The 72,089-nt window shown below is 44.3% G+C and overlaps 2 protein-coding genes across 2 annotated transcripts in view; both read right to left on the reverse strand.

The window, feature by feature from the left end:
• Positions 1-14,613: 14,613 nt before the first annotated feature.
• Positions 14,614-42,812, reverse strand: ECHS1 (enoyl-CoA hydratase, short chain 1). Its single transcript, XM_040320765.1, has 8 exons — positions 42,693-42,812; positions 35,023-35,220; positions 29,646-29,773; positions 26,427-26,526; positions 21,083-21,187; positions 17,237-17,356; positions 15,095-15,162; positions 14,614-15,010 (listed from the first exon to the last, which is right to left on the reverse strand). The coding sequence occupies exons 1-8, from the start codon at positions 42,790-42,792 to the stop codon at positions 14,945-14,947; spliced, it is 885 nt and encodes a 294-aa protein (XP_040176699.1). The 5' UTR covers positions 42,793-42,812; the 3' UTR covers positions 14,614-14,944.
• A 12,556-nt stretch (positions 42,813-55,368) lies between these two features.
• SPRN (shadow of prion protein) overlaps positions 55,369-72,089 on the reverse strand; it is a 19,458-nt gene continuing 2,737 nt past the window's right edge. Inside the window, exon 2 of the mRNA XM_040320766.1 lies at positions 55,369-56,402. Within this exon, the coding sequence (XP_040176700.1) occupies positions 55,985-56,392 (408 nt within the window). The 5' untranslated portion in view covers positions 56,393-56,402 and the 3' untranslated portion in view covers positions 55,369-55,984. The remainder of the gene's footprint in view (positions 56,403-72,089) is intronic.

Consider the following 72,089-nt stretch of genomic DNA (forward strand, 5'->3'; position numbering starts at 1 on the left):
CCCGTTGAAGCACTGCATGGCATCTTTTAGCCTGACCTGTTGAATAGCCCCCTTAAACGCTTAGGGGGTACTGGTGGTTCATATCACAATTCAGCAGAGGAGGGCATTGAGGAGGATGAAGGGGTGAAGCAGCCAGATCTTGCATCCCCACAAGGGATGGTTTTTAGGTGCTCTTGTCAATGGGCTGAGTGGTGGGAGGTTAAATGCCTTGTTATGCATGTGGTACCTAAATGGCTCGTGTTTTTGCCACGCTTGATCTGCTTGTGGCAGAGATTGCAAATTGCAACAGTGCGATCTGCTGCACATGGGCTAGAAAAGGCCCCCACAGCTGAGCTGTGGGAAGTGGTCCAGATAACAGCTCCACAATCTGATGAAATAGGTTGGCTGCTCTCTACTCTTCTATGATGGCTGCCCCTGGAGGACATCCTGCCCGTTGGTGTTGTTTCTCCTCTTCTGCTCTATCTAACACCCAAGTCATGTTAATGACCTCATCATCATCCCCTCCATCCTCATCACCAGAGAGGGATTTTTCACCCTAAGAAGGCTCATCTGAAAAGAGAGCCAGAGCAGATGAAGGGGATCTACTCCGTTTTCTGCTATCTCTCAAGGAGGTTACGACAATATAAGCAATCCTTCCTTCTAAGCCATCCAGAGCAACTTTTAAAGCGTCCTCAGTGATGTATACAGGAGCTTCCATAGGAGACGCTGCAAAAGCAGACAGGGGCTCATCCTGTGAGGCTGCTATGAGGGGGATGGTAAACTGCAGGCAAGCTCAGAATTAGCCGTACTGGGGGATTTTCTGGTGCCCCTTTTACTAGCCCTAGACCCTCTTCTCTGGGACATAGTCCTTACTGCAAAGCAAAGGTACTATCCACAAATACAATCACTGTTGTGCTATAGTCTTACAATACACAAAAAATATCAGCTCACTGCACAACCTGATGCCGAGTAGGAGTTTTAGGTTTGCCTGGTTCAATCCACAGGGATGCTTACAGCCCACAGCTCTGTGTCCATGCCACTTACAGAAGGCTCTGGCGTGCTGGGCTTTTGAACCAGCCTCTTGGCGCCTGCACACAGGTGTCCTGCGTTGCGCACGGATCACTAGCAACCACTTGGCCCTCCCCTATTCATGTCTCATTCAGACTGTAAAAGCGTGCTCCCGCTGCGATCATGGTGTCACCCAGGAGATGAGGAAGAGGGGGAGAGATTACTAGGGGGCATCATTATGGACCCCTGTATGCGTATTGTGGCAGAGCCTGCAGTGGAAGGAGGCGAGTTATGTTTGACCGACTTCACTGAGCATGTATCTTGGAAGGCCATGTAAGAAAACACCAGGTTTGCACCTACTCCCTCCAGTGGTGAGAACCAGGAAATACATAAATAAAATTATCCTCTTCTTACCTTATCCACGCTACAGGAAAGCCATTAAAAGTAGTTCCAGCTTTCACCCATCACGGTGGGCAAGTTGTGCCAACCTTCAGGTTTACCAAGGGCTTTTTTAGAAAAAAACTCATACCTGGACCTGTAAAAGACTCTGCCAGAAATGTTTCGTGCCACAGATGTATTAGTACACCAAAGTCTGGATCCCAGACCTCCGCAGAGAGACATTACAGGCAAACCTAGTTTCTTCTTACACGAGGCCTTTGATATATGCCCGAGGAATGGATACGGTTATAGCTCCTAGGTCTCCGCAGCCAGACCATCAAAAGAGCATTTTTCTTCTTAGCACATGCTGAACGTGACCAACCACCTTAACACTGGCAAAAAAAACTGAGGTACTCTCCATTAGGGAGGGGTTATATAGGGGAGGAACTCAATTTTAATTGGGTTTGCAAGTGTCCAATCACCTGTGGTGACTACATAACCCATTAATTAAGGCTCTGTGTCCCGTGATGTATGATCAAGAAATGGCCAAATATCGGCAGACCTCTACTCGCGACAGCCCATCAATCACAACTGGCTCATAGCTGGTCTCCTAAAATCTACAATTTTTTCCTTTGTCTTATACACATTAGCTCTAAATTATTTTCTTTGCACCAACCCACAAGGTTTTCCTATCGATGTGCAGCCTCGCCATCATCCCTTATTCTTCCATATAATGTGGTGTCATCTGCAAATTTTAGAAAAGAGTTCACCTCGAAGTGAAAGACACAAATCATACTGCAAGTATATAAAGTAAACTAAAAAAAAAAAGAAGGGGGGGGGCTTAGAACACTTGCCTGTGGCACCCCTGTACTTACAGACAGCATCCATGAGTAGCAACTACCAATCATTACCCTCTGCTGCTTATCGGCCAGGAAATCCAAAATCCAGGTTCCAAAGGGTTGGGCTTAACCCCAGCTAATTTTACTTGAAAGTAAAATATTGCAGCTTACCATGCCTTACACGTAGTTGCAGCATTAGTTTTCCTTTTTATGTTAGACTAAATAAGTTTAATAAGAGCATACTTCTATTTTATACAACTACAGAAAAATATCTGATGATCCTATACAGAATTTGTGCCCTTGTAACTTCCTTGGAACTAAACTGCAATCTCAAACAATGTAAGCAGTCCTCTTAGCCATGTTTAAAAATGTAGCCAAACTGGGAAAGCCGCCTAGGGTGACAATGTTGCACCACTATACATACATTACAATACATGAGCTTTGTCAACCCAGGACAGGTAGTTAGTCAATAGCAGGTTCACCAAGTGAAAATATGGAAAAAAACTAAAACCAATAGAGCCATCACAACTAAGGACTGGTAAGATGAAATATATGTGAAAATTCAGCGCAGGTCTATGGATATAATAAATAATGACGTGATGTCAAAATCTATTAGTGTATAGCTGCTGCAGCAAAAAAATGTTAGATGAACAAATGATATAGAATATAAAAAGGATGATTGCTGCGCTGCTAGTATGGTAGACGTGTGTACATCATTACTGACATGATAAAGTGAACAATTATACACATCACAGAAAAAGTGCTTATGTGCTAATAAATACAAAAATGAATGGTGCACAGAAAAAAAGTCCATATAGCTATGGTTAGCTAGAGGTTGATTAAACGTGACAAATCTTCATATAAGCACCGAGTGGTGTTGGAAAGCAAATCCACAATATGTGAAAGACAGCTGATTGAAGCACCTCCACCTTAGGTAAAATTTCCTGCTTACCGAACACCAATTAATAAATCGCATGTAGTACTGACAGGTAACCTCCGTTCCCCAACTAGGTTCTTCCACACCAGATGAAAACAATTGGTAGTCCTTAGCCAGAACGCACTCATGCGTTAAACCCAGGAGTAAAGACAAGAAGGGCAAACATAGAGTAGTACTGCTAACACAGCGATTTATTGATAAAAATAAAATTTATGCACTCACATATCCAAAATAGTAAGTTGGCGTGTGTTTAAAATGTAAAGCCGGCCGGCTTGTATAATCCGCTCGTTCCTTCCGGATAGTCGCGGGCAAACAATGATGACGTCAGCACGCCGTTCCTCCCTACGTCGTTTCGTCAATAGAATGACATCCTCCAGGGGCACGAGCGGCGTGCTGACTCGCCACTATTTATGTGCATTCAATGTCGATCGGACCGCCCAGACTTGACTTCCGGGGATCGTGGACATAGATCCGCCATTTTTGATGAGGGATCCTATACTTAATAGTATATATCCCAACTACAATTGAGTGATGGTGCTGGCAATAGTTCCCAAAAACAAATTCGATCAAACCATGTGGCAGCTAATCACTATGGCTAAAAATATACAAAAATGTATAATGTCTTACGGTCATTCACATTAATCAGATTGATCCGACATAAATTATGTGCCGCAAACATTTCAACATTAAAAAATACCTAAATTAAAAGGTATGACTTAATATGAGGACACATTCAACTTGAACTTGATACAGGTGCACGCACTTATTATGGTGCAGATCCCTTATCTGTTGTTGGTTGACAATGTGACATCATGAATATAAAATATAAAATCAAAACATGAATCGAATCACGAATATCTATATATAAAATAAAAAATCGAATCAGAGGAGGATCCATATTAGTGAATCCACCTATAGTCCGATTGTATACCCTTCAAAATTATCCGATCATATATGGCAGAAAAACGATCGGAACTGTGAAGGAAATTATCCAAAATTTAAAAAATTATTAAAAAATTGGCAAGTTAGCAGTACATCAAAATCGAGCCGTGCGGCACACATGTGGTGTACTACTAGGAACAGAAAAAACAGAAAAAGAAAAAACAAAAAAAGAAAAAAAATTTAAATGATATATTATAAAGGGAAAAAAGACTACAAATGGAGATGTATCCATAGGGGAGTCCTGATACCCCGGATGTCAAGTCAGGTTCACAGCATATATTTCAAAGATGGTATTATGCATTCCTATTCTGAAAATGGCCTAACTATTGTCAATAAAAGCGTTGACATCAACGTCTATATTTAATCCATATGGGGTATATGTGCGGACACGGTGTATCCAGGCCATTTCTAGCCTGGACAGTTCTCTTACTAGAGAACCACCTCTCCAATGGGCATCATATTTATCTATGCCCAGGAATAACGTTCCCTCAGGATTCCTATTGTGACACAAATCATAATGATGTGATACTGAGTGATTTGGGAACCCTGATCTTATATTGGTTACATGTTCTCCCAATAGGTCCATGCAGGTTAGATTGGGAGAACATGTAACCAATATAAGATCAGGGTTCCCAAATCACTCAGTATCACATCATTATGATTTGTGTCACAATAGGAATCCTGAGGGAACGTTATTCCTGGGCATAGATAAATATGATGCCCATTGGAGAGGTGGTTCTCTAGTAAGAGAACTGTCCAGGCTAGAAATGGCCTGGATACACCGTGTCCGCACATATACCCCATATGGATTAAATATAGACGTTGATGTCAACGCTTTTATTGACAATAGTTAGGCCATTTTCAGAATAGGAATGCATAATACCATCTTTGAAATATATGCTGTGAACCTGACTTGACATCCGGGGTATCAGGACTCCCCTATGGATACATCTCCATTTGTAGTCTTTTTTCCCTTTATAATATATCATTTAAATTTTTTTTCTTTTTTTGTTTTTTCTTTTTCTGTTTTTTCTGTTCCTAGTAGTACACCACATGTGTGCCGCACGGCTCGATTTTGATGTACTGCTAACTTGCCAATTTTTTAATAATTTTTTAAATTTTGGATAATTTCCTTCACAGTTCCGATCGTTTTTCTGCCATATATGATCGGATAATTTTGAAGGGTATACAATCGGACTATAGGTGGATTCACTAATATGGATCCTCCTCTGATTCGATTTTTTATTTTATATATAGATATTCGTGATTCGATTCATGTTTTGATTTTATATTTTATATTCATGATGTCACATTGTCAACCAACAACAGATAAGGGATCTGCACCATAATAAGTGCGTGCACCTGTATCAAGTTCAAGTTGAATGTGTCCTCATATTAAGTCATACCTTTTAATTTAGGTATTTTTTAATGTTGAAATGTTTGCGGCACATAATTTATGTCGGATCAATCTGATTAATGTGAATGACCGTAAGACATTATACATTTTTGTATATTTTTAGCCATAGTGATTAGCTGCCACATGGTTTGATCGAATTTGTTTTTGGGAACTATTGCCAGCACCATCACTCAATTGTAGTTGGGATATATACTATTAAGTATAGGATCCCTCATCAAAAATGGCGGATCTATGTCCACGATCCCCGGAAGTCAAGTCTGGGCGGTCCGATCGACATTGAATGCACATAAATAGTGGCGAGTCAGCACGCCGCTCGTGCCCCTGGAGGATGTCATTCTATTGACGAAACGACGTAGGGAGGAACGGCGTGCTGACGTCATCATTGTTTGCCCGCGACTATCCGGAAGGAACGAGCGGATTATACAAGCCGGCCGGCTTTACATTTTAAACACACGCCAACTTACTATTTTGGATATGTGAGTGCATAAATTTTATTTTTATCAATAAATCGCTGTGTTAGCAGTACTACTCTATGTTTGCCCTTCTTGTCTTTACTCCTGGGTTTAACGCATGAGTGCGTTCTGGCTAAGGACTACCAATTGTTTTCATCTGGTGTGGAAGAACCTAGTTGGGGAACGGAGGTTACCTGTCAGTACTACATGCGATTTATTAATTGGTGTTCGGTAAGCAGGAAATTTTACCTAAGGTGGAGGTGCTTCAATCAGCTGTCTTTCACATATTGTGGATTTGCTTTCCAACACCACTCGGTGCTTATATGAAGATTTGTCACGTTTAATCAACCTCTAGCTAACCATAGCTATATGGACTTTTTTTCTGTGCACCATTCATTTTTGTATTTATTAGCACATAAGCACTTTTTCTGTGATGTGTATAATTGTTCACTTTATCATGTCAGTAATGATGTACACACGTCTACCATACTAGCAGCGCAGCAATCATCCTTTTTATATGGTAAGATGAAATGCATAACATTTTTGTTTTTTGATTCAGATATGTGTGTTTGTTTTATTAAATTGATTAAATGTTCCTGTGTTTCCACACAGGGGGCTATGTGTTCGCTCTAAAAACAAAAAAAAAAAAAAAAACCCTTAATGTTACGGTAAAGCTCAACATTACACTCCAGTGCCTATTTTCATTCTAATCATCCATAGAAATATTAGCTGGTTTAAAGAGGAAGTAAACCCTGTGGGGGAAGTTACACCTACAGGTAAGCCTAGATTAAGGCTTACCTGTAGGTGTTTGCAATATCTCCTAAACCTACACGGTTTAGGAGATATTTCCCAAAAAGAAAGCAACGATGTCTATGGCGCATGCGCGGCATAGATAACGGCACAGGCGCACTAAGAATGCCGGATTTTTGAATGGCTAATGCCAGCTTTGACGGCTCCCGCACGCATGCAGAGTGACGTCTTCGCCGCTCCGGCCAATCACAGCGCCAGAGCGGCAATACCCGAAAGTAACCTTCCGGAAAGATGTCTGCGGCCGGACGGGGAGATGAGGATGGCTTCAGGGGCTTCAATCTAAGGTAAGTAATTCATAATGAGCTAGTATGCTAGTCATACTAGATCATTATGCCTTTGTCTTGCATTTTTTTTTTTTTTATTCTTTGGGGGGTTTACAACCGCTTTAACTATTGTCAAAATACATTTTACTGCCTGGCCAAGAACAATTTTCCTCTATACCCAGGTTCCCATTTCATAAAGGCTACTGCCTCAGGATTAGAAAAATAATGGAGGGGCAATGATGGACCTAGGGTGGAATTGTCTTTAATCACTCAAGGACCGCCTCCTGCACATATATGTCAGCAGAATGGCACGGCTGGGCACAAGCACGTACCTGTACGTCCTCTTTAAGTGCCCAGCCGTAGGTCGCAGGCGCTGGTCTGAAGCTCCGTGACCCGATCGCCGCTGGAGTCCCGCAAATCGGTCACCGGAGCTGAAGAACAGGGAGAGCCGTGTGTAAACACAGCTTCCCCGTTCTTCACTGTGGCGCCGTCATTGATAGTCTGTTCCCTGATATAGGGAAAAATGATCAATGACGTCACATGGCCAGCCCCGCCCCCCTACAGTTACAAACACATATATGTTGTCACACTTAACTACTAGGGGGTGCTGAAGGGGTTAACTCCCAAACTGCAATTGTCAGTTTCACAGTAAACAATGCATTTTTATAGCATTTTTTGCTGTGAAAATGACAATGGTCCCAAAAATGTGTCAAAATTGTCCGATGTGTCCGCCGTAATGTCGCAGTCACGAAATAAATAAAAAATAAAAAAAATAAAAACGCTGATCGCCGCCATTAGTAGTAAAAAAAAAAAATAATAATAAAAATGCAATAAAACTATCCCCTATTTTGTAAACGCTATAAATTTTGCGCAAACCAATCGATAAACGCTTATTGCAATTTTTTTACCAAAAATAGGTAGAAGAATACGTATCGGCCTAAACTGAGGAAAAAATAGGATTTTTGTACTCACCGTAAAATCCATTTCTCTGAGTTCATAGACGGACACAGCCTTCTTTGACAGTAGGGTTATATCCGCTTTCACTAGGAGAGTTTAGGCAGAAAAAAAACACTTAAAGTGTTAACAAACACAAACCTCAGTGCAGCTCCTCCCAGGGGGCGTGGCCCCCGGGTATAACCCACACCCTGCTCTAGCAGCCTCAGTTCGTAACAAGCAGTACAAACAAAGGAGGGGTGGGTGCTGTGTCCGTCTATGAACTCAGAGAAATGGATTTTACGGTGAGTACAAAAATCCTATTTTCTCTTCCGTTCATAGACGGACACAGCCTTCTTTGACAGTAGGGACGTCCCAAAGCAGTGTCAACATTTTTCGAGGGGTGGGAAAATAACACAGCAAAATTGGTTACACCCCAAACAAAACCGGAGTTGCTCAACGGAGAAACTCCAACCTTAAACTGCCGCCTGTAACACCTGCGGCCGAAGGAGGCATCAGAAGATGCACACACATCCACCTTGTAAAACTTTGAAAAAATGTGGATCGATGACCAGGTCGCTGCCATACACCCCTGTAACACAGAGGCATGATGCCGGAAAGCCCAAGAGGCACCGATCGCCCTGGTCGAATGCGCCGTAACCCGAAAGGGAGGCGCCCGCCCCTTCAGGGCATAGGCCTGAAGCACAATCCGTCGGATCCACCCAGAAATGGTGGCAGACGAGACTACCAGGCCCCCTTGTAGGACCAGCCACCGACACGAACAGTGAGTCCGACTTCCAGAACGGAATCGTAGCAGATAAGTACACTCGTAGGGCCCGAACCACATCCAGAGGATGTAAAATGGCCGCCTCCTTGCATTTCGGCCGAGGACATAAGGATGGAGGAACAATGTCCCCATCAATGTGAAAAGCCGAAAACGACCTTGGGGAGAAAAGACGGCTGCGGTCGCAGCACCACCTCATCCTTATGGATGACCAAGTAGGGAGCCTTGCAAGACAAGGCCGCCAGTTCAGACAGACACTCGTCTGATCGAGGTAATTGCTACCAGAAAAAACACCTTTAGTGACAGTCAACAAAAAACCTCCCGAATGTCCCCAAAGGGAGCATCCAGAAGAACCGAAAGGACTAAATTCAAGTCCCATGGGGGTAGTGGAGGGCGCACCGGAGGGGCCACATGCCAGACCCCCTGAACAGACGTACGCACCAAGGAGTGCGACACCAAGGCCCATTGGAAGAAAAAACAGCCAGAGCAGAAATCTGACTCCTAACCGTACTTAAGGTGAGAGCCTGATCCACTCCCTGCTGTAAAAAACAGCAGAATCCTGGACACCACGTACGTACGTACGTACGTACGTACGTACGTACGTACGTACGTACGAGGGTGCCATTTAATCTCCTCACACACAGAGATGTAGGCCTTCCACGTAGATGTAAATCCTACGTGAGGTAGACTTCCGTGCAGGCAGCACGGCAGAGACCACCGAGCCCAATAGGCCTCGGATCTTCAGCCCCAGGCTCTCAACAGCCACGCCGCTAAAGCCGGTGGCTGTAAAACAGGATGTAAGATCGGACCCTGTAACAGAAAATTAACTCCCAGGGGAAGACGCTAGGAGGCCAACTACTAGTACTAGGAGCGACGCGGCCAATCTGGGGCAATCAGGATTGATAGAATCCCCTCTGCTTCCACTCAGCGCAGCAGGCGAGGAAGAAGCTACCGAGTAGGGAAGGTGTAAATTAGGCGATAGTGACCCCAAAGAGCCACCAACGCGCCTGACGCGTCCGCCCACGGGTCCCTTGACCTGACCACGATCGTGGCACCTTCCGGTTGAGGCGGGACGCTAGAAGGTCTACGCCTGGAGTGCCCCACTTACGGCACAGACACTTAAACCCCCCGCGGGCGGAGAGACCACTCTCCTCGGTCTAGCGCAGTCCGACTTAGGAAGTCGGCTTGCCAATTCCGTACTCCCGGAATGTACACGGCCAATAGAGCCGGAACGGACCTTTCGGCCCACTAAATGATGTGCGCGACCCTCGTCGCTGCAACAGAACTCTGTGTGCCTCCCTGATGATCGACGTACGCCACGGCGTTGAACAGGGACCTGACCGGTCGGCCCTGTAGATCCGAGGGAACTGGCACAATCACTCCACCGACCAGAAGATCCAGGACAGCCCGACAGAGCCAACCGGCGAGCCGGAGGAAGCCAGAGGATGGAGGGTAAAAACCTGTTTGGTAAACAAGAGAGAAACCCTATCTCGTATCCCGAGGAAACTACTTCGCAACCCCAACGGTCGGAGAGGAGAGACCTCCACCGAGCCGCGAATCCGCAGAGCCAGCCCCCCACCCGAGATGTGAGCGGAGGCAAACCTCCATGCGGAAGCAGGCTTGTTGGGCTTGCGGCACCAGGGGCGCCTGTGTCCTCCGTGGACGTCCTAGCCCCCTAAAAAAGGTTTTCCTGCCGCACTTGGCGGGCGAAAACAAAACCGCATGGGGAATAGTAAATGAGGGCCCCTGCCTACAGTGAGGCACCTACCCTTTTTCAGAATGCGGGAGAAGAGTGCTCACACCGCCCGTGGCATCTTTTATGATGACATTCAGGGACAGCCCAAAAAGCCGTACACCCCCACAGGGTAATACCACCAGGGACTACTGAAAAGACCGTCCACAGACCAACCCCTAGCCATACAAGGCAGGGCAGAAAACACAGCGTAGGCGGAGGCCCTGGAGAGCAAGGGGAGCATATCCAGGGTCGACACACAGACAAATATCTGACCTAGTACCAACTGGTCGATCAGGACCACGTAGGTCACAGAAGCATTCTGCGCCTCCAGCTCCCCGTCCGGGAAATGTCTGCGACACCTGCTGCTGTGAATATGGCACAGCACCCCTATCAGCGGAGTCCCCAAAAGCGGGAGCCCCTTCCACAGGTAATATGGCAGCCTTGTTCCAAAACAAGCTACCCAGCTGGACACAGGGGGGGGGGGGGAGACACCCTGATACAGGAATCCTCCCCAAAAAAGAGGGAACAGACCGCAAAGTATTTTGTACCCTGCGACTGATCTCAATCCTTGCACAACATATTCCAGACATGGAACACAAGGAAAACACATATTGCGGTGCGGGGTGGCACGGAACCCAAAACGGGCCGACTCACCGTCCGACCAGACCGCCGCTGCCGAGAGCCAAAAACGCTGCCTGTGCCGCGCCATCCAAAGGAAAATGTGCAGAGCCGTACGCGCCGTCATCCTAGGCACAAGAGCTGTATCAAGATGGCCGCCGACTTGTCTGCGGGCTCCGAGAAAATGGCCGCCGCAAATACAACTGCGCCATATAACACCGCCGTCAGCGGCAAAATGGCGCCCGAAAACTGCGGTTTTTTCAAAAAAAACACGCAGTATATAGGCCCAAAGCCCCCCACACACATGGCAGCACAGAAAACACAGCACCCACAGTAGTAGCAGCCCCCAGGTCAGACTGAGCCCCCCAAGCAGGCCCCCCACCTCACGGCCTTCACCAAGAAACTAGGAAGGAGGGAGAGGAAAAAAGGGAGAGAGGAAAGCAGGGCAAACCCTCAGTCGACCTCCCCAGGGGAAAATTCCAGCCAGACCCCTTACCTGAGCAAGAGGCCACTACTTACCCGTCCTGCGACCACCGGCTGGAGGTATCCCAGACAGATCCAACGTCCGCTAAACAGCATGGCTGTCGGCCAGACAGACTGTGACAAAGCCATAAAAGACCGGTCATATGTGTGCCCTAGAACAAAATGTTCCCCGGCCGCCCCTGGAGCAACGGGGCCTGTCGTGGACGTCCCAAAGCTGAGCTAAGGGCCAGCACACACTCGATGGCCGAACATGGGGGGGGGGGGGACTACAAGAGTCGAGGACCCAGCCTGTCACCCAGTCGGCTGTTGATAGAAGAATCACAGGATTCAGAAATGCAGAAACAAAATAATAAAAAGCGAGAAAATCGCAAGAAAAAAATCTCCAGAGTACAGGAACTCCAGAGTGCCTGCCTCTCCTGTCGTTAGGCAGAAAAAAACTGAGGCTGCTAGAGCAGGGTGTGGGTTATACCCGGGGGGGGGGGGGCACGCCCCCTGGGAGGAGCTGCACTGAGGTTTGTGTTTGTTAACACTTTAAGTGCTTTTTTTTTGCCTAAACTCTCCTAGTGAAAGCGGATATAACCCTACTGTCAAAGAAGGCTGTGTCCGTCTATGAACGGAAGAGAAAAATAAGTTTTTTTTTATATATTTTTGGGGGATATTTATTATAGCAAAAAGTAAAAAATATTGATTTTTTCTCAAAATTGTCGCTCTATTTTTGTTTATAGCGCAAAAAATAGAAACCGCAGAGGTAATCAAATACCACCAAAAGAAATCTCTATTTGTGGGAAAAAAAGGACGCCGATTTTGTTTGGGAGCCACGTCGCAATTGTCAGTTAAAGCGCCGCATGGCCGAATCGCAAAAACTGGCCGGGTCCTTTACCTGTGTTTTGGTCCGGGTCTTAAGTGGTTAATGTGTAAATAAAATGGGGGCAGATTTCAATCATTCATTATTCATTAGTGTTGCACTGTTCCCTTTCCTTGTGACATTGTAATTATTGCCCACATATCATTTATTTATTTATTCAAAACCAAGGACTATTACTTCAGAACAACCTCTCTCAACCATGGTTCTATGGATCCCTAGAGTTCCTCCAGAGGTTGTTAGGGATTCTTTGTTCCTTGAGCAAGCTGTTTCTCAGATAATTAACCACTGACATTAAAGCGGAACTCAGCCCATAGTCTTAACGGTTTAAAACCAGTTACATTTCCGGCATGCAGGGAATGCCATTTGTCACATTTACTTGTACTTTCAACCTGTCAACCCATCAACTGATCACATGTGCAGGACCCATAGCAGTTGCAGATCAAACAGTGGCCAATATGGCAGCTTCCTCGGTTGAAAAGGATAGGAGGGTTCGGTTCTGCTTTAATTATCTTTTTGATCATCTATAGGCGGGAGGGGGTCCATTTTTCTCATTGACAACTAATAAGGGGTATTATCCCCACTGAGCGCCAAGGTAAGAAGCATTTTTAAATTCTGATAAGCAGTATAAAGACGCTCTCCTCTTTATTAAATTGGTTTACATTATGTCCGTCTCCCATTCACCACCAATGTAAGGGAGCATTCCTACACTGACCACCAATGCAAAGGAACATTTTAATGGCCAACAATTAGGGGGGGGGGCACTACAATTATCAATTTAAGGGGCATTTCTCCACTGACCATCTAAGTACTGAGCAGTTTCTCCACTGACCTTCAATGACAAGTTTTCACTGTCTGGGATCAAGTACTGGCGATTGTTATTACTACTACTGAAAACAAATGTTGGCTTATAGTACACCACATTCTTTAATTTCATTGATTATTAAAATTAAAAACTCACTATTCACACTGATGTAATAATACTCTGTAAGCAGGGATTCGCTGAGACCTGAAGGTTATTTTAACCACTTAAGCCCCGGACCATATTGCTGCCTAAAGACCCAAGGGGTTTTTACAGTTCGGGACTGCGTCGCTTTAACAGACAATTGCGCGGTCGTGCGACGTGGCTCCCAAACAAAATTGGCGTACTTTTTTCCCCACAAATAGAGCTTTCTTTTGGTGGTATTTGATCACCTCTGCGGTTTTTATTTTTTGCGCTATAAACAAAAATAGAGCGACAATTTTGAAAATAAATGCAATATTTTTTACTTTTTGCTGTAATAAATATCCCCCAAAAACATATATAATTTTTTTTTTCCTCAGTTTAGGCCGATACGTATTCTTCTACCTATTTTTGGTAAAAAAAAAAAAAAAAAAAAAAAAAAAAAAAAAAAATCGCAATAATCGTTTATCGGTTGGTTTGCGCAAAATTTATAGCGTTTACAAAATAGGGGATAGTTTTTTTTTATTTTTATTTTTTTTTACTACTAATGGCGGCGATCAGCGATTTTTTTCGTGACTGCGACATTATGGCGGACACTTCGGACAATTTTGACACATTTTTGGGGCCATTGTCATTTTCACAGCAAAAAATGCATTTAAATTGCATTCTTTATTGTGAAAATGACAGTTGCAGTTTGGGAGTTAAACACAGGGGGCGCTGTAACATTTAGGGATCACTGTGTGTGTTTACTAGTGTAGGGGGGTGTGGCTGTAGGAATGACATCATCGATCGCATCTCCCCTATAAAAAGGGGATCACCCGATCGATGCGCCGCCACAGTGAAGCACGGGGAAGCCGTGTTTACACACGGCTCTCCCCGTTCTTCAGCTCCGGGGAGCGATCGCTCCCCGAGCGGACCCGACCTCCGCATGTACCGGAGGCGGTCCCGATCGGACCCCCCACCCACGTCTAGCAGAGGACGTACAGGTACGTACATGTGCCTGTCCGTGCCATTCTGCTGACGTATATGTACATGAGGAGGTCGGGAAGTGGTTAAGTGTTCCTCTGCTAAAAAAAAAGGTTGAGAAAAACTCCTTTAGATAACTGACATACATTTTTTTTCCCGAATGTTCATTTTATATAAAGCATTGCTAAAAGATCCTTGACCGAGACTGAAGCAATTGTTGGTGAAACATGGATAAGAAGACCATAATGATACATAAAACCAATACAATTTTTTCTTCAACATTTTATTTATTAACATAGAATAATGGACTTTGACATTAAAGTCCCATTGATTTACAATATTTACCAGGGCACAGATCTGTAGAAACCACATTTATTCCTTAGACACCAACTAGAACCACAAATCGCATAGAGGGTAAAGAACAGTCCGATGTCCTGAATACCTGCATTAGAAATGTAGAGTCTTCGGCTATTTTATAACCTTTTAAGTGCTTTTCATTGGTAAAATTAAGGCATGGTGTGATTGCACTTTCATTGGCTGCAAAACTACAACACTCCATGTTTCACATTGGTCATGTACATATTTACTGGATAGTTCACTGATCTGTAAAATTTGCTTTCCTTTTCTCCACGAATGCAGTCATTCCCTCTTTTCGGTCATCCTGAAAAACAATCACATTCGATGTTCAATTCATTACTCAAGTCAATTCACAGTTAGAAAATAAGAACATCGTGAAACTTCTTACCGTAGCAAACGTGGAATGGAAAAGTCGTTTCTCAAGACGGTTTCCTTCGGACAATGACAATTCAAATGCTGTAGAAACAGGCACCAATAAGTCTAGCATAGTTATTAGGCAATATTGATACATAGACATTTTTAACTTGGCCCTAAAGCAGAACTCCTAGCCCAAAAAAAAAAAAAAAGAAGAAGAAGAAAAGCCCATTAACCACTTCCCGACAGCCGCACGCTGATATACGTCAGCAGAATGGCACGGCCAGGCAAATGGGCATACCTGTACGTCCCTTTGAATTTGCCATCCAGCGGGCGCCGCGTGCCTTGGGACTGTGCTCGCGGGTCCCGGCTACCCGATGTTCGCCGATCAGGAGAGGCAAAATGGGGAGATGCACATGTAAACAAGGCATTAACCTGTTCTGCCTAGCGACAGGACAGTGATCTACTGCTCCCCTTAATCGGGAGCAGTAATCACTGTCGTGTCACTGGTAGGTTACCCCCCCCCAGTTAGAACACACTTAACCCCCTTCATTGCTCCCTAGTGGTTAACCACTTCCCTGCATTTTCATAGCACTGATCTCTGTATAAATGACAATAATCCCAAAAATGTGTCAAAAGTGTTCAATGTGTCCACTATAATGTCACAGTCATGATAAAAATCGCATATCGCCATTACTGGTATAAAAAAAAAAAAAAAAATGAATAAAAAAATGCCATAAAACTATCCCCTATTTTGTAGAAACCAATGAATATACGCGTATTGCGATTTTTTTTACCAAAAATATGTAGAAGAATACAAATCAGCCTAAACTGAGGAAAACATTTTTTTTTTTTGGGGGATATTTATTATAGCAAAAGGTAAAAATAAATAAATATTGTTTTTGTTTTCAAAATTGTCGCTCTTTTGTTTATTGTGCAAAATATAAAATAAAAAATCTCAGAGGTGATCAAATACCACCAAAAGAAAGCTCTATTTGTGGGGAAAAAGTAGGTCAATTTTGTTTGGGTGCAATGTCGCACGACTGCGCAATTGTCAGTTAAAGCGACACAGTGCCGAATCGCAAAAAGTGCTCTGGTCAGGAAGGGGTTAAATTCTTCCGGGGCTGAAGTGGTTAAAAGGTAAAACAAGAAAACTTGCCTACAAATCCAGAGATGTTCTTAGTCTTCGATCATTTAACCCAGTTTCTCCAAACGCAGGCTGTCATGGACCTCTACCAGCTTCTAAGTCCTTTCTCTATACCACATTTCAGGAGCACTGGACAGGTTAGCCTTGCTCTTAGGGCTGTCAGATTACACCAAGACACAGTGCAGCAAGTAGCATTCTGTGCGTGAACATATGGTGAACGCGTTTCCTTTGCGATCTGCATGTGGGTACCAATGTACTTCTAATGGCAGCGCAAACGCAGATCTCAAATGCACTACCTTATCAATGTTTCAGTGCAATTTGCAGTCCATTCAAATAAACGGGCTGTCAAAATTGTACCGCACAAGACCACGCATGTTCTGTAGTGAACCAGCGGTCAATGTAGCTTCATCCAGTGAAGGATTCTACCATATACTGCTCAAGTCTCTAAGCAGCTGACTTATTTTTCTGTTTAAGTATTCTGAAGAACATCCAAAAAAATGATATTATATAAATATATATCCTCCTAACAGAAGGGCAGGGATTAAAAATAAAATGTCTGACATTTGATGTTCTTAAAGTTTTCCCTTCATTCATTAATAAATCTTAGGTAGTAAAATACGGCTCCCGAGTTCCTTAACTTTGCCTTTTCAGAACCAACAACTGTGTCCAGCTTTACTGCATATGTACAAAGCTTTCTCCATTCCTTTCTATGGACAGTCCAAAATATTGGCGACACTCAGCCATCCAGAAGAGTAATGAAAGGCAAGTACTTTGCTACCTGGGCTTCATTGATGGGGATGGAGGGAAACCTTAAAAGGACACTTTCACGAAAAGTAAAGTTGTCAATTTAAATTTCCTGTTTCTTTCTAACTTGAATATAAAAACTTTCCCACTCCTGTATGAATCCATATATTTCGCAGAGAATTAGTACAGTAACAATTAATAAAAAATTAACTTGCATCTACCTTTTTGTTAGTACAGCTAGAACAATACAGACTTGTAACATACAATAATGATTTTTTCCCTTACCCCCATTGACAGCCTCTTTGGCCATTGCCACAATGAGTTTAGAATGCCCAGCTATCTTTTCAGCACAGCCGATAGCCTCTTCAACAACCTTATCCGCTGGGAACACTTTGCTGACAAGTCCTGCAAAAACAAGTTGTAAACACACATTTATTTTGTTAGCTTAAATCTTTTTTTAATGGGAAAAAAAAGAAACAAACACACTCTACATTTTCTATCATCTAACTTATTTTACAAGGCAAGGACAGCCAAAATGAATTTGTCAGATCTAGGTCCCCTCTACTGAATTCCCCTAAAGAATAAACCAAAAATCCAATAATGGGTGTGCGATGCAAAGCATAAAATAGAGCGAAGCCATTTACAGTCTGCAAAAAAGATCTTTGAAAACCTAAACGGTTGGATAATCAAACCCATAGCTCCCAAACAGTGGGCTAGATTCAGCAACAATTTATGCCGGCGTATCCATAGATACGCCGCGTAAATTCAAAGCTGCGCCGGCGTATCTTCTTTCTGTATTCAGAAAGCAAGATACGCCGACATTAGCCTAAGATACGACTGGCATAAGTCTCTTACGCCGTGGTATCTTAGGGTGCATTCTCACGCTGACCGCTAGGTGGCGCTTCGGTCGTTTTCGGCGGAGATTATGCAAATTACCTAGAGACGCCGACTCACAAACGTACGTGCGTTCGTTTTTTACATAGTTTGCGTAAGGCTTTTTCGGCATATCGTTGTGCCTGCTTCTATGAGGCGCACTCAATGTTAAGTATGGACGTCGTTCCCGCTTCGATTTTTTAATTTTTTACGTTGTTTGCGCAAGTCGTTCGCGAATAGGGCTGGACGTAATTTACGTTCAAGTCGAAACCAATGACGTCCTTGCGTCATTTGGAGCAATGCACACTGGGATATGTACACGCACTGCGCATGCGCCGTTCGTACAAAACGTCAATCACGTCAGGTCAACACACATTAACATAAAACACGCCCCCTTACACATTTGAATTACGCGCGCTTACGCCGGCCCCATTTACGCTACGCCGCCGCAACTTACAGAGCAAGTGCTTTGTGAATACTGCACTTGCTCCTGTAAGTTGCAGCGGCGTAGCATAAATACGTTACGCTGCGCCGCCGTTAAATCGCGCGCCCCTACCTGAATCTAGCCCAGTATGTGTATCTTTTATTACCCACTACAGCTGTTATAGTCTCTAAAAAGAGCCAGGTGCTGTTTTTCCACAATTAGATGCATCGGCAGCCTGTTCAATAATATTGGGCTGCCGTGACGTAACCCCAGTAAAGACACTCCATAGCAAGTTGTTTGTGCTCCTGTTCATAAGCCAAGGCACATATCTGACACATATAAATTATTTGTACTTCCATGATCAGGCAATTATTCTACTGTGAATACAGATCAGAGTAAAAATAATGATTCTGGGCAAGTTCTTACAAATTATAGTATTTCTTTTTTTTATTCTATATTTTATTTTAAACAAAGAAACATACTTCAATTGCATGCGCATCACACATATAACATATCACAGATCACAGATCAATTCTACTATAAATAAATAAATATACAAATCATTTCAATTAATGTTTTCTAAATATAAATGACGATATAAAGATTTGACCTCTAGTATACTCGCCATTTATCAAAAACAAAAAAACAAAGTAGGTCTCTATTCTCCCTCCACAAGTGCACAGCCATATTCTCTAGAGCAGGCATAGAAGGACCATTTTGTCCATTTTATATTTAACTTCTCCTCTCTGCCTTGCATAATTGCACTACCTTTTTCCATAGCATATATGTCAGCTTTTTTTTTTCCTGTTTCCAGAGGGCTGAAACACATGACTTGGCTGCATTCAGGAGATGAACGGTCATTGAATTTCTATATTTACGCCTAGAAAGCTCTGAGGCCTTGTACACACGGTCGGACCAAACCGATGCGACAGGTCCGTCGGACCGTTTTCATCGGTTCACCTCTGAAGTGGCCGTACGGCCTGATATGTGTACACACCGTCAGTCCAAAATCCGATCGGGTCAGAACGCGGTGACGTCAAACACACGACGTGCTGAATAAAACAAAGTTCAATGCTTCTAAGCATGCGTCGACTTGATCCGATGCTTTTCTGTACTAACCATCGGTTTGGCCTGATGGGGCAGCGGTCCATCGGTTCGGTTTTGAAATTTTGGACTGAAGGAAAACAGACCGATAGCCTATACACACGGTCGGTTTGGTCCGATGAAACTGAACTTCGGTTCATTCTCATCGGTTTGGTCCGACCGTGTGTACAAGGCCTAAGAGGTGGGGAAAGTTTCTAGCAGCTTCAAAACCCAAATCCTAATCTGTTAACTGTCCTATCATGTGTCGAACTTTAGTCCAGAATTCCTTCAGTTTCCAACACGACCAAAAAACATGGAGCATATTGCCCTCTGCCTCTCCACAAAGCCAGCACATATTCGTCCTTTCGGATAGATTTTATTCAATGATGGAACTCTACATCGAGTGAGAATTTTATAACACAGCTCTTGGTACTTACTAGCTGTGAAGGATATGCTTCAGTTTAATTCTCCCTGCTAGTAATGCTGTGTGTGTTAGAGGTAAAAGGTGATTTCATGTGTGACTCATTCCTCTGTGTAACAGACTGTTGAAATGATTAGATAAGTGGCTCATGTTAATTATTCTGATTGCTTCATTGTGGTAATTACCTCTTCTATATGCGGGGCCAAGCTGTCTAGATAACGTATTCTGTTACAACTAGTAATTAACTTCACTGATGTCATTATCTAAAGAAATGTGTCTTCAGGGTCGGCGCCAAAGTGTCTACATCTGTATGGAAGCCCCAGTGTGTGAAAAGGGGGTGGAGATTTCATTGTTCTTTGATTGATGATTAGCTTGTAAACTGCATATATAACTAGCAGCATGCTGCCATTAAAGGGTGTCTTGTTCCAGCAGTAAGCTTGGCCCATGTGTGGATTATTGGGCGATTCCAGGAATATTCCTCCTCGTGGAATATTGGGTGATTTTCTTTATGGGAAGAAGGGAATGTTTGACGGGGATATCATTCTACTACCGTCACACTAGCCGTTGAGGAGTAATGGGCAAAATATAAGATATATCTCTGCTGCTCATCAGATAATGTACAAGTCTCTTTCCCATTTCTGAAGGAATCCCGGGACATAGCCTTCTGAGGATTATACTAACAGTTTGTATACCTCAGATACCCCATGAGACGGAGGAGCTTTTACCAAACATAGATTTTCCAAGGGTGTATTTAAACGATCTGACCACTCCTTATGAGGAAGCGAACTAAGAAAATGGGTAAGTGGCTGCATCCGCCATGGATCCAAAGGCGGATTAAACATCAACTGTTTTTCCGCCCTGGTCTTCAGCCTGTATTCTTCAAGGTAATATCCTAGGCAAAATGTACCCTGTCTCAGTTTGTCTGAAACAGCCATCTGTATAGCTGGGGGGAAATGCCAGGTTTCCCAATATTGGCTAAAGCCGAGATATTTCTCCTTCTACCTTGGAGAAAAAAATGGCTTTGTTGTACTACTCGCAGAGTTGCCCCTATTAAGGGATGGTGCCTCAGGATGCCAAGTGTGCTTGTTGGCCTTAACCATGGCACACACTGGAGTGGTATCTGGGTACATAATTGTTCAATCGCTACCCACGTTTTATAACCCCCATCTCTGCACCATGCTATTACCCTGGAGAGATGTACTGCCTGATAGTATAGTATTTCATGTTCTACCCCTGGTAATTCTCCTTCTAAAGGGTATTTTAGTATAGGTAAAAAGAAATGATCCTTCAAAGTATTTAGCATAGCCAAAAACCACAAGGAAATAAAAACCTGCTTGCTTGGCTTCATTAGCAGATATGCGATCACCAGTAAGAACCATCTCCATGGCCAGAGATTTCCCAACAGCTCTTGTCAGCCTCTGAGTACCACCTGCCCCTATGTTAAAAAAAAAAAAATATTAATAATATTAAATTGGGAGATGACAAAATATGAATAGCAGAATTTTCCAGGAAACATTGTATTGCAGGTATGAAAACACAGGAGAAAAATATATGCTTTCTCGGCAAGTCATTTTCTGTTTGATACGGTTGCTTTTTATTTAAAAATTATATTCTCTGCATTTTAACTACTTCACCTCCAAAAAGTTTTACTCTTTCATGACCAGGCCATTTTGTGCTATTCAAGCACTGCGTTAAATTGGCAATTGTACGGTCATGCAACACTGTACCCAAATTAAATTGATATTATATTTTTCACAGAAACAGAGCTTTCTGGAGTTTTTTTTTTTTTTTTTTTTAAGGTCAAAATGCATTCTGCTACATGTCTGGTAAAAAAAAGTATATTAAACTGGTTTGTGCAAAAATGATAGGATCTACAAAACTATGAGATTATCTATAGATAGATAGATAGATAGATAGATAGATAGATAGATAGATACTGGAAATGAGCTGCAGACAGAAGTTTTTTTTTACCTTAATGCATGAAGGAGAAAGAACCGTCTACCTTTAGAACCACTTTTTTTTTTAGGTGGTACCTAAAAATGATACAAATTTACCTTCAAAAATAAGTTCACCTTTCGTATTGCATATTTAGATGTAGCAAACCCAGTAATCCTGCTATTGCCACACTTTCGTCCTAGGGTGACAACTGTACTGCACATAGTTATTGCCCTAAGAATGGGAGTTAAAACTTTTTTTTCACTTGTCTAAAAGATAATAAAATGCTTTCCTAGTATGTGAGAAAAGAAAATTCTGTGCAAAACGAAATAAAAAGCTGCATGCACAAATTCGACCAAAAAAAAAAAAAGTGTATAAACAGTGTTGTGCTTAAAAACTTAATTGTGTACCAAATGAATAAGAAAGTACAGACTATAGATGTATAAAATCATATACCAAATGAATACGTGAAGGGCAAACAATATATTCAAGTATACACTCTGCAAAATAATTTTTAAATTCCATATTAACAAATAGATATACTGCCGCCTACAGGAGGGTTGGACACTGACAACCGAAAATCATTGCAGGCCAGCCCAGGATAACTCCTCCAGATTCCAGCATGCCTCTCTGAGTAAAGGATTTTACAGTAAGTACAAGAATCCCCCCCTTCTCATACACTGAGGGACACAGGAAGTCTAATACTGTTGGGATATCCAAATGCAATTCAATTGAGGGGTGGGTAAAAAAAAACAGACAGAAAAACGGTGTCCTGGGTGAGGTAAAAAGCGAACACTACCTTGGACAGGAAGGAAGTTCTCAGCCCTAACACACCTTGTCCCTGTGTAGGGTCAGGAAAGGTTCTTTTCAGGGTAAGGCTGCCAGTTTAGACACTTGCCTCGCAGAGGTGATGGTAACAAGAAATGCAACATGTGAGTGAAAGCGGAAAGGAAAATAACCCTCATAGGTTCAGAGGGCAGTTTTTACAGTGTTGAGAACCAAGTTGAAATCCCATGGATTTCCAGGGGATTGAACAGGGAAACCCCTGCATAAAAGTCTAGATCAAAGAATGGGAAGCCGTAGTATCTGAACAGTATCCAAAGTGCAGAGAGACATGACTCTTAATGGTGCGGAGGGCCAATTGCTGATCCAAGCTCATCTAAGTAGAGGATTCATCTCACAGTAAAGTTTTTGGTGTAAAAGCCCCTCACCTCACACCAAGTGGAATATGCCATTCACATAGACCTTGCAAGAAGGCGACTTCCTAATCTTAAGCCCCTTGGGAATCACAGATTCATTGATGCAGCTGTCCCTGAATAGAACCCAGGTTTTAGCAGCCATAGCGTTACAGCCTGACACTGAAGTAGGGTGGCACCACATCCACCTGGGCTAATCCAGAGTTATGAGAATCACCAGAAGGTCCTCCATCTTGATCCTTCAAAGCAGGCGAGGAAGGAGTTTTACGAAAGGGAAGACATAGATCAGGCTGTAATGATCCCATAAGCCCACTAGAGGAGCCATGAACCTGCAAACAAACCTTTTAGTGTGTTATTAAACCTGGAGACCAGGAGATCCACATCTGGTATTCCCATCCTGTGACACAGATCCATGACCACCCCTGGGTGTAATAACCATATGTCTGAGACCAATGCCCATTCAGAGAACTACCAAGCAGAGACCAGCTAAAATAGCGATGAACCAGAAATCTTGATTGAAGAAAAAAAAAAAAAAAGTAGCTAAAACATTCAGCCTCTCAACAAAGCAGAGAAAGATCCATCCACGCAGTGGGGCGATCTGTCACCGGACACAGCAGTTGACGGATTGCTGCACCGGGCAGCTGCCAGTGCCACCATCATACTGTACACACCGTCACCAGTCAGTGTCCCTGATCACTGCCACACCAGTTATACGAGAACGTTGTACTGCACTAAAATAATAAATTATAGTCTTAATTTTCCAAATAATTGTGAAAAAAAAAACAAACACACACACACACACACACACAAACTTAAAAAATACTCTATGCCTCTTACTAAATACCTTGGACTGTCTACTTTGCAAAAAGGAGAGAGATCTCTATCACACACCATAGTTTGTGGACTTTCCTACAGACTAAATAATATACACAGATTTGGTGATTTTCACCAAAATGTAGCAGAATACATTTTTACCTAAATGTATGAAGATTATTTATTTGCTAAATGTTATAACAGAAACGAAGCATAAAATTTTTTTGTTTATTTAGCAAAGTATGTAAAAAAAAAATAAAAAAAAAAAACTGTGGTTATTCAATGCGACAAAAGGAAATGTCTTATGGGTAGTGTTGCATGACCGCGCAATTGTCATTCAAAATGTGACAGGACTGAAAGCTGGCCTGTGCAGGAAAGGGATAAAAGTGCATGGTACTGAAATGGTTAAAAGAGGACCATTCAACATTTACAACACTTTGTTGTTTCCTCCCTGCTACCACTCTATTACACAATTTTCATGTTTTGTGACTTGTATACAATTACATTTTTACTCCACCCCACCCTCCGACTTCCTGTGTCATACCTTCAGTCAGCAGCCTCCAGGGATATTCTTGTCATACATTACAGAAGGTTGTAGGTCAGTAAGTGCCAAAGTATCATGAGATTTTGTAAATGCACATACATTTATGCAAACGTGCCTACATAGATTTAAGCCATTATTTTTCAACCAGGGTGCCTTCTGGGTTCCTCAGGGATGCCTTGGCAAAATGCTTAAAAATTGCCCAAAATTGTCTACAAGCCGGAAGGGGGGGATCAAGCCTGCATTGTTACGCAAAGCCGCAAGCTTTAAATTGTGAATCATTCCGACTTTGGTATTACTGCTGGCCTTCTAAATACCAATGACTTTATAGGTTGACAAGGAGGCCATCGGGCACTTGAGAGCATCCTTGTGTGTTCCTCTTCATCAGCACTTTAGCTGAACGATGAAGAGAAACTGAAGGGTGAAAAACAAAACACTGGAATACTAGTCAGTACTCGTGTAAAAAGGTGTATTTTTTTGTAAAAATAAATCAACTCAAATCAATGTTGGGTGTCCTACGTGTATTCAATTATGTAAAACGTATAGTTTTGTGTTTTATATTTTGGGAAGGGGTGCCTCGAGATTGTGCATATTTAAGGGTGCCTTGACTAAAAAGGTTGAGTAACACTGATATAAACTATACCTAGGAGAGAAGTGGGAGGGTAAAGAAGTAAAAAACTATAAATTGTTCACAATACATGAAAACTGTTAGCAATTGTATAATGGAAAGGTGGGAGGAAAGGAATGGTAAAGGTCATCTTTAATGTGAGAATGTTCAGATGTATTCCTTTTTTCCACATGCCTGCTTTGTTTGATCAGAGCATACCAGTATACAGTAAAACCTTGATTTGAGAGCATTTTGCAAGACAAGCAAAAAGTTTTAATAAAGGTTGCCTTGATATACAAGCGATGTCTTGATATAAGAGTAGCGTCATGTCACAACTGAGTATAAAAAAAGAAGAGAGGAGCCTCTAAGTGCAGCAATATGGTTAAATTACTTTTTTTTTTTGCTAGAAAATTAATCAGAACCCCCAAACATTATATTTTTTTTAGCAGACATCCTATGGAATAAAATGGCAATCATTGCACGATATTTGCGCAATCATTTTTCAAACACCTTTTTTGGGGAAAAAAAAACGGTTTCATGAATTAAAAAATAACAAAACAGTAAAGTTAGCCCAATTTTTTTGTATAATGGGAAAGATGATGTTACACCGAGTAAATAGATACCCAACATGTCACGCTTTAAAATTGCGCACACTCATGGAATGGCGCCAAACTTCGGTACTTCAAAATCTCCATAGGCGACGCTTTCATTTTTTTTACAGGTTACTATTTTCGAGTTACAGAGGAGGTCTAGTGCAAGAATTGTTGCACACGCTCTAACACACGCGACAATAACTCATATGTGGGGTTTGAACGGCGTTTACATATGTGGGCGGGACTTGCATGCCTGTTCGCATCTGCGCGCGGGGATAGGGGCGTTTAAAAAAATATATATATATTTTATAAGACCCCACATCTCTCCTTCAGGCTTACAAGCATGAAATCGGTGAAAAAACATTCACTGATCTCACACCGACAGCCGCGATTGCGGCTTCATTTACTTCCGGGTACCGGCATGATGTCATAAAGACGCGCCCGGGCCTACGACGGTCATAGAGATGAATGGTGACCATCTGGTCACCAGTCACCTCTATGCTTCCCCAGCCAGCGCCGGCCGATTCGCTCTCCGGGCCCCCGATGACACGGGAGAGCCCGGAGAAGCACCGGATGGTGGCGGGAGGGGACGTCCCCTCCCGCTGCCTATAAGAACGATCAAGCGGCGGAACTGCCGCTTTAATCGTTCTTATTGTGCACAGAATCGGTGATATCTGAATGATGCCTGTAGCTGCACCCATCATTCAGATATCACCGCACAAACAGAGGACGTATTTTCTCGTACTGCGGTGGGCAAGTGGTTAATGAAGGTATAACATTTAGCAACATATTGCTACACTTAGAGGTGCCTCTCTTCTCTTTTATACCCTGTAAAAAAATGCTTTGAAATACAAGTGCTTTAGATTACAAGCATGTTTCTAGAACAAATTATGCTCACAAACCAAGGTTTTACACAAATATATATAGTCACAGTTTATGAACAGATTTGAATTGGCTTATTGTCAAATGATTTAATAAAATCAAGTTACCTGGAATGGTTCCGAGTAAGATTTCTGGTTGCCCAAACTGGGCCTTTTCTCCAGCATAAATAATGTCACACATCATGGCAAGCTCACAGCCTCCTCCCAGCTACAGAAATAAAGATGAAGCTTAGCCAATGTTGGAGCAGTGCAATATTTTCAATGGTACAGTAATATATGCATTGCAACAGTACCTGCTAAATCTAAAGATACAATGTACTTTATGGCAGTGTGGAAAAGGCAATAAAGTTTGTTTTATTTTACTCGAACAAAACAGATAAGAAGTCTGCTGCTGTATATTTTATAAATAAGATTGAATATTCTTACTAAATAAAGAGAGTATGGCTTCGTTTAGGGCTGGTTCACACTGCTGCGATGCGAGAACCCGTGCAAATCCATTACGGGTTCCCGCACTACATGTCCCTGCATGACCGCTGCGGGTGTCAATAGAATGTTAATGACACCCCCAGACCAGTTCGCATATCGCAGTGCGAACTGTCAATTTGGATCGCATGGGTGTGAACACCCATGCAATCCGATTCTGGTGCGGACTAAAAAAAAGGGTCCTGCACGATTTTGGTACAAATGCAAATTCAGCGATACAGATTGTATGGCTGAATTCGCATCGCACAGACATTGCATGTGATTTGCACAGCAGTGCGCTTTTTGTACCTGCCAACAGCTATAGGCGGCAGATTGGGGTGTTTAAATGCCGGGTCGCAATGCTTTGCTTCTCGACAGTGGCAACGTTTATCCAACATCCGACACATTTACGCAAATGGGGAAGTGCCGCAAAACTTCACAGCTGCGTGCAATGCAGGAAGATGCAGTGCATTTGTTGGCAAAAATGGGGTTAAAACAGGCAGTGAGGAGGTTCCACATTGCTTCCTCACCGCCCGTCAGCCTCAGAAGCGCGATCCACACACAGATCAGGGTTCAGAGGAAAGTCAGAGTTAGACTAATGTTTAAATCTACCCTGTAACAGGCATCCTTATAAAAAATGCGTGAATAAACTAAGCATGTATATATAAGATTTAAGAGTTGGTGAAAACAGCTTCCACTAACCCTGCCATCATTTTATTTAACTTAAAGAAGGGTTCCACCCACGATTTTTTTATTTTTTTTAAAGTCAGCAGCTACAAACACTGTAGCTGCTGATTTTTAATAAGGACACTTACCTGTCCCTACTCGCCGCGAAGTCAGCGCCCCCCCCCCCCCCGTGCGGCTTCACTGCCCGTTTCCTACTGCGCATGTGCGAGCCGCACGGCTCTTTGTGAATGGGCCGGCTGCTCTCTGGGATACCCACAGTTCCCAGAAGGCAGCACGCCCCATTTATCAGAAGGCACCGCGACTAGGACGGAGGAAGAAGATCCACCATGGACGATGAAGAGGCAGATTACGGACTTCCATATAGCAACCGCTATTTCTGGCAAGTATAAAAAAAAAAAAAATTTCCCCCCAAATCCTAAAAAAAAAAAAAAAAAAAAAAAGAAGATTTTAGGGTGGAACTCCACTTTAAAGAGCCTGTATTGCTCGCCTGGTAATTTTTACCTATAGGCAAGCCTATATCAGCACGGTTTAGGAGACATTCATTCAATCAGCTGCCGACGTCAGCTTGCCGGAACGGAGGACTCCCACGCGTATGCGCGTGAGGTCATCATGGCTCCAGCCACTCACATCGCTTGAGCCCGCAAACACGGAAGAAACGCAGCGGGAACAGGTCAGCCCCCTTGGCGGTGACCAGGTGAGCTGCGGGAGCTTCGTTCTAAGGCAAGTACTTCATAATGTGCTAGTATGCCATACTTTTGTGTTGCAGGGTTTCGGCAGTTTACTGCCGCGTTAAGCAACATCACGCCTCCACCATCAACAGTTTTAAAAATAACAGTCTAACCACTCTTGGACCTAGCATGGGGAATATACACATCTTTTAGTGTACCCCATACGATGTGCTTTTCTGCTGAAACCAGAAAGCAGTTTTGGATCAAAGAGATTTTAATCATCATGTTTTATTACTGCCATTAATATATATATATATATATATATATATATATATATATATATATATATATATATATATATATATATATATATATATATACACACATACACACACACACACACACAAAAAAAAAACAGGCAAGCTAAAGGTTACTGTATTTGACGCATTATTTCTGCTCTTTATGCTGCCATATCAATTAACCCTATGCCAACAGCCTTCATATATTAGATTTTCAGTTATTACCTTTCATCTTAATAAAAGTACGGTAATAAAAAAAAGGGCTAGTTAAAAGGCTTTGTTAGAAATAAAAAATCAATAGCAAGCATGGAACCGAGTTGACAGCCTAAAATGTTTCACCATTACCTTTTTATTATATGATGACTCAATACAGTTACTTAAAGCTTTTTCAGATGCAGGAAATGTTCACATCCCCATGATTATTATTTAAAAACCCTGTAATTCTAACAATACATGTGACTTCACACTGATTAAGCTTCACAGGCTGACACAAAAACACCCATGGCAATCAGACATCTCTATTCAATTGCTAAAAATATCTTCTATACTAGTTACTTGCACACTAATTATACAAATGGACCCAGAACCAACCGTGACAGTGCTCAGTATGGGCTGAATCGCCTACCATTAAAAATACTGTTGACTCACATGCTGGCTCTACAAAAAAAAAAAAAAAAAATGGAGTGACAAGTTCTCAAAGAATTAAAATATAACTAAAGGAAACACTTAAAAAATATTTGTATAGAGGGGAGATGGATTAGAACACCTATTAGGTTTTTATTGCTGTCTGTATCACCTTTAGGGAGATTCACCTTCTCTATTTGCCCATTTCACCATTATCATTGAAAGTAAAAATAAAAAATAAAAAAAAAAAAAAATTAAAAAAAAAAAAATCACAAATTTTAGGTTATCCCCAGATGGGGACCTGTGGATTCCCTTAATTTGCAGGGATTTCCTCTCATTTCTGGTTTTGACTATGGGATAGGAAGTGATGGGAAATCTCAATGGTGCACAGATGGCAAAAAACCTGACAGGGTTATAACCCTCCCTTACTTTACCCAAAAAGAAGAAAAACGTTTGACTCCAATGACTCTACACTGCTTAGCTCTTGTTTCAAGGCCTCGAGTCAAAGTCCATTATTACGTTTGTGCTGAGGTTAGGTATAGATACCTGGGTTTTTGTAGTAATAAACAGTGTCAGTTATAACTTACTGCATAACCATTAACTGCCGCAATGACTGGCTTCTTTGCAGTGGACACGCGATTCCAGTGCGACAGGAAGCCTCCACCATAACATTCTTGGAAGGTCCTATTTTCCATCTCTTTAATGTCTGCACCAGCTGCCAGGAATAAACAAATCAACCATTTTAGCCAAGCAGAGAATAATAAGCCAACGTTAAAGAACTGTGCTCCAAACTATAAAATCACAACTTGAGGTCGGCTGCCCATACCAGTAAAACGGAGCCTTCTGTTTTCCCAAACTCACCCTGAAACATTTTGTAAATACCTGTTGCTCCTGCCATTAGAACTACTGGATAGGCACTTCCTTGGATAGGGTGACAACTCTACCTTCTGCTGAAAAATCCCTGCAGCGTTGTCATCCATTCTGCTGTTGCCTAAATATTGGTGCCATTGAAAGCCCTATAAGTGAATAACCATTCTATTGCTCTTTAAATATCTAGTAATACATGCAACTATACGTGTGATGAGCTAAAAGAACACACATTTAGCACATATTTAATCCTCTATTTTGACTCTCTAGGTACAAGAGCACAAGGGAGATTTTTAGTAGCTTACTCAGGCTACTTCAATTGCTAGTAGTTTAAAGTGTGAGTAACCCATAGACACCCAACTCAACAGATGTATAGTAAGGGTTATCACTAAGGGCTCATTGTGATGGGCACTGAAAAACATCCTCCCCGCTTAGCTGAACATTGGAGCTGTACACAGGCAGGCAATCTATAGAAGAAGTGGATGCAGATACACAGTCTTTCCGCATGCAACGTGTCAGTTGGGGGATGTCTGCTGACACCATCATACTGGGTGGCGCCATCAGGACCGCTGGGTTTACAGCGCTAGAGTATGATTAACCGGGACATTACATATTCATACTGACAGCCGACTGATCTCTTTACAATTGTGAGCGTTTTTATCCCTCAAACTTAAATACATTTTAAGCGGTGAGCACTGTGGAGTTGTTTTATTTCTCCACATGAGAGCTCTGTGCCCAGTGAAGGTTACTGACATGCTGGCCGTGGGGTGGCATATGATAACCTTAAAGGGGTTGTAAAGGTACAATTTTATTTTCCTAAATAACTTCCTTTACCTTAGTGCAGTCCTCCTTCACCCTTCCATTTTGCTTTTAAATGTCCTTATTTCTTCTGAGAAATCCTCACTTCCTGTTCTTCGGTCTGTAACTCCACACAGAAATGCGAGGCTTTCTCCCTGGTGTGGAGTGTCGTGCTCGCCCCCTCCCTTGGACTACAGGAGAGTCAGGATGCCCATCAACACACAGCTCCTTTCTCTATCTGCAACGTAGAGAGCGTCCTGACTCTTCTGTAGGGAGAGGGCGAGCACGACACTACACACCAGGGAGAAAGCCTTGCATTACTGTGTGTAGTTACAGACAGAAGAACAGGAAGTGAGGATTTCTCAGAAGAAATAAGGACATTTAAAAGCAAAATTGAAGGATGAGGTGAGTGAAGAAGGACTGCACTAAGGTAAAGGAAGCTATTTAGGGGGGGGAAATTTTTTTTTTACCTTTACAACCCCTTTAAGGTGCTGTATTGACCTCCTGTGATATAGGGGTCTATCCAGAAAGGTGGGAGCACATTCAAGGGCACATGGTATTTGCTATGGAGCATGGATGAGTTTGAGAATTTGGACAAAAGAGACCGACTCATAATGCGTGACACTTTCACTGTGAAAGTGTTATTGGAGTTGCACACAGCAAAAATTGGTTTTAGGCACTTGCACATGCAGTATTATTTCTGCATGCGACTACACAAAGACTGAATTGTTTTGTTTTATGTATATCTTTTTTTATGATGCATTACACAGGGTGCATTTGTCACATTTGCAAATATACTTGGCATTCAAATGAATGGTATTGGTGTACTGCAAAGAGTGGGATTTTACACTTATATCTGGGTTATTTCCCATTTTTTGATTTGGTTGTATCGGTCTGAGGGGACCGTGCTCCGATATAGGTGTATGGTTTTATTAGTTATTGTTTGAATCACATAATAGTGATAGCATCTCTCTTATAACTATCCATAAAAAAAAAAAAAAGGCAGGAATGTTGACAGCAGCGCAGGAGCATTTTGCTGTTTCTTTTTGTGGGACTAAGTGGGTGCACAGATCCCACCACAGACACTGTTCATGGTGGATGCAGACGCAGTACAAAGAGGCTGAACAGGGTGAACGGGTCTCAGTATATGTCACCTAATTATAATGCTTTTAAATACCCTTATTCCTTCTTTTTATAGTTGGTCACATGATCTGTATAGAGTAAGCCTATATGAAATTTCTGGGCGAAGCATCGGAAGCTAAAGTCACTCATCACTGCAATGTCTATTGGGGGAGATGAGCCTTGGTGAGAGAGGTAAAAAAGAACCCAAAGATCACTGTGGCTGAGCTCCAGAGATGCAGTCAGGAGATGGGAGAAAGTTGTAGAACGTCAACCATCACTGCAGCGCTCCACCAGTCGGGGCTTTTTGGCAGAGTGGCATAACAGAAGCCTCTCCTCAGTGCAAGACACATGAAAGCCTGCATGGAGTTTGCTAAAAAAAAAAAAAAAAAAAAAAAAACACCTGAAGGACTCCAAGATGGTGAGAAATAAGATTCTCTGGTCTGATGAGACCAAGATAGAACTTTTTGGACTTAATTCTAAGCGGTATGTGTGGAGAAACCCAGGCACTGCTCATCACCTGTCTAATACAGTCCCAACAGTGAAGCATGGTGGTGGCTGCATCATGCTGTGGGGGTGTTTTTCAGCTGCAGGGACAGGACGACTGGTTGCAATAGAGGGAAAGATGAAAGCGGCCAAGTACAGGGATATCCTGGACGAAAACCTTCTCCAGAGTGCTCAGGACCTCAGACTGGGCTGAAGGTTTACCTTCCAGCAGGACAATGACCCTAAGCACACAGCTAAAATAACGAAGGAGTGGCTTCACAACAACTCTGTGACTGTTCTTGAATGGCCCAGCCAGAGCTCTGACTTAAACCCAATTGAGCATCTTTGGAGAGACCTAAAAATGGCCGTCCACCAACGTTTACCATCCAACCTGACAGAACTGGAGAGGATTTGCAAGGAGGGATTGCAGAGGATCCCCAAATCCAGGTGTGAAAAACTTGTTGCATCTTTCCCAAAAAGACTCATGGCTGTATTAGATCAAAAGGGAGCTTCTACTAAATACTCAGCAAAGGGTCTGAATACTTAGGACCATGTGATATTTCCGTTTTTCTTTTTTTTTTTTTATAAATCTGCAAAAATTTCAACAATTCTGTGTTTTTCTGTCAATATGGGGTGTGTGTACATTAATGAGGAAAACAAATTTACTTAAAGCGGGAGTTCACCCATTTGTAAAAAAAAAAAAATTTCTCCCCTTAGCTTCCTGCTCGTTTTTACTAGGGGAATCGGCTATTTATTTTAAAATATGAGCAGTACTTACCCGTTTTCGAGCTGCATCTTCTTCCGTCGCTTCCGGGTATGGGTCTTCGGGAGCGGGCGTTCCTTCTTGATTGACAGCCTTCCGAGAGGCTTCCGACGGTCGCATCCATCGCGTCACTAGTAGCCGAAAGAAGCCGAATGTCGGTGCGGCTCTATACTGCGCCTGCGCACCGACGTTCGGCTTCTTTCGGAAAATCGTGACGCGATGGATGCGACCGTCGGAAGCCTGTCAATCAAGAAGGAACGCCCATTCCCGAAGCCCATACCCGGAAGCGACGGAGAGGATGCATCTCGTAAACGGGTAAGTACTGCACATATTTTAAAATAAATAGCCGATTCCCCTAGTAAAAACGAGCAGGAATCTAAGGGGGAAAAGTGCCCTCTAAGGGTGAACCCCCGCTTTAAATGATTTTAGCAAATGGCTGCAAAATAACAAAGAGTGAAAAATGTAAGGGGGGTCTGAATACTTTCCGTACCGACTGTATTTAAATGTAGGTGTAAATTTCCACATATGTCAGCATGATGGATCAAAAGATCTTATGTGAGGGTAGCTATATTTTCAGGTAAACAAGTAGTTACTTCAAGATGTTTCACCATAAGGCTTCATCAGGCAAAATAACACTGCTTGACAATACTGCACAGGTGGAAAAAAATAAAAATAAATAATGAAAATAAACAAACATATTGTCATTGTTGCTGTGTGCTTCCTCTCCATGTTACACCCCCCCCCCCTGCCGGCAGGCCATCACCTTTCCTACAAGTAGGGTCCCCCATCACACAAATCTGGACCAATAAAGGCAAAAACTGAGCCACAGGAGAAGGACCAGAGGGAAAGGTTGTGGACAACCTATAATGTATCCAAAAACAAATAAATAATAAAAAAATAAAATAAAATCATATGCCCTTTTTTTGTTGATTTGATTTTTTGATATATTATAGATTATATTGTCGCCAACCTTTCCTTCTGCAGCTCACTTGTTGCCTTTCCTGTTCTAGATTTGTGTGCTTTTGGACCCTACTAGCAGTATTGGTGATGCAGATTATGGCCTACCAGGGTGGGCGTGGTGGGTTGACACAGTGAGGGCACACACAATAACATTATGTTTATTGGTATTCATTACTTCTAATTATGTGTATTTTTCACATGCTGTAATTCCAAGTAGTGTTTTTCTTCCTGATAAAGCCTTTTGGTGAAACATGTTGAAGATGAAGATACTCACACATAAGATCCTTTGATGCAACTCCATTATGCTGACATACGTGGAAATATAGGTGTGATTTTTAAACTTCTTTGTAGCAATCTTCTATTTATTTTATGTATGAATTATTTTTGTGTTTTTTCTGGCACCTTAAAAGTTCCACCACGGCATTTTTACATTTGTGTATGCCATTTAAGGATGTGGTGCCTTGTTGATTCTCCCCACAATCCAGTCCACTTGTATTTGTCATTTTCAAAAACACATAGTAAGGAGAATTTTTCTTAGCACGCAGACATAAAGTATACATTTTCCCATTCCATTAAAGCTGAGATAACAAAATCTGGATACAGATGGTACCACTTGCAGTCCGCCTAACTGTAATATATATGTTATTAATTTGACATTAAATACCAGGCTTACGGCAGGCTTTTTTTCGTTAGGCGGACGGCTTTCCGATAACAGTGGTCCCGGTGGCGGATTTGCCACAAGATGACTTTTGTGGGCGACGGGAGAGGTGCTCCCTCCCACCAATTCCCGGTCGTTTCCGAGATTACGAAGCTGTCGGTAAGCCCCAAAAACTGATCCGAAGCGACCGATGGCTAGGCAGGAAGTCAAATGAGGGCAAGATAGCTCCCACTGGGCTCTATACGATACTTTCTGCATGTTGTCAATAGGCATGTATGACCATTTCAAAGTTTCTGTTATAAACAATACTAACCAGCAAAGGCTTTCTCACTTCCTGTAATAACAATTGCTCCAATCTGAGAGTCCCCTTCAAAGGAGTCCAGAGCCTGGTTGACTTCAGTCATCAGTCCATCACACAAAGCATTCAGAGCTTTGGGGCGATTCAGCTGTATAAAACCAACATTTTCATTCTTCCCTTTGCGCTCCACTAAAATATACTGATAAGATGGGCCTGCCAAAAGAAAGAAATAAGTGATCACCAATTAAGTAGTACAGTTATGCTTACTAAGCCAATAGAGACATAGGGCTAGATTCACATAGATCTTTAGATCCGCGTGACCTATGTGATTTAAGATCTGCCGCCGCAAGTTTGAGAGGCAAGTGGGTAATTCACAAAACACTTACCTCCAAACTTGCGGCGGCGGATCGTAAATCCCCCGGCGGAATTCAAATTCCGCGGCTAGGGGGGAGTGTACTATTTAAATCAGGCGCGTCCCCGCGCCGATTTAAATGCGCATGCGCTGTCCGAAAATTTTCCCGGCGTGCATTGCTCCCAATGACGTCGCTAGGATGTCATTGGTTTCGGCGTGAGCGGAACTTGCGTCCAGCGCGTTTGAGAATCGCCGTACGAAAAAAAAAAAAAAAAAAAAAATCGACGCGGGAACGACGGCCATACTTAACATTGGCTGCGCCTCATAGAAGCAGGGGTAAGTATACGCCGGGAAAACGCTTACGTAAACGTCGTAACAACACTGCGTCGGGCCCGCGTACATTCGTGAATTGGCGTATACCGCTGATTTACATATTTCTCGGCGTAAATCAGCGAGAACGCCCCCAGCGGCCATTTTTAAATTGCACTTAAGATCCGACGGTGTAACACAGTTACACCCGTCGGATCTTAGGCATATCTATGCGTAACTGATTCTATGAATCAGTCGCATAGATACGACCAGCCTAACTCAGAGATACGACGGTGTATCAGGAGATACACTGTCGTATCTCTATGTGAATCTGGCCCATAGTATTTAAAATGCTATACAACTCGAGCCCTAAAGTGATTGTTATTTTTAAATAAAAAAACACACAAGCCTTTACAAACATATTATACTTACCTCCTCTGTGCAGTTGGTTTTACACAGAGCAGCCCGGATCCTGCTTTTTTCGAGTGACCCTCAGCCAGCAGCCTGCTACAGGGGACACCCGAGCAGAGTCAGAGCTCCATGTATCCATACAGACACAGAGCTTTGACCTGGGCCCACCCCCTCTCTCCCCTGATTGGCTGACTGATTTTGATTGACAGCCGCGGTAGCCAATGGCACCGCTACTTTGTCTCAGCCGATCAGGAGTCGTCTCTGGGACAGCTAAGACACTTGATGAAGTCGCCGGAAAAAGAAGAGGCTCAGGTAAGTAATTAGGGGGTGCTGGGGACACTGCTACACACAGAAAGCTTTTTTTATCTTAATGCATAGAATGCATTAAGCTAAAAAATGTACTGCCTTTACAACTCCTTTAAAGAGTTCTTTAAAGAGGTTGTAAACTTCTGGGGGAAAAAAAAAAAACTACAAGACAAAGGCATAATGAGCTAGCATGCATCGCATACTAGTTCATTATGAAATACCTTAAAACGTGGCTGTTGCAGCGGTCCTTGCACACCGCTGTCGCGGCTGACATCTTTCCCAGACGTGCATTCCAGGTTGTGCTGGCTAAGGCGCTGTGATTGGCCAGAGCCACGATGACGTCACTCCTGCGCATGCACGTGGGATCGAAAGGAACGGCACCCGTGGGCCGTTTCTTCAGAGCGCATGCGCCAGTGATGTCACTGGCTGCATTCACTGGTAATATCTCCTAAACTGTACAGGTTTTGCATCCAAAGTCGGGGGTCGTCTTATACACCGGTACCTGTCTCCGTCAGGCTGCGGGCATCCATCATTTAAAAGCCACGCCTCCTCCTCAGACTGTTCTGTGATAGGCGGAACACTAATTTTCCCAGCAGGGCCTCTGTTCAGTGTTCCGCCTATCACAGATGCCTTCTCATCCTCGGACGAGAGGACATCCGTCATAGGCGGAACACTGAACAGAGGCCCTGCTGGGAAAATTAGTGTTCCGCCTATCACGGAATAGTCTGAGGAGGAGACGCGGCTTTTGAATCATGGATGCCCGCAGCCTGGAAGCCAAAATCTGAAAAGAAAGTAAGGTAGGGAGATCGTCTTGGCCGGCACAGTGGAGGCATGTAATGTAATGGCACAGTGGAGGCATGTAATGTAATGGCACAGTGGAGGCATGTAATGTAATGGCACAGTGGAGGCATGTAATGTAATGGCACAGTGGGGGCATGTAATGTAATGGCACAGTGGGGGCATGTAATGTAATGGCACAGTGGAGGCATGCAATGTAATGGCACAGTGGAGGCATGCAATGTAATGGCACAGTGGAGGCATGCAATGTAATGGCACAGTGGAGGCATGCAATGTAATGGCACAGTGGAGGCATGCAATGTAATGGCACAGTGGAGGCATGCAATGTAATGGCACAGTGGAGGCATGTGGAGACACAGTGGAGGCATGTAATGTAATGGCACAGTGGAGGCATGTAATGTAATGGCACAGTGGGGGCATGTAATGTAATGGCACAGTGGAGGCATGTAATGTAATGGCACAGTGGAGGCATGTAATGTAATGGCACAGTGGAGGCATGTGGAGACACAGTGGAGGCATGTAATGTAATGGCACAGTGGGGGCATGTAATGTAATGGCACAGTGGGGGCATGCAATGTAATGGCACAGTGGAGGCATGCAATGTAATGGCACAGTGGAGGCATGCAATGTAATGGCACAGTGGAGGCATGCAATGTAATGGCACAGTGGAGGCATGTAATGTAATGGCACAGTGGAGGCATGCAATGTAATGGCACAGTGGAGGCATGTGGAGACACAGTGGAGGCATGTAATGTAATGGCACAGTGGGGGCATGTAATGTAATGGCACAGTGGAGGCATGCAATGTAATGGCACAGTGGAGGCATGCAATGTAATGGCACAGTGGAGGCATGCAATGTAATGGCACAGTGGAGGCATGCAATGTAATGGCACAGTGGAGGCATGCAATGTAATGGCACAGTGGAGGCATGTAATGTAATGGCACAGTGGAGGCATGCAATGTAATGGCACAGTGGAGGCATGTGGAGACACAGTGGAGGCATGTAATGTAATGGCACAGTGGGGGCATGTAATGTAATGGCACAGTGGGGGCATGTAATGTAATGGCACAGTGGGGGCATGTAATGTAATGGCACAGTGGGGGCATGCAATGTAATGACACAGCGATATTTGAAAAAAGCCTGTTTCTGTCAGCGGTTGTTCCGGCTACCCCTTAGCTTCCAGAAAGACTAGTAGGAAGGGGGTAGTCTTATACCGCGAGTATATCCCAAAACCAAATTTTTCCTGGAAAAATAGGGGGTCGTCTTATACGCCGGCAAATACGGTATTATTTTCAAAAGGGAAGTTTCCATTTAAAATAGTGAACCCATAAAGATAAGCTATTGCCAGATTATTAATTTCAAACAATCTCCCCATGAGATTATAGGCCTGTTTATGATGTGGGCCAGAACAGATGGTACTCAAGAAAGGACTATGTTGTGCAAGGAAGAAGGGGACTGTGCTAGGGAACCCTTCCATATACCAAGTAAGGTGACTGAACTCAGGTGATGCACAGAGATGAAACAAATACTCCTACATAAGTTGCACCTGTTTATCTTCTGTCTTCTCTTCTATACAGCCAAAGTGCATAAAAAATGTGTGGTCAGTTTACAGGGGAGGGGGCCTAGCCAGGCAGATCTGCCAATTTTTTTTTTTTTTTTTTTTTTTAGGTGGAGCACCTCTGCATGGCAACCAGCTTTCATTTTCAAAACTTAAACAGCCTATGCAGAAAGGGGGCATATGTGGATAAAAAACTGCACAGCGCTTATTAAAGTTGAATAATGCCCTTGCCGTAGGTGTGGGCCATTTACGTACCTCCCAAAGCCTTGCTGAAAAACTCCCAGGGGTGGCATTATCCCATCCTGCCTTGATGCTGAGACACCCTCACCTGTTACTGTTCACCTTCCATCATTACAGGAGCATACTCTTAACCCCTGCACATGTGTCATCCACTATGTCCCCTGTCTCAGCATCGCTAAACCCAGAGCGACTGCAAGAGAGGAGAGAAAGCGCATGAGAGGGGGTTTGAATTGGCTGGGAGTGTCGAGGCAACATCCTAGCAGCAGGGCAGGAGAATTATAACTCTGGGAGTTTATCAGTCAGGCTTTGAAAGATACATAAATGGTCTTCAGCTCTAGCAAGGGCATTATTCAACTTTAATCAAAGCTGCAGTTTGTTTTTATCTACAAGCACCCTCATTTGCATAGGCAGTTTGTTGGTACTAACTTGGTGGTACTCAATTGGTGAACCAACTCTTTAATGTTTACATTCCTTGCAAAAAGTGACCCAAATTTTTTTTTTTAAACAGTGTCAAAAAAATAAATAAATAAAAATAAGGAAAAAAAAAAAAAAAATGATTTAAAGTGCCCCATCCCGGCGAGCTCTCGAGCAGAAGCGAACGCATACGTGAGTAGCGCCCGCATATAAAAACGGTGTTCAAACCACACATGTGAGGTATCGCCACGATCGTTAGAGCGAGAACAATAATTCTAGCCCTAGACCTCCTCTGCATCTCAAAACATGCAACCTGTAGAATTTTTTAAACGTCGCACATAGAAATTTTAAAGGGTAAAATGTTGTCACCATTCCACGAGCGGGTGCAACTTTGAAGCGTGACATATTGGGTATCAACTAAATGAAAAATTGGTCTAACTTTAATGTTGTCTTTTTTTTTAATAAAAAAAAAATGTTTTTTATCCCCAAAAAAAGTGTGCTTGCAAGACCGCTGCACAAATACAGGGTAACAAAAATAATTTTTTTCTAAAAACGTATAAACACCAAATCTCAAAGATTTAGAATCACAATTTTTTTGCTTAGAGTAAAGATCATAAAATTCTTGCGCCATGAATCTTTCACATTATACAAAAAAAATTGGGCTAACTTTACTGGTTGTTTTTTTTTTTTTTCATTAAAGTAATTTTTTCCTAAAAAATTTCCTTTTTAAAGACCGCTGCGCAAATACAGCGCAACATAAAATATTGTAACAGCCACCATTTTATTTTCTAGGGTCTCTACTAAAAAATATAATATGTTGGGGGGGGGGGATCTACAAGTAATTTTCTAGCAAAAAAAAAAAAAAAAACGATTAACTTGAAACCAACAAACGTCAGAAAAAGTCTTTCCGCTGAGCAGGGAGGGGCTTGTGCAGTGCCGCTGTCTCCTATGGGGAGATCTGATAAAAAAAACAGACAGCATGTCCATTTTCATCAGATCTCACCCGATCCGATATGGACGGATGGGGACGTACCAGCAGGGCGGATGTTAGCGGACACGTCTCCGCTGACATCAGACGCTCCATAGGATTGCATGGAGCGGCTGTTCAGGTCCGCTGACAAAACTGACAGGCGGACCTGACCGGTCTGACCGTGTGAAAGGGGCCTTACACAGCAAAGTCTATTCTTTGATCTAAAGGACAAATTGTTACAATGTTAAGAGTTCCACTGCTAAAGAACGTTGTGATACTTCCTCCCCTTGGGTGATTGACAGCAGCGGGAGCCAGTGGCACTGTCTCAGCCAATACACTCCTACAACAACGCTGAATCTAGATGGGGCTCAGGTAAGAATTAGGGGGGGGCTGCTGCACACAAAAGGCTTTTTATCTTAAAGTGGAGCCCTGCCTAAAAAAAATTATTAGTCAGCAGCTACAAATACTGCAGCTGCTGACTTTTAAAATAAGGGCACTTACCTGTCCAGGGCGCCTGTGATGTCCTCACCCGAAGCCAACCCATCCCACGGCTCCCAGGTGGAGGCGCCTCCATCTTTAGTAAGGGAATCAGGAAGTAGAGCCGGGTTCTCTACTGCGCATGCGCGAGTCATGCTGCGTGTCTTGACTGGTACCTGCTGTCTTTTGGGACCTGTGTCTCTCCCAGAAGACAGCGGGGGGGGGGGGGACAGAGGAGGGGCCGGACATATTCTGCGGCAATCTATCACAGGAAGTGGGAAAAAAAACCTGGATTAGACAGGTATCTGCTTCCCCCTCCCCCTGAAAGGTGCCAAATGTGACACCGGAGGGGCAGAAACCGGATAAGAGGAAGTTCCATTTTTGGGTGGAACTCTGCTTTAATGCACAGAATACATTAAAGGGGTTGTAAAGGCAGGTGTTTATTTTTTTATCGTAAGGCATTCTATGCATTGAGATAAAAAGCCTTCTGTGTGCAGCAGCCCAACTAATACTTTGGTGTCCCTCGGCTATCCAGGACTCTCCCTCCTGATTGGCTGAGACACAGCAGCGGCATCATTGGCTCCTGCTGCTGTAAAAGTCAGTTAGCCAATCAGGAGAGAGAGAGGGGGCATGATCGACACACACGGAGCTGCAGCTCAGCTGCCCCCATAGCAAGCTGCTTGCTGTGGGGGCACTCAACAGGAGGGAGGGGCCAGGAGGGACCCAAGAAGAGGAGGATCTGAGCCGCAGAATAACTGCACAGAACAGGTATGACATGTTATTTAAAAAAAAAGGGGGGGGGTTGACTTTACAGTCACTTTAAAGGGAGGTTCACCCTAAAAACGACTCTTATTACACTGGCCCCCCACATTACAATACGATTATGCCTATTATGTTTTTTTTTATGCTGTACATACCTTGGTACAGCTAATTCACCCGTGGCTTCCGGGTTGCGAGTCCCGCGGGAGTGGGCGTTCCTAACATGCTGGTGATTGACGTTTTGACAAAAAACGAGCTCCCCCCCGTCGCGTAAGCCGCATCACGATTGCCGAAAGGAGCCGAACGGCGATGCGCAGGCGCAGTATAGCGCCTCGCACTGACAGAGGGAGAGGAGAGCCGATTAGCCGCATCTCCTCACAGCAATTATTGCCCACAAGTGCCAGCATTCATTTGCCAATAGTGATGGCAGTCAGTGCTGGCTATCACTGCTGCCTATCAATGCCACCTATCAGCGCAGCCTCACCAGCGCCCATCAGTGAAGGAGAAAAATGGCTTATTTGCAAAATTTACTGACAAACTAAGAAAAACTTAGTAGCATGAATTGTCATTCAAAGTGCGACAGCGCTGGAAAATGGCTTGGCATCAACTACCCTTTCAGTAAAATACTTTCTAAGATTAGTATTAAACTTCCCTCCAGTTAGTTTGAGGTCAGGTACCCCCTGTGCTGGTAAACGCTCTCTGCATGGCACCCAGATCAAACCAACCCGTGTGAATGAGGCCAAACAATCAACAATATTTCTCCCCGGCTAACCGATTTAGTTTGATTGAATCCCACTGAAATGTTGTCAGGAAGAAACTTATAGCTATACAACTGTTTGCAAATTCAATCACACATCGATCAGATAAAAAAAAAAAAAAGTGTGTGTGTTGTGCTGTATTGAGCTGTGCCGTCACATACCTCTGCTCGCTCCCTACACACTACATGAACATACAGTACAGGGGGCTTCTATGGACACACTGCAGTCTGTTATCACGTGACCCTCCATGTGGAGCACACACTGTAGTATATCCTGCCTACTGTCACAGCTGCAAGTCCGCATACAAACACTCTCCCACCCCCGCAATATACCAGAGCTGTAGCCCCGAGAAAGCCCATGGCGGATCGGAAATACAGCTGACAGCCGAGTGATCCCCCTGCACAGCGTAGCCATGTTGTCCTCGTCACGCATGCGCACAGCGAGCGCCCTTGTAATTCCTGGGACTCGCTCCTCCAAGCAAGGACGGAGCCAATAGCGCATGCGCACACTGTACTGAGCTTTGAAGCTGTTTAACTTTGCTTCTACTTCGTTTGTAAACAACAAATAACTTGGCTTCTACTGCGGTATTCACATTATAAATGCTGTTTTTATATTTCTGGGATTGGACAATGAGAGAAAACTGTAGCTCGTAAAAAAAATAAAAGTAAAAGCTCCGAATACAGAAACTGGTGGGATAATGTGAGGTGATATTGGTTAACCACTTCAGACCCCCTTAATGACCCTGCCATTTTTTTGTGATACTGTACTACGTTACGTTAAAGCAGAGCTCCACCCAAAAATGGAACTTCCGCTTTTCGGAACCCTCCTGCCTCCGGGGTCACATTTGGCACCTTTCAGGGGGGAGGGGGGTGCAGATACCTGCCCTTCCTTCTTCCTCTCGCTGCCTTCTGGGACCTATGTGTGTCCCAGAAGACGACGGGGCCAGTCAGAAAGTGACGTGCGACTCAGGCGGTGAAGCCTGAAGGCTCCGCTGCCGGTGGTGACTACAGCTGATTGTAAATTCCAATGTTCGGCGGCTTTCGCCGTCTCTGTACTGTGCAAGCGCTACACATGCACAGTATCGGGCGAGCAATATTCGTCAGGGAGCATTTCTCGTCAGAACACCGGTTTCCCTTAGCTACTATGGAGGCGCCTGCACCCGAACCGATGGATGGATCAGCCTCGGGGGGCCGACATCGCGGGCTCTCTGGTCAGGTAAGTGTCCTTATTAACCACTTCAATACCGGACATTTTCACCCCTTTGCTGCCCAGACCAATTTTTAGTTTTCAGTGCTGTCGCAATTTGAATGACAATTGCACGGTCATGCAACACTGTACCCAATTTTTTCCCACAAATAGAGCTTTCTTTGGTGGTATTTGATCACCTCTGTGATTTAATTTTTTTTTGCGCTATAAACAAAAGAAGAGCGACAATTTTGAAAAAAACACAATATTTTTAACTTTTTGCTATAATAGATATCACAATTTTAAAAAAATATATATAGTAAAAAAATCGCAATAAGCGTATATTGATTGGTTTGCGCAAAAGGGGGATAGATTTATGGCATTTTTTTTATTTCTTTTTTTACTAGAAATGGCGGCGATCTGTGATTTTTATTGTGACTTGCGACATTGCAACGGACATATCGGACACTTTTGACACATTTTTGGGACCATTCACATTTATACAGCGATCAGTGCTATAAAAATGCATTGATTACTGAGTAAATGTCACTGGCAGGGAAGGGGTTAACACTAGCGGGCGATGAAGGGGTAAATGTGTGTCCTAGGGAGTGATTCTAACTGTGGGGGGAGGGGACTGACTGCAGGAGGTGACCGATCGGTGTCCCTATGTACAAGGGACACAGCATCGGTCTCCTCTCCCTGACAGGACGTGGATCTCTGTGTTTACACACACAGATCTACGTCCTTGGCTGTGTAACTGCCGATCGCGGGTGCTCGGCGCACATTGCAGCTGCCAGGCACGCACATTGGCACCCGAGTGATGCGGCGTGTACCCCCTAGTGGCCGAGACGCACGAGGATGTCATATGACGGCTGCCCAGGATGGCAGAGCCACCTTGCGGCCGTCATTTTATTATACGCGGGTAATGAAGTGGTTAAAAATCAGCAGCTACAGTGTTTGTAGCTGCTTAAAGTGGTTGTAAACCCCCCCAAAAAAAAAAAAAAAAACTGCAAGACAAAGGTATAATAAACTTGTATGCATAGCATACTAGCTCATTATGTATTACTTACCTCAGATCGAAGCCCCCGCAGCCATCCTCAATCCCCCTCTCCGGCGGCTAACATCTCTCCGGGGTTACTTCTGGGTATCGCGGCTACAGCACTGTGTTTGGCCGGAGCCGTGATGACGTCACACATGCGCGCGGGAGCCGCCGGTAATGGCAGTGTGCATGTGCCGATGATATCGGCACATGCAGGGGACAGGGGATATCTCCTAAACTGTGCAGATTTATGAGATATCCTGGGTAGCTACAGGTAAGCCTTAATATAGGCATACTTGTAGTAGCATAAAGTGGTTGTAAAGTAGGGTTGTCCCGATACCGATACTAGTATCGGTATTGGGACCGATACAGAGCATTTGCGCGAGTACTTGTACTCGCGCAAATGCTCCCGATGCTTCCCCGATACTTTTTTTTTTATGTGGCCGGAGAGGAGTCAGTGTCTGGGAAGGCAGGAGAGGGCGGGGGGAGTGCAGGCGGAGTTTGGCTGTAGAGGGGGGTGTCGGGCCGGTGCTTTCGCGACTGATGAGAACAGCGTGCGGCATGGCGGTGACAGGGAGGCAGTGACACACAGGCTGAAGCTTGGCTTTACGGGGGGGGGGGGGGTCCGTCGTCACACCCGGGACCCAGCTGCGGCTCTGACGAATCAGTCACAGCCGAGATTCGTCAGAGCAGCGGCTGGGTCCCGGGTGTGACGACGGACCCCCCCGCAAAGCCAGGCTTCAGCCTGTGTGTCACTGCCTCCCTGTCACAGCCATGCCGCCCGCTGGTCATCTGAGCAGCCTACAGCATTACGGGTGTGAAGTGGGGGGGGGGTCTGTATTGTAGGAGGGGGGGTGTGTCTTTATTGTAGGGGGCTGTCTATTGTAGGGGGGGATCTGTATTGTAGGGGGAGGGGGGTCTGCACTGTAGGGGGAGGGGTCTGTGTAACATGTCAGCAGCTGAATGTCCCTACACTCACCTTGGTACACCCTGCACTCCGCTGCAGTAAGCAGCACCAGACATCTTGTTACACCCAGCCTGAGCTATATGGGCTGGGTGTAACAAGATGTCTGCTGCTGCTTGCTGCAGCGGAGTGCAGGGTGTACCAAGATGGGCGTTGCAGCATTTATTTTTATTTTTTTAAACTCAGTGTCATTTTTTGCAGCATTTCAGTGCCAGCCACCTGTCAGTGCAATCAGTGCCCACAAGTGCTACCTATCAGTGCAATTAGTGCCATCTATCATTGCCCACAAGTGCCACCTAATAGTGCCCACAAGTGCCACCTATCAGTGCAATTAGTGCCATCTATCGGTGCCCACAAGTGCCACCTATCAGTGCCAGCCACCTATTAGTGCCCATCAGCGCCAGTCACCAGTCAGTGCTCATAAGTGCCGCCTATCAGTGCCAGCCACCTGTCAGTGCCACCTATCCCCATCTGTCAAACTGCCACATGACATTGAAAAAAAAGTATCGGTATTCGGTATCGGCGAGTACTTGGAAAAAAAGTATTGGTACTTGTACTTGGTCTTAAAAAAGTGGTATCGGGACAACCCTATTGTAAAGGGTTTACAACCACTTTAACAGAGAAGCACACAGGCAAATTTAGGTGCTGTCCAGGGCCAGATTAAGAACATCATGGGCCTGGTGCTGAGGATTTTGGCGGGCCCTTTATAAATAAATAAAAATGCAAACATTTTTTGTTATAACAAATTAAATTAAAGAGAGAGGGAGGATGAGAGAGAGAGAGAGAGAGAGAGAGAGAGAGAGAGAGCGAGCACGAAAGGGGATGAGAGAGAGGTGAGGGGTAAGGGAGGGAGCATGTGAGAGAAAGGGGGGATGAGAGAGAGAGAGGATGCGCATGAGAATGTGTGGAAATGACATGAACGCAGCCCGGCCAAGGCAAGTGACCAAAGGCACAGAACCCAGAAGGAAGACCAGGTGAAGATGGAAGCGCCCGGGCCCTGCCAGATTGATCACAGCACAGCACTGGAGGGCTCAGTCTGACAATTTAAGTGTACCCTAATGTGATAATATGCTGTGCATATTGTGGCATAACCTACCTCAGGGCCTCTAAAAAGTAGTAATGTTAGCAAAGTTTACTACCGCTTTAATATCACAGGAGCCTCTCATGGGGCCCCCTACTGACCCAGTGGCCCTTGGACAGTGCCTAAGTGCACAGTTGCCAACATTTCAAAAATATTTTCAGGGACACTTTTTTTACAAGTGCTATATTTAGAGTAGCTGAGATCCCCTATGTTCCTCTATACATCATAGTAGTAATCACAAAATGTAATGAGTACAAATAATGGGCAGAACAAATATGAGGACTGAGATTTCCTTTAGTTGAACAAACAAAAGTTTGCCCATTCTAGAGCTGGTAACATTGAGGATATTCAGTATAATTTTAAAGAACTGTTTTTGTGGGTAAGATGCATAGGGGAGGAGTATGGATGGTATAAAAGTGGGAAGTATGTGCAGGTGAGGGAGAGGAATGTGGAGAATCCAACAGTGGGCATTATGTACAGGAGAGGAGTGCAAAGGGTATGGCAGAAGGCACTATGTACAGGAGAGGAGTGTGAAGGGTATGACAGTGGGCAGTATGCACAGCAGAGGAGTGTGGAGGGTATGCCAGTGGGCAGTATGTACAGAAGAGGAGTGTGGGGGGTATAACAGAGGGTAGTATGTACAGGGGAGGAGTGTGGGGGGTATAACAGTGAGTAGTATGTACAGGAGAGGAGTGTGGAGGGTATGATGGGGGGGTGGTATGTACAGGAGAGGAATGTGGAGAGAAATATACAGGCATACCCCGCTTTAAGTACACTCACTTTACATACACTCGCGAGTAAGGACATACCTGCGAGTGTATGTAAAGTGCCTTACAAGTACTGTAGGGACATTTTGCAGCCGCAGTAGAAGGAGCTGAAGCTCAGAGAGAATACCCCACCCTGTTCCAGTGTGCCCCTGACACCCCCACTACAGCCCCTGAGACCTCAACTACAGCTCTTGACACCCCCACTACAGTCCCTGACCCCCCACTACACCCTAGAAGTGAAAAAGGGTATTGTTTCACTTTAAGTACATTTTCGTTTTACATACATGCTCTGGTCCCGTTGTGTACTTAAAAGTGGGGTATGCCTGTAGTTGGCAGTATGTACAGGAGAGGAATTTGGAGGGTAAGGTTGGGTTACAGGGGAGGAGTGTGGAGGGTATAACAGTGGGCAGTATGTACAGGAGAGGAGTGTGGAGGGTATCACAGTGGGCGGTATGTACAGGAGAGGAGTGTGGATGGTATGATAGTGGGCAGTATGCATAGGAGAGGAGTGTGGAAGGTATGATGGGGGCAGTATGTACAGGAGAGGAGTGTGGAGGGTATCACAGTGAGTGGTATGTACAGGAGAGGAGTGTGGAGGGTATCACAGTGGGTGGTATGTACAGAAGAGGAGTGTGGATGGTATGATAGTGGGCAGTATGCACAGGAGAAGAATAGGGAGGGTATGACAGCCGGTACTATTTACAAAAGAGGCGTTTATGAATGTGGGCAGTATGTACAGGAGAGGAGTGTGGACGGTGTGATACTGAGCAGTATGTACATTAAATGAGTGTGGAGGGTAAGACAGTGAGCAGTATGTACAGAAGAAGAGTGGGGAGGATATGACAGTGGGCAATATGTACAGAAATGTGGAGGCTATGACAGTGGGCACTATGTATACGAGAAAAGTGTAGAGGGTATGACAGTGGGCACAATGTATAGGAGAGGAGTGTGGAGGGTATGATAGTCAGCAGTATGTACAGGAGAGAAGTGTGGAGGGTATGACAGTGGGCAATATGTACAGGAGAGAAGTGTGGAGAGTAGGACAGTAAGCAGTATGTACAGGAGAGGAGTGTGGAGGGTATGACGGTGGGCACTATGTATAGGAGAGGAGTGTGGAGGGTATGATAGTCAGCAGTATGTACAGGAGAGAAGTGTGGAGGGTATGACAGTGGGCAATATGTACAGGAGAGAAGTGTGGAGGGTATGACAGTGAGCAGTATGTACAGGAGAGGAGTGTGGAGGGTACGACAGTGGGCACTATGTACAGGAGAGAAGTGTATGACAGCAGGCACTATTTACAGGAGAGGAGGGTGTAGGGTATGACAGTGGGCACTATGTATAGGAGAGAAGTGTGGAGAGTATGACAGTGGGTACAGGTGAGGAGGATGAAGAAATCTGGGAAGGAAAAATTTAAAGGTTTGTGGAAGGATGTTTAGGGACTGCGTAGTGGTTAAGCGGGTCATACATGGATTGAAATTAAGCTAATTGAGCAGAGACCAGCCATAGCCGATCTATGTATGGGCTAGCTGGTTTTACACAAGTCAACCTATTAACTGACTAGAGTACAACCAGCCTGTCAGGTTTTTCCAATCAGTGCTGCCAGCTATAGTTAGCAACACTGATCATTGTATTCACAGGCAGAACACAAAAACACTGCAGGAGTGATTCCCCCATCCACAGGTCAGCAGGTGAGAGGGTGTGTGGGGACAGGCTGGGGAGAGATACCAGTCAGTGGCTGGTGAGGCACTGGCTAGTATCAGAGCCAAATACACACAGGTTAAATATGCCACGATCGTTAGAGCAAGAGCAATAATTCTAGTACTAGAGCTCCTCTTTAACTCTAAACATGTAACCTGTAAAAAAAATTTAAGCATTGCTTAGTATACCAAAAAAATCATGCTAACTTTAGTGGATTTTTTTAATGAATGAAACAGTTTCTTTAAAAAAAAACCAGTGTGTAACATAAAAAGTTGCAAAGACCACCATTTTATTCCATAGGGTGTCTTCTAAAACAATATATATAATGTTTGAGGGTTCTGAGTAATTTTCTAGCAAAATCAAATGATGATTTTTACATGTAGGAGAGAAGTGTCATGCCGCGTAAACACGATCATTTTTCAGGTTGTAAAAAACTTTGGGCTAGATTCATTAAGCAGATACGGTGGCGTATCTCCAGATACGGCGCCGTAATTTCAAATCTGCGCCGTCGTATCTTTACGCTGATTCTCAAAGGCAGATACGTTCAAAAAATAGGCCTTCTCCGCCGACGTATTGTGTGCAATTTTACGCTGGCCGCTAGGGGCGCTTCCGTTGTTTTCGGCGTAGAATATGCAAATGACCTAGATACGCAGATTCACAAACGTACGTACGCCCGGCGCAATTTAGTTACGTCGTTTACGTTAGGCTTTTTCGGCGTAAGGTTACCCCTGCTATTAGGAGGCGCAGCCAATGTTAAGTATGGACGTCGTTCCCGCTTCGAATTTTGAATTTTTTACGTCGTTTGCGTAAGTCGTTCGCGAATAGGACTGGACGTAATTTACATTCTCGTCGAAACCAATACGTCGTTGCGGCATACTTGGGAGCAATGCACACTGGGATATGTACATGGACGGCGCATGCGCGGTTCGTAAAAAACGTCAATCACGTCAGGTCATCACACATTAACATAAAACACGCCCCCTCATCCACATTTGAATTACGCGCTTACGCCGGCCCCATTTACGCTACGCCGCCGTAACTTAGAAGGCAAGTGCTTTGTGAATACAGCACTTGCCTCTCTAACTTACGGCGGCGTAGCGTAAATACGATACGCTGCGCCGCCGTAACTATGCGCGCCCCTACCTGAATCTAGCCCTTTGTTTTTCAGGCTCTAGAAAAAACAATGTTTTTTTCAACTTCATCATTAAAACGACCTTGCCTACACACGATCGTTTAACAAAAATGCTCTAGCAAAGCGCGGTGACGTACAACACGTACAACGGCACTATAAAGGGGAAGTTCCATTCAGATGACGCCACCATTTGGGCTGCTTTAGCTGATTTCGTCTTAGTAAAAAATGATTCGCACTTTTCTGTCTGTTACAGCGTGATGAATGTGATTACTCCATTGCAAACGAGCGCTCCCGTGTTATAACTTGTTTCTGAGCATGCGTGGGTTTTTCACGTCGTTAAAGCCCACACACGATCATTTTTTTACAACCCGAAAAACGAAATAGTTTAAAACGTTGTGAAAAAAAAAAGCATGTTCGAAAAAAAATTGGCCCGTTTTTCAGAACCCGAAAAATGCTCTGAAGCCCACACACGATCATTTTTAAAAAAACGTTGTTTATTACTACCCGAAAAATGATTGTGTGTACGCAGCATCAGAATTGGCCTGGGTTGCAAGGAGTTAATTACCATAAGTAATATACAAATAATTATTATAAGCACTGTGAGCTAGGGTGACCAGACATCCCCGGTTTCAGGAGACAGTCCCCTGATTGAGGACACTGTCCCCAGACTTGTCCCCAGATTGGATTTGAACAGGGGCTGTGGCTATTTCAAAGACAGTCAGTGCAGAATTAAAAAATAAATTGGAATTACCTAGTAGCTTAGGGGTGTATTTTTTTCCATTATCTGTGCCCCTTTCTGATGATCATGTGCTGGTCAGAATGGAGTGAATATTTATTCAGTTTCGCGTGCATGCCCATTCATCTCCGCTCGCATGTTCTTCTGCCTTGGCTCAAGTCCCGACCAGCCGCTTGCCTGTTTATCTCCTTGCCTTCCCTGGCAGAGTGATCTTCCTCCGCTCCCCACCCAGTAGTAGCCAGGGCCGGAGAGTAAGACTTGACAGGCTGTGAGGGGGGCGCTGATTGCCGCCATTACTAGTTAAAAAAAAATGTCACCGGATTTCATTTTAAAAATCTGGTCACCTTACTGTGAGCTCATCCTCTCAGTCTGCTGCAGAGTGTCAGTTTGTATTTAAATTGTCCCTGCCGCTCTGTATGTAGCTACTGACAGGCTGCGCAAGCAGCCACGTATCTCCGAAACCGTAAAGGATAGCAGCCCCATATTTTAACCAGTGGTGGGGTAGGTCTTCGTCAACCTACCTCCCAAATCTGGGGTCTCTGTGACCCCTGGTCGCTGACCTACAACCAGGGCTGGACTGGGACAAAAATTTGGCCCTGGACTTCATCCAGACTGGCCCACTTTGACAGGTCTCTCCCACAGCGGCCGGACAACTCCCGAACCCCCCCCGGCCACCCAAGCCACCTCTCCCCCTTCACTAGCCACTAGCCGCTTTACTTTATTAGAGTAGAACGGCTGGTACTGGTACTGGTATAGGCAGTACCAGTGGGGAAGCTAGACATTATTTCTCCCGGGGCAAAGAATCAGTTTGCCCCCCCCCCCCTCATGGGACAAGATTAGGCAGAAGTGAGAAACTCCCAGGCCGCTGTCACTGAAGCCGGCCCACTGAGCCATCGGCCCACCGGGAAACTCGCTGTAGCCCCAATGGCCAGTCCATCTCTGCCTACAACCCTCGAAATTGAGCTTTCTTCTTCTTTTTTTTTTGGCAAATAGGCCTATCTTGAGGAAGGGGCCTGGAGCTGCAGCTCCAATAGCCCCTATGTTAATCCGGCCCTGGGCAGAGGACATGGGGTTTTGTAATTGTGTAAGAAATATGGCAAAATACGACTCTGAACAACAAAATCCACAAAGCATATTTAATATGAAACACCCACCAATATTTGGGATAAAAAGTTTGGCTCTTTAGCAATTTACTGTAAAGCACACCATCTGTTTAACAAAGGTTGAACACATCCACACAATATAAGGCTATATACCATACCAAAAATACCGTTTTAGAAATGTATTACTTTCCTCATTTATGTCTGTCATTTATACTTTTAGGAATTTGTAACAAATATTTGTTTCTGTATTATTGCAATGCTTCATGTGTCTTTAGATTTGCTAATTGTGAGTTTATGAATATTAAATATTTGTAATATATAGGTTGAGCACAAAAAGATTATGTGATGACAACCTAATTACAGATCATGTGATGGCAACCTAATTACAGGCCTTACGGATTGGCAACGGCACTGAAAAGTACAATAAAATATACCTTGGCTATGTAAGAGAATATTAAAATTATGTGAGATTTGAATACATGTCCCTTGAGACTGCTGTAATATCTGCAGTGGTTATCTTTATTCACCTTTCAACTGTTAACATACATATCAAATGATCACCCTATCAGTACAAATGATGTGCTATGATGTGGGACGCTGGTGTCGATAATGACAATTTTTTTACCTGGCTTTAAAATTTGGTTGCATTAACTGACCAGGTGGTCCCCCTTTTTTCTGCAGCAATGGTTTACATACAATGTTTCATTTCTCCAGCTAAATTCTGCATATCTTTCACCATTTCATACATATAAGACTCAGGTGCAAGGAAAACAAAGCAAAGTAAACTTCCCTCTAATGTTTGTACCTATAGGTAAGCCTAATAAGGCTTACCTATAGGTACCGTAAATATCTCTGTTTAAAAGATATTTACTGTATACTACGCGGATTACATAATCGGCGCATGCGCTCTGAAGGAATGGCCGGCCGCCAGTGCCGTTTCTTCAGAGCACTGTGCCGTGGCCCCAGCCAGTCACAGAGCCTGATGCCTTGTACACACGATCGGTTTTCCCAGCGGTATAAAAGCCTGCAGGGAAAACTGAGAACTTTCTCTGCAGCTTTTTCCCCCCTACACACAGACGGTTTTCCTGGCAGGAAAACTGCCATGAGAGCTTTGGTCGGGAATCCCGGCCGTGTGTATGCTCCATCGTAGTGTTTTTTCCATAGGAAAACTGCCGGGAAAAAGGCCGCGGGAATCCCGGCAGTAAAAAAAAAACATGTTCTAATTTTACCTGCCGGGACTACCGGCGGTTTTCCTGACGGGAAAACTGCCATGGAGCATACACACGGCCGGTTTTCCCGGCCAATAGCTTTCATGGCAGTTTTCCAGATGGGAAAACTGGTCCTGTGTATGAGGCATGAGGCTATGGACCCAGAAAGGAAAACGAGCGAAGATGGATACGCTCTCCAGTGGGGAAGACGTGGGCTTCGTTTGCAGGTAAGTGTCACAAAATGTGCTAGTTTGCTATGCAGAAAACAGCAGAGTTTACTTCCTCTTTAAGCCTGACTGAAAATAGGTCATGTGATCTTTAAAGCCAAAGTCTGTGCATTTTTTAAATGGTATCTCAGGGTTAAACGATGCTGGGTACCATTCAAACCAGAAGAGGATATATTGTAAGTCCAGGGTATTGTTGACCCACCCTCTGAAAAGGGTGTACCTCGACATCTTTCACCTTCAGAAATTGTTGTAGTAGGTGAGGTTAAAAGATGAGAAGACAGATCCCGATGCCTTTGACGTGCACAGTAGTAGCTGCAACGCCATTTTTATTACTGCATCATAACAAAGATATATACAGTAAGACCTGATTTCAATTCAGAACAGGGGTGACTTGCACGCACACATATAAATGTGCAGGGGAATAAAAGTGTATCCTAAATATATTTTTCAGTGTGTTTGAGATCATGCCTGAGGCCGGGACGGATTCATACCTATGCAAATTGAATTCACGCTTCCCCTGCATTCAATTCGCATAACAGGAGAATGTGACTGGCTCTCTATGGAGCCGGTTCACATATCTCCACAGTGGGTCCGGTGCAGTGTGGCGGAAAAACGTGTGCCTTTTTTGGTGTGTTTCAGGTTCGATTTCAGGCCAAAATTCGGGCTGAAATCGGACCTGAACCGGTGAACCATCACACAACGGACCCCTGCTGTGAGCCGCATGCGGGGACAGTGTGAACCCGGCCTCGATGTATACAGGTATCTTAAAGGCATTGTACACGTCCTAATGTTTTAGTTTTACTAGATATTAGTGTATTTATATTCCATGTATTGTTTGTTTGCTTCACCTTCTAATTATAGGCTCAGGTGTTCTGGCTACAGTTTGTGGTGTCATGGCTGATCCATTCTCAACCATCCTATGTACGTGTATTGCTGCAGCTAGCTGGTTCTTGTGTTCCAAGTTGCACAGCATCTAGATGAATGACTTGTCAACCCCCAACCCCCCCCCCCCTTTTGTTGCATCACCAATGTGGAAGTGCTAATGTGATGAAACACTGCATGTGTGAACCAATCTGTATATCTGTGAATGCTCTACCCTCTACCTGTTTGTGTATGTGTCAGATCTGATTATAGTGTAGCTTTCATCTGCACTCAACTGATAGAACCAGGGATTGTGGGACATTTAACTTATTCACAGGAAGTGTCAAGTCTCACACTACAGAGGTCATGCATTAAACCTAGGCAGTGTCTTTCTGCATGCCTCATGTTTTGACACAAATGTAAACTGCTGGAACAGGAATGTGAAGATTTACTTTACTATTGTCTATGCCTACACGGCAACAGATTACACTAAAATCACACATCTTATGCAGGTGAAAAACACAAGTGGCAGCTAGGAATGTTTACCATGCATTTAAGTAAATTGTTTTTATGAATCTGTTGGGTGTTGGATGTTTCTTACCTGGAGGTCTTTGTCTGTTGCAGGCTGACAATGCTTGCAACAATAAAAAGCAACACTGTTAGCCTACCATGTTCATTTTTTAAGTTGTCTGATAGCATCCATAGTTGGCTGACAACGATGCTGCTAATTGCAAGGCAGTGGCTTATCTTTGTCAGCATGCAGCAGAAAGTGTTGTTACTGGCAGGATCTCCAGGTAGATAAAACTTTGCAACAGATTTGCAAAAAATAAATAGCTTAAGTAAACTGTATGCAGTAAGACACAATGGTTTATATAAACGTATAAAATAGAGCTTTCCATACCAATGACTGCTTTTTGAAGTGATCATGGGTCTCACCTCACTTCATGGTTTAGTTAATCAGGCCCATAGGGTTATTAAATATTATTTGTGTGCATTACGCATGGCAGTTTGCATAACCAGAACATTTTGTTTTAATGTAAATTATTCCTTGCCACAAAATAGTCAAAAATATTAAATATTGTACACCTACACTTGAAAAAGTGGGGGTGAATATTCCATTTAGCATTAATAAAAAAGGTTGGCAGTGAGAAATATTGGTCAACACAGCTAGACGTCAGAAGGAAAAGGTTTCAGAATACGCCTTACATGAACAGAGTTTCCATGGATATAAGAGATCATTATTGTTGATTAGAATAACACAATCAAACAGGTAATAAGGAAGCCACATAGTGTAGATTTTCTTTTTCCGATGTACTCCAGCATAACCAAAGCAGCACTCAGATGTGAGGCTAGAAGACCAATCCTCCTCTATGTTATATGTGTGGCCTTTATTGTGAATAGATTTTCAGGTCAAGTTTATGCAGTTAGTGTTTTTTCTGACATAGATGAACCATATAATCTTTGTCTGATGATAATTTTTTTCTCTTAGCAACTAGGGTTAGCAACTAGAGATGTTCTATATTCCAGAATAGACTTTCTGGCAAAACAATTGGAGTACTGCTTGTTTAAAGAAAACACTTCCTCAGAATTGTGGCTTACACCCCAGTGTTATATAGATAGCTGTTAGAAATAATAAAACTTAACACTGGTTGTAAAAAGAGGGGTCAAAGTGATGGCAAGGCTTGCAGAGAGGGTTTTAGCACCAGAGGTCCATGCCCTGTAGCTGTAGCTGCCTTCATCTGTGCGGTTACCCCCCTGCATCCTGTCTTCTGAACTGTCGTTATATCTCCACCTTCTCCTCCCAGCCATTCCAGCTGCTGCTCCCGCCACTGCTCCTGCAGCTGCTGCTCCCGTAGCCACCCTAAATGAACCATAGCGTGATGAGCTCTTTGCACGAACGCGAGTAGTTCCACGCGACGATCCTCTGGCTCCTCCTCTTGCTCCTCCTCGACCGCCTTTGGTTGTAACATTTTGAGTGAGAAGTGCCACTAACAGCAGGACTGACCAACACAGAGCTGAACTAATTCGCATTTTCAGATAGCTGGGGAATAAAGCATAAAAATTTTGAACATAAATATTGGAAACAGCAAACAATATAAACTAAAAAAAAAAATTGTAAAGCTAGACCTAAAACATTGATTTCAAGAGATCAAATCATGCACAGATAGTTTTCTAATACTCTTATGATCTGCCTATCTCCCAAAGGCATTACAAGGAATTCTCTTCTATTTCCTTTTGGGGCCCCTTACACCGCTTTAGGCCTGGGCCCCGTGGGGCTTGACGGCCAACATCCCACCCAGTCCTTTTGTGCACCCACTTTTTTTTTAATATTCTTATACCAATGTATCCCCATACCCACCCAGAATTATCTGCATACCTCTCCAGGAGAGGGATGGATGATTCTGGGTGGGGATGACGATGATGGAGTTCAGTGGCAGGTGGTACTCTATCTGTAGGGGTGGGAGACAGACCTCCCCCCTCATTGCTCCAGCACGCCACCACCATAGGGCTCTGTGCAAGCTTTATGCCCAGGGATGTCAGGTGGGGATTGATGTCTGTGTGGATCGATGAGGGGTCCGAGGTGTCACAGGGGCGATCGGCATGTGCTCCTCTCTTCTGCAGCCACAGGAGGAGCTGACAGCACTCTGCAAGGAGGGGCCCAAGGATCGGACTAGGTGGCTTGGGGGCAGTCTCTTGATCCTTGGCCATGCGTCTCCTCCTTCTCTGCCAATGGGATCGCTTCTCCACGACCCACTTCCTGATTGGCCGGGAGGAGAATCAGTGTTACAATAGCGAATATTCATTCGCTATTCTCACACAACTGGGTGGGCTTCGGGCGCAGTGCTCTGCGCCCTGAGCCCACCCTATTTTGAAGCCAATTAGGGCCTCTGGCAATCACATGCTTCAAATCCCCTATTGGAATCCATGCGTCTGGTGCCCTGCATGTAGATTAGGGTCCGGACGCATGAATAGGGGGGCTGTGCCCATAATGGACGGGCCGACAACTGAGAGTTACATTGGGAACATGGATGAGGATGATTCTGGGTGGGGATGAGTGTTACATTGTGAAGAGGCTCTCCACAATGTAACTCTCATCCCCACCCAAAATCATCCTCATCCATTTTCACAAGTCCACTCCAATCTACAGCACAGCAAAACACTGGTGACTTACCCTCCATGCTGCTCTCTGTCTCCCATCTGCAATACATACACCTGAGAGGGCTGGGTCCACTCCCACCACTGACTAGAGCAGGGGTCTCAAACTGGTGGCCCTCCAGCTGTTGCGAAACTACAAGTCCCATCATGCCTCTGCCTGTGGGAGTCATGCTTGTAACTGTCAGCCTTGTAATGCCTCATGGGACTTGTAGTTTTGAAACAGCTGGAGGGCCGCCAGTTTGAGACCTATGGACTAGAGTGACCACACCCCCTAGCCCAAGTCCCATCCCGCCCAACCATTCACTATACTAGTAACCTAGCAGCAGCAGGCTCCGCCTCAGCAGGGGAGAAAGCAGAGCTATTGCAGGATCACCTTTGGGAGGAGGGGGGATACGGGGAGGAAGAAACAGGCGGCGGCTTGTGCATACTATTGCGGGTGCCGCGTGGCAGGCGGCTGCCTGACGTGCTAACAGTTTTATCCATTAAGCTGATGTATGGGGGTGCATATACAGGTGTATTGCCTGTACCCCCCTGATGGCGGCCCTGATGCTGTTTAAACAGATATAGGTACAATAATTATTCTAATATATTATACTGCGATTCGTATTTCTGCCACTAGGTGGGAATGTATTATGTTTCATGCTTAACCTCCCTGTTAATCCCGAGTGTGGCTCGGGTTAATTTTCAAAAGCGGTAACACCGAGCCACACTCAGGATTATACCGCAGTATCCTTGTACAGTTACTTACCTTGTCCCTAGGATCCCACGATGTCCTGCCGCTGTATCCTCCGCCAGATCCTCCGCCCGATGCATCAATGTTCCGGGCTTCGTTCCCTGTGAGCGTTGTGACGCAGGGGGGGTGGAGCTTGGCAGCAAATTAAAAAAAGTACAAAAAACATAACATTGTAATCTGTGGATTACATTACTGTATCAAATCATTTCACCTCCGTCCCTAGTGCTTTGTCCAGTGCACTGCCTACACTTTTACCATTCTTTCAGCCAATCTTTCTGCCTGGAAACTTGAGAATGTCCATGGCATCCAAAAAGCAACCCTCCACGTCAAAAGCGGTTTTAGACCAGCAAGAAAACAGCGATAATTTGAATCACTAGCAGAATTGAGCGATAGTATTTTGTGGGGAAATTCAGACACTGAAATTGACGACAGCGACGATTCTGCGACTGTTCTCAGTGATGTGGGAACTTGGTGCTCTATTGACTGTGGTACAAATCTTAGTCGCAGATCCATCAATGTCGTCACTTTCAGGGTCTGATGTCAAATTTCCCCGCGAACCACTATCGCCCAATTCTGCAAGTGATTCTAATTCACTATTGCGGTTTTCTAAATGGTCTAAAACTGCTTTTCATGTAGAGGGATGCTTTCCATTGTGCTGATTGTGACGTCGGACTTTGTGCAGTCCCATGTTTCAAAAATGTTCATACTCAGGATGTTTACTAAACCAATATGCTGTGTCTAGTATTACAGTGACTAGTAATATTGCACTATTGTTTGGACACATTTCTGTGTTTTTGATTTGATTACATTATTGAATAAAATGTATTATTATATTATTATTTTTATAATTATTAATTATATTATAATTTATGATTTTGTGTTTCAAACTTCATTATACCCGGGATGTCTACTAGACTCTTGTTTGGACAGATTTAAGTGCGTTATTCCTAAGAATAAAGGGCCAGATTCACAAAGGAGATACGACAGAGTATCATCATAGAATCAGTTACGCATAGATATCACTAAGATCCGACAGGTGTAATTGTTTTACACTGTCGGATCTTAGGATGCAATACCGCGGCCGCCGCTGGGGGGAGTTTGCGTCGTAAACCAGCGTCGGGTATGCAAATTAGGAGTTACGGCGATCCACAGCGGTTTTTCGCGTTCGCTACGTCGCTGCTAGTCTAGTTTCCCGTCGCAAAGTTAGTCGTCGTTTTGGGTGCCTTACCTTTAGTCAGCAATTGTATTGCTGTCTAAAGTATGGCCGTCGTTCCCGCGTCGAAATTTAAAATTTAACGTCGTTTGCGCAACACGTCCGGGAATACGGAAGTACGCTATGCGCGTCGCCGTTCGATAAAATGAGGTCACTTCACGCAAAGCACAGCGGGAGTTAAGAAACGGAGCATGCGCAGTAGGTCCGGCGCGGGAGCACGCCTAATTTAAATGGCACACGCCCATTTGAATTGGCCCGCCTTGCGCCGGAGGCCGCCGGCGTAGGTTTTCATCGCAAGTGCTTGGTGAATCAGGCACTTGCGATGAAAACTTGCGGCGGTGTAACGTATCTACGATACGTTACGCCGCCGCTCAGCTACGTGAATCTGACCCATCATACCTACGATATAAAACAACAAATTTCAATGCAAAACAATGTACCGCTTTGACATTCAAAAATCAGACATAATCATACTGCCAGGGAGGTTAATTAAACCTAAGTTCGGCCATTGCCAGCAAATAGAAAAATCAGAATAAGGGACATAACTTACAGTTATTAGGATGTGGAGGATGGGGTAAAAAGTGCAATCTCTGTATTTGTGGACGATACTAAGCTAAGCAGGGCAATAACTTCTCCGCAGGAAATGTGAAAAACTTGCAAAAAGATCTGAACAAATTAATGTGGTGGGCAACTACATGACAAATGAGGTTCAACGTAGAAAAATGGAAAATAATGCATTTGGTTGGCAAAAATACAAATGCAATCTATACACTGGGGGGAGAACCTCTGGGGAAATCCAGGATTGAAAAGGACGGCGGAAATGTGCTTTAAATGCATTGCCGGTTGGTATATGACACCGGATAAATTAAAACAATTTAAAGAGGGGCAGACAGGGGACTGCTGGAGGGGATGTAATACACTAGGAAATATGGCACACCTTTGGTGGGGATGCCCTAAGATAAAAGAGTATTGGGAAAAAATATTGGGATGCGTGGAGGAGATCACAAAGAAAAAGATAAAGATGGACCCATGGGTTGTATTATTTCACGGGGGAGAAGAAGGCATTAAAAAGTACAGGGAATCACTGATACCGCACCTCCTGAACGCTGCCAAGAGATTAATCCCTAGAAGGTGGCAAGATCCAGACCCCCCTTTAATTTGGGAATGGATCGACGCGGTCGAAGAAACATACAGAATGGAAGAACTGAAAGCGGGTTTAGAGGGCAATAATATCTTATTAAGCACAAAATGGGAAAACTGGAGGATTTTCAAGAAAACTTGGAGTTACGCAGAAAAGCTAAGGGAAGAATTTTAAATGCTCCCCTAGAAGAATATTAGAAAGATCTACTGGTCTGAAGAAAACGTCTAAGGTGAGACAGGGGGGGGGGGGTGGAGGGGTAGAGGTAAGGGGGGGGGTAAAAATTTCGAAATGGTTAGTTTTTTTTTTTTTTTTTCTTTCTTGGTATTTTCATTTGCTCCTTTGCAAACGGAGGTACATATGGGTGTATAAGGGTCTAATTGTATATATGCATGTTACAATAGCATATGTATAAAAGAAAAGAAAAGAAAAAAAAAAAGAAAAAAAAAAAAAAAGTGAAATCAGAAAAAAAAAAAAAAAAAAAAAAAGGAAAAAAAAAAAAAAGAAAGAAAAAAAAAAAAAAGAATAAAAAAAAAAAGAAAAGGACCTTGGGGTCCTAGTAAATGCTCTACAAGACTCTGGTCCGGCCGCACCTGGAGTATGCTGTCCAGTTCTGGGCACCAGTCCTCAGGAAGGATGTAGTGGAAATGGAGCGAGTACAAAGAAGGGCAAAGCTAATAAAGGGTCTGGGGGATATTAGTTATGAGGAAAGGTTGCGGGCACTGAACTTATTCTCTCTGGAAAAGAGACGTTTGAGAGGGGATATGATTTAAATTTACAAACACCATACTGGTTAGTGGTGACCCCACAATAGGGATAAAACTTTTTCGGGGAAGGAAGTTTAACAAGACATGTGGCCACTCATTAAAATTAGAAGAAAAGAGGTTTAACCCTAAACTACGTAGAGGGTTCTTTACTGTAAGAGGATGTGGAATTCCCTTCCACAGGCAGTGGTCTCAGCGGGGGGCATCAATGGTTTCAAGAATCTATTAGATAAGCACCTGAACGACCACAACATACAGGGATATACAATGTAATTCTGACATATACTCACACACATAGGTTGGACTTGATGGACTTGTGTCATTTTTCAACCTCACCTACAATGTAACTATGGATATAAAGGAGCCAATACAGAAACAGCAGCGCTGTGAAATGCAGAGAACTCCCTAGCTCAATAATGTAGCTTTCCTGTTAGGCAGGAAAGCTTCTATGTTTTACCTAACAGTCTCCTGTTAAGCAGGAGACCACACTACACTGAACTATGTACATCCCAGCAACCTACCTAGGAGGGTGCTTCATATCTGTTCCATCATTTTGTATTTTTGCACTAATTTTGTATTGCCCTATAAGTTTATACCACCTGTCATTCTTATTACTTCCTTTAATTTTCTACTTATGGGGTAGATTCACAGACAAGATACGACGGCGTATCTCCAGATACGCCGTTGTATCTCTGAGTCCGGCCAGTCGTATCTATGCGCCTGATTCATAGAATCAGTTACGCATAGATTTCTATTAGATCCGACCGGTGTAAGTCTCTTACGCCGTCGGATCTTAACTGCATATTTATGCTGGCCACCAGGGGCGTGTACGCTGATTTACGCCTAGAATATGTAAATCAGCTAGATACGCGAATTCACGAACGTACGCCCGACCGATGCAGTACATTTACGCCGTTTACGTTAGGCTTTTCCCAGCGTAAAGTTACCCCTGCTATATGGTGGCATAAGTGCGGCGTACCAATGTTAAGTATGGCCGTCGTTCCCGCGTCAATTTCAGAATTTTTTACGTCGTTTGCGTAATTCGTCCGTGAATGGGACTGGACGTCATTTACGTTCACGTCGAAACCAATGACGTCCTTGCGGCGTACTTTGGAGCAATGCACACTGGGAAATTCCACGGACGGCGCATGCGCCGTTCGGGAAAAACGTCAATCACGTCGGGTCAAGCCTGATTTACATTACACACGCCCACCCCTTCAGAATTTGAATTAGGCGGGCTTACGCCGGCCTATTTACGCTACGCCGCCGCAACTTTCTTTTAAGAATACGGCACTTGCCTGTAAAAGTTGCGGAGGCGTAACGTAAATAGGATACGTTACGCCCGCACAAAGAAATGCCGATCTACGTGAATCTACCCCTATGGATTTTTAGACAGTAGTGAATAAAAGTGAAGTTTTAAGTCACAGTGGGTTTGTTGCATGGGTACAGCACACCCTGCTGATTTTTCTTTATTAATATATCCCACGTAAAGATCAATCTTATAGTATACGTATACATCAGGCTGGTTTTCTGTTTGATTTGAATCATTCTCAAAATGTAAAACCATATTTATTTCCACGTTTTAAATAGTAAAACCTCATCTGGAATATGCAATTTTGGGTACCAATTCTCAAAAAGGACATTGGGTAACTGGAGAAAGTGCGAGGCATGGAGGAGCTCAGCTATGAGGAAAGATTAGAGGAACTGAATCTATTCCCTCTTGAGAAGAGGAGATTAAGGGGAGATATGATCAACATGTACAAATACATTAATGGTCCATATAGTGAACTTGGTGTTGAGTTATTCACTTTAAGGTCATTACAGAGGACAAGGGGGCACTCTTTACATCTAGAGGGAAAAAAAATTTAATCTCCAAATATGGAAAGGTTTCTTCACAGTAAGAGCTGGGAAAATGTGGAATAGACTCCCTCCAGAGGTGGTTCTGGCCAGCTCAGTAGATTGCTTTAAAAAAGGTCTGGATTCTTTCTTAAATGTACATAATATAACTGGGTATTAACATTTATATGTAAAGTTGATCTGGGGAAAATCCGATTGCCTCTCGGGGGATCAGGAAGTAATTTTTTCCCCTGCTGTAGCAAACTGGATCATGCTCTGCTGGGGTTTTTCACCTTCCTCTGGATCAATTGTGGGTGAAGGATTGTGTATATGGAATTGTATTTTTTTTGGTTGAACTAGATGGACTTGTATCTTTTTTCAACCTGACTAACTATGTAACTAAGTAAAAAAAAAACGTACTTTTGAAGATCCCTACACATTTACTTCCCTGAATTATGTGACATGTGTTCACTATGCCCCATTGAAAAGCACTAATGTGTCACACATTAACCGCTTCAGCCCCGGACCATATTGCTGGTCAATGACAGGGCCACTTTTTGCGATTCAGCACTGCGTTGCTTCAACTGACAATTGCGCGGTCGTGCGACGTGGCTCCCAAACAATGATGTCCTTTTTTCCCCACAAATAGCTTTCTTTTGGTGGTATTTGATCACCTCTGCGGTTTTTATTTTTTGCGCTATAAACAAAAATAGAGCGACAATTTGAAAAAAAAAATGAATATTTTTTACTTTTTGCTGTAATAAATATCTCCAAAAATATATAAAAAAAAAAAAAATTTCCTCAGTTTAGGCCGATACGTATTCTTCTACATATTTTTCGTAAAAAAATCGCAATAAGCGTTTATTGATTGGTTTGCGCAAAAGTTATAGCGTCTACACAATAGGGCATCGTTTTATGGCATTTTTATTAATATTTCTTTTTTACTAGAAATGGCGGCGATCAGCGATTTTTATCGGTACTGCGACCTTATGGCGAACACTTCGGACACTTTTGACACATTTTTCGGACCATTGGCATTTTTATAGCGATCAGTGCTATAAAAATGCATTCATTACTATAAAAATGCCACTGGCAGGGAAGGGGTTAACACTAGGGGGTGAGGAAGGGGTTAAATATGTTCCCTGTGTATGTTCTAACTGAAGGGGGGGTGGGACTGACTTGGGGAAATGACAGATCGCTGTTCACACATTGTATGAACAGACGATCAGGCATTTCTCCCCCTGACAGGACCGGGAGCTGTCTGTTTACACACACAGCTCCCAGTTCTCGCTCTGTAACGAGCGATTGCGGGTGCCCAGCGGTGATCCCTCTGTGCCTGTCGGGACCAGGGGCGAGCGGGAGGCGCGCGCGCACACCTTCGGCGGCGTGCACGCGCCCCTATTGGCTGATTTGCGAGATGACGTTTAGCTGCACGGCCGAGCTGACCTACCGCCGTAAAACTGCGGCGGCTGCTCAGCTAGTGGTTAAAGAGAGCCAGCCTTCTTAACTACAGAGGTGCTGAGAGGAGGAGTCTCGGGAGGCAGTGACAATACATGAATCACAGGTTGCAGGCAGAAAAGTACCATGGGACATATAGGGCCAAATCCTCAAAAAAGCTGCCTTTCAGCAGTTAAGTTACACTGACTTAAAATTTCTACCTAAGTGCCTGATCCACAAAGCACTTACCTAGAAATTACACGCCGTGTAACTTAAGTGCCTCCGTCGCAAGGCGGTCCTCCTTCTGGGGGGCGTTTAAAATTTAAATGAGGCGCGCTCCCGCGCCGGCCGTACTGCGCATGCGTGTGACGTAATTTTCCCGACGTGCAGCGCGCAAACGTAATTTACGCCGGGCTTTGTGGATTGCGACGGGACACTAAAGTTGCGACGGGCGAAAAAAAATATACGCGCCGGGAAAACAAATAGTTATAAAAAAAATTGACAGCGTCGCTCGGCATGCATTCCTGAGAGGGAGAACTCCATGCCAATTTTCAAAGAAAAAACCGGCATGGGTTCCCCCCCCCCAGGAGCATACCAGGCCCTTAGGTCTGGTATGGGTTGTAAGGAGACCCCCCCTACGCCGAAAAATCGACGTAGGGGGTCCCCCTACAATCCATACCAGACCCATATCCAAAGCACGCTACCCGGCCGGTCAGGAATGGGAGTGGGGACGAGCGAGCGCCCCCCCCCTCCTGAGCCATGCCAGGCCGCATGCCCTCAACATGGGGGGGTTGGGTGCTCTGGGGCAGGGGGGCGCACTGCGGGCCCCCCCACCCCAGAGCACCCTGTCCCCATGTTGATGAGGACAGGACCTCTTCCCGATAACCCTTGCCGTTGGTTGTCGGGGTCTGCGGGCGGGGGGCTTATCGGAATCTGGGAGTCCCCTCAAATAAGGGGGCCCCCAGATACCGGCCCCCCACCCTAAGTGAATGGATATGGGGTACATCGTACCCCTACCCATTCACCTGGAGGCAAAAAGTTAAAGTTATTAAACACACATCACAAGGGTTTTTAAAATAATTTATTAGTCTGCTCCGGAGGCCCCCCCTGTCTTCTTTATTAGCTCTAATACCAGGGGGGCTTCTTCTTCCACTCTCCGGGGGTCTTCTCCGCTCTACGGGGTGGGTTTCTTCTTCCGCTCTCCGTGGGGGGGTCTTCTCCGCTCTCCGGGGGTCTTCTTCTATCTTCGCCGCTCTCCGCTGTTGACTCGGCGCACCCCGGTTCTTCTGCAGCTGTCCGGTGCCTTCTTCTTCAGCGCTGGCTGCCTGCTATCTTCGTGTGTTAGCTCAATTACTAACAGGCAGCCAGCGCGGTCTTCTGTGACGTCAGGTTCTTCTTCTCCCTTCTTCCGATGTTGACACGTCGCCTCTTCTCACTGCAATGATGGAAGCGCGCCTTGCATCCCATTTATATAGGCATCACCGTCCCATCATGCTCCGGTAGGTACCCACGTGGTGGGTGCACGTGGGTAGGCACCCACCACGTGGGTACCTACCGGAGCATGATGGGACGGTAATGCCTATATAAATGGGATGCAAGGCGCGCTTCCATCATTGCAGTGAGAAGAGGCGGCGTGTCAACATCGGAAGAAGGGAGAAGAAGAACCTGACGTCACAGAAGACCGCGCTGGCTGCCTGTTAGTAATTGAGCTAACACACGAAGATAGCAGGCAGCCAGCGCTGAAGAAGAAGGCACCGGACAGCTGCAGAAGAACCAGGGTGCGCCGAGTCAACAGCGGAGAGCGGCGAAGATAGAAGACCCCCGGAGAGCGGAGAAGACCCCCCCGGAGAGCGGAAGAAGAAACCCACCCCGGAGAGCGGAGAAGACCCCCGGAGAGTGGAAGAAGAAGCCCCCCCTGGTATTAGAGCTAATAAAGAAGACAGGGGGGCCTCCGGAGCAGACTAATAAATTATTTTAAAAACCCTTGTGTTGTGTGTTTAATAACTTTAACTTTTTGCCTCCAGGTGAATGGGTAGGGGTACGATGTACCCCATATCCATTCACTTAGGGTGGGGGGCCGGTATCTGGGGGCCCCCTTATTTGAGGGGACTCCCAGATTCCGATAACGGCAAGGGTTGTCGGGAAGAGGTCCTGTCCTCATCAACATGGGGACAGGGTGCTCTGGGGTGGGGGGGCCCGCAGTGCGCCCCCCTGCCCCAGAGCACCCAACCCCCCCATGTTGAGGGCATGCGGCCTGGCACGGCTCAGGAGGGGGCGCTCGCTCGTCCCCACTCCCATTCCTGACCGGCCGGGTAGCGTGCTTTGGATACGGGTCTGGTATGGATTGTAGGGGGACCCCCTACGTCGATTTTTCTGCGTAGGGGGGGTCTCCTTACAACCCATACCAGACCTAAGGGCCTGGTATGCTCCTGGGGGGGAACCCATGCCGGTTTTGATTTTACAAATTGCCGTGGAGTTCTCCCTCAGGAATGCATACCAAATGCCGTCGCTTGAATGTGCTTTTACATGGTGTTACTAACTTTACACCATGTAAAAGCAGCCCTAATTTTACACTTGCAAACTAAAACTTACGGCGAAAAAACGAAGCTGAAAAGCTTTGTGGATCGCCCTAAGTGCTAATTTGCATACCAGAAGCGGCATTTCGACTCGAAATGCCCCCAGCGGCGGATGCGGTACTGCATCCTAAGATCCGGCAGTGTAAGTCCCTTACAGATGTCGGATCTTCTGCCTAACTTTGGAAAACTGCTTCTGTGGATCAGTTCCAAAGTTAGGACAAGGGATACGATGGAGTAACAGCAGTTACTGCGTCGTATCTCTTTTGTGGATCTGGCCCATAGTTCTTAGAAATTGAATGTAAAAAGCAGAGGAGTAGCTGCAAAGCATGCAGGTAATCCAGGAAGTTGTGGAAAGAGATGACCAGAAGACAAGCAGAACTCACAACATGAATGGTGATTTTTCAAGTAAGGTTATATTGGATTGTCAAATATATCTATTTTTTTTGTTGCTATTGCAATACTTGTGTTAGAAAAATGAAAGTGTATGCTGTGAACATAGAACTAATTTAACCACTTCAGCCCCAGAAGAATTTACCCCCTTCCTAACCCGGCCATTTTTTGCAATACGAAAATGTGTCGCTTTAATTGACAATTGCGCGGTCGTGCAATGTTGCACCCAAACAAAATTTACGTCCTTTTTTCCCCCACAAATAGAACTGTATTTTGGTGGTATTTGATCACCTCTGCGGTTTTTATTTTTTGTGCTATAAACAAAAGAAGAGCAACAGTTTAAAAAAAAAAAAAAAAAAAAAAAACTTTATTTTTTACTTTTTGCTATAATAATAATAATAATAAAAAAAAAAAATGTCTTCATCAATTTAGGCCAATATGTATTCTTCTAAATGTTTTTGGTAAAAAAAAAATCGCTATAAGAGTATATTGATTGATTGGTTTGCACAAAAGTTATTGCATCTACAAAATAGGGGATAGATTTTTGGCATTTTTATTATTATTTTTTAATAGTAATGGCGGCGATCGGCGATTTTTTTTTTTAATAGTAATGGCGGCGGACACTTTTGATACTTTTTTGGGACCATTGACGTTTATACAGCGATCAGAGCTAAAAATAGCCACTGATTACTGTATAAATGTCACTGGCAGGGAAGGGGTTAACACTAGGGGACGATCAAGGAGCTAAGTGTGTTCCCTAGGTGTGTGCTCTAACTGTGGGGGGATTGGTCTGACTGGGGGAGGAGCCAGATCGTTGTTCCTACTTGGTAGGAACAGACAATCTGTTTCTCCTCCCCTGTCAGAACAGGGATTTGGGTGCTTACACACACAAATTCTCGTTCTGGCTCTCATGATCGTGCCTGTCGGCCACGCGCATCGTGTCCCCGTCATGCCTGCTATGGCTCTTAAAGGAGCCGTCTTATATGTACAGCCATCCTGCCAGGAGCTGGTCGGAAAGCTGTTAAAGCATATTTCAGGTCAAAACATTTATACACTCAATTCCCCGTGTTCTATATCTTCAAAGATCCTGAAAGTACAGAAAATACCTGCTGCAAAAGCATAGTTTCTAATTTATTGTTGTGCACTGACAACCCTTGCCTTTTTCAGGATGGAAAATGACATCAGCCCTGCCCAGATTGTCTGTTGGTTCTGTAGTTAGTCATAAAAACTGGAAGGACTCCAGAAATAGTGCACTAGACAGCTCTGAATTTCTGACAACGGGTATTCTTTTTCACTTGTCGAAAAGATAAAACAACATGCCTTCAATGATATATTAAAAGCATATAACAGACCAAAAAACAAAACAAATGAAAGACTTCACTAAGTGTAACATCATTATGAGGAAACAAACATTTTATTATTATTGTAGTGTTGGCCTCAAAGAAAGTTTTAATGTGACAAGACTGGGCACAGGTGATAGGAAATCTTATTCTCTACATTGTGACATCAACAAAAATTTTTTGGGGGTTTACATCCACTTTAAGGAACTTATTCAAAAAAAAGTGTGAGCGAGTGGATATGTACACGTACAGTAATAACATAGGAGTGATATGTACGAAGCAGGTACAATATGTTAGTGGATGAAGTTCAGTAAGGACCATAGGGGGCCAAGTGGCCATTCAAAAAAATAAAACCAAAATTGGGGGGGGGGGGGGGATAAACTGAGGGGGGAGGGGTAGGGAGAGAAAAAGAAAAAGGGAGAAGAAGGGGATGGGTTAAGGGTGGGGTTGCCGGCTCAGAAGGTAGGTTAAAGGAAGCATGTCCCTTGAGTTATGGGCACAATAATGTCTCATCAAAACCAGGGGGTAGGAAGTGGATCACCCAAGGGTTCCAGAGCCTCTTGAATGTCAGAATTTTGTCCAGCATTGTTGCCTCTATCTTAGCGTGGATCATAGCCTGGGTGATTCTGTGCTGTGCTGCTAGTATACTCAAGGTGGGTGATTTGCAGGCTTTCGCTATGGTCTGCTTAGCAGCAGTAGTGACATATAGCAATAGTTTAAAGCTATTAATCTTTTCTAGTCATTGCAGGTCTTCCCCAAGCCTGGTAGAGTTGATTGGTTGTGCCTGTTGCCAGGACGAGGCTCCATTAAAGGGGTTTTCCACCCATTTTTTAAGTTTATTAAAAGTCAGCAGCTACAAAAAGTGTAGCTGCTGGCTTTTAATAAACTGACACTTACCTGCTCCAGCGTTCCAGCGACACGCCGGCCGGGGGTCCGCTCCTCTCCCCCCCTCGCCGGCCGTCGTCTTCATTGTCACTGTGGGCACCCGGCCATGACAGCTTTAGGCTTCACGGCCGGGCACCCACTGCGCATGCGCGAGCGTCCCCTTCTCCTGAAGCCCCCACTCCCCCCCAAAAAAAATTACATGCCAAATGTGGCATGTAAGGGGGAGAAGGAGTGGGTTAACAGGAAGTTCCATTTTTGGGTGGAACTCCTCTTTAAGCAGCAGAGGAGAGTCAACTTCCTTGGTTATGAATACTTATTTGACCCAGTGAAACCCTGAGGAGCTGTACTCAGTGGTATGGGAAGAGAATATATGTTTTGGGAGCACCTTTCCAGAACTCTTTTCCCTGGGCATTTTCCCTAGGAAAATGTTTGTTGGGCCTCGCCTTAGACCGGGCATGAGCTGAAGGACCAAGAACTTGAATAGAAACTTGGATGAATTCCTGAAGACAGTTGGGCTCACAAAAGGCTCTTCTTTTATAACAGTGTTGCAGTGGAGCTGGGTAGCAGTTACCGTTTGGACATTGTAAGATTCCTTGCCCACAGATTAGGATATTTTTGACTGCTTCTTAGGCCTTGTACAGACGGGCAAACATGTACGATGAAAATGGTCCGCCGGACCGTTTTCAGCGCACATGTCTGCCCGGAGATTTCTGTATGATGGCTGTACACACCATCATACAGAAATCCGCGCGTACTCGATACGCGGCCTCGTCGCGACGATGACGCGGCGACGTGCGCGGCCCTGCCAGTTTAATGCTTCCACGCATGCGTCGAAGTCATTTGACGCATGCGAGGGATGGCGGCCGCTCGGACATGTACGGTAGGTCTGTACAGACGACCGAACATGTCCGACGGACAGGATTCCAGTGGGCTGTTTCTAAACATGTTTAGAAATATTTGCCCGCTCGAAAAAGGCCCAGCGGGCAAATGTACGCTGGAATCCTGTCCGCTCGGCTGTACAGACGGCCGAACATGTCTGCTGAAACTGGTCCGCGGACCTGTTTCAGCAGACATGTTCGGTCGTCTGTACGGGGCCTAAAAGGAACAAAAAGCCTGATTTATCCACTTAAATTAAAGAAAGACTATGGAGTTGATTTACTTAAAGTAGAAAGTGTAAAATCTGGTGCAGGTCTGCATAGAAACGAATCAAATCCCAGGTATTCTTGTCAAAGCTTAAAGGGGTTGTAAAGGTACAATTTTTTTTTTCCTAAATAGCTTCCTTTACCTTAGTGCAGTCCTCCTTCACTTAACTCATCCTTCCATTTTGCTTTTAAATGTCCTTATTTCTCCTGAGAAATTCTCACTTCCTGTTCTTCTGTCTGTAACTCCACACAGTAATGCAAGGCTTTCTCCCTGATGAGTGTCGTGCTCACCCCCTCCCTTGGACTACAGGAGAGTCAGGGTGCCCACTAACACACTGCTCCTTTCTCTATCAATGTAGAGAGCGTCCTGACTCTCCTGTAGTCCAAGGGAGGGGGCAAGCACGACACTCCACACCAGGGAGAAAGCCTTGCATTACTGTGTGTAGTTACAGACAGAAGAACAGGAAGTGAGGATTTCTCAGAAGAAATAAGGATATTTAAAGGCAAAATGGAAGGATGAGGTAAGTGAAGGAGGACTGCACTAAGGTAAAGGAAGCTATTTAGGGAAAAAAAAAATTATAGCTTTACAACCCCTTTAACCGCTTGCCGACCAGCTGCCGCAGTTTTACGTCATCTCGCGAATCAACCAATAGGGGCGCGTGCGCACGATCACCGCCGTGCACCCGTGATCGCTCATTACAAACACACAGCTCCCGGTCCTGTCAGGGGGAGAAATGCCTGATTGTCTGTTCATACAATGTATGAACAGACAATCAGTCATTTCCCCAAGTCAGTCCACCCTCCCCCCTTCAGTTAGAACACACCTAGGGAACATACTTGACCCCTTCCTTACCCCCTAGTGTTAACCCCTTCCCTGCCAGTGACATTTTTATAGTAATCAATGCGTTTTTATAGCACTGATCACTATAAAAATGCCAATGGTCCCAAAAATGTGTCAAAAGTGTCTGAAGTGTCCACCATAATGTCACAGTACCGATTTTTTTTTTTTCAAAATTGTCACTCTATTTTTGTTTATAGCGCAAAAAATTAAAACCGCAGAGGTGATCAAATACCACCAAAATAAATCTTTATTTGTGGGACAAAAAGGACGTCAATTT

This window comes from Rana temporaria, chromosome 8 (genome assembly GCF_905171775.1).
Source record: "Rana temporaria chromosome 8, aRanTem1.1, whole genome shotgun sequence".
Taxonomy (NCBI): Eukaryota; Metazoa; Chordata; class Amphibia; order Anura; family Ranidae; genus Rana; species Rana temporaria.

Coding starts and splice junctions, on each gene's coding strand:
- ECHS1 (XM_040320765.1), bottom strand. CDS start 42,792: ATGCGTGACGAGGACAACATGGCTACGCTGTGCAGGGGGATCACTCGG. Junction 26,527..29,645: donor CGGCAGTTAATGGTTATGCA/GTAAGTTATAAC, acceptor TTATTTCTGTAG/CTGGGAGGAGGCTGTGAGCT. Junction 17,357..21,082: donor TAATGAAGCCAAGCAAGCAG/GTTTTTATTTCC, acceptor TTGTTTTTGCAG/GACTTGTCAGCAAAGTGTTC.